The 72,089-nt window shown below is 36.7% G+C and overlaps 1 long non-coding RNA gene across 1 annotated transcript; it reads right to left on the bottom strand.

Moving 5' to 3' along the window:
- Positions 1-30,198: 30,198 nt before the first annotated feature.
- On the bottom strand, positions 30,199-55,736 carry LOC120504755. Its single transcript, XR_005628112.1, has 3 exons — positions 55,647-55,736; positions 46,946-47,029; positions 30,199-31,394 (listed from the first exon to the last, which is right to left on the bottom strand). It is a non-coding gene; the product is annotated as an uncharacterized LOC120504755 (long non-coding RNA).
- Between the last annotated feature and the right edge of the window lie 16,353 nt (positions 55,737-72,089).

The raw sequence follows: 72,089 nt of genomic DNA, 5'->3' as shown, positions 1-72,089 counted from the left end.
CTGCAAGACCTCCCTGTGCAGCAGGTTACATCTAAGTGCTACTGGGACCTGCCCCTCTTGCAGAAGGTGCACATCAAAGGGCAGGTCCCACCTCAGCTAGCGGAGAAATATCTACTCCCCAACACAGGCGTGAAATTAGGTCAGAGAGTGACAGCCCCAGCTGAGACAGCCCTTGCTCTGCTACGGCGGGCTGCAAAACCAAGAGTTTTAGTCTTCAGTGGAAAACTGGGAGCAGCTCCTTCTTGCATGAAATGTGTAATGTCTCTTTTTAGCCGTGTGCTCTCAAGCTTGAGGTGCTTGTTCCAAACACTCTCATCTCCCACTGACTTCATTCCTCTGCGTTACTCCCACACTCCCCTCAGTAGGTGTGCAGTGCTGTGCCATTTATATGTCGCATACAATGTGTCTGAGAGAAGTTTAGCTTTTCTAATTAGGCACGGTGCTATTTTAAAAACCTTCTTTTAAAGCAAGTTGAAGGTGTAAGTGCAAATTTGACACACATTTGTCAAAGGAAATAATAATAACAATAATAATAAAATCCTCACAAAGCAATTAAGAGCTTTTATTAACTGATGTATCTATGTAACAGCAAAGTATAGGTTTTAGATGAGCCTGAAAAATGACCCTTGGTAAAGAGCTTGCTAAAAGGAATACCTTAGAGCTGTCCATCAGTTGCACAGACACACACAAATCCTGAGCAGCGAGGCAATGTACTCTCTGTCTTCATGCATAATACATACAAAATAGGTGAAGTGGTATGTAAAGTGAATTTTAATTGGTTATAATTGTCATTTCATTTAGTAAAGTATTGTCTGGAGACCAGGATATCAATTAGCACTCTATGGACTCTGTTACTTATGAAAATATGCATATATAGACATGATGTGCTCTAGCAGCAGATATACTTTAATTAAGAAAGTGGTACAGTAAATTAAAGACCTTTAAAGTATTAATTAATTGGTGTATAGATCAGTTCCGAGTTTCAACTTGGTAAAGTTAGATCATGGTATTTGATTGAAATGAGATAGGAAATAAATGTGCTTTCTGTGTTGTTAGTAGCTTTTTAAAAGTGTTCATTGCCACAACCCTGTTAGCCTAAAGGTGAAATAAATATACTGCTTCCTGATACAGCACTTAAGTTTTTTTCATAAACTGGAGCTGTTTAAAGTTATCATTTTTTCATACTAAAATATCAACCAGAAGTGTTTTGTCAGGAGTCTTTATCCTGCTCTTTGTGTCTATGTCCTTCATATCCCTTGGCATTAATAAACACCCCCAGCATTAATAAGCTAAAGAGAAGTGACTGATGTATTCCACACTATTATTAAATTGTTGGTAACCAAGGCAGGTATGTTGGTTAGGTTTTTTTTGCCACCTTCTTCTTCTTTTCCATGGGGGATGAAGAGGGACCTGTCCCTTTTTAACCACTTGCTCTGAATGACTTTTATACCCAATATAAGTGAGAAAAGAGGATGAATGTCACCTCTCTTCTCTTTCTCCTCCTGTCGATGCATACTCCTTCTTTTGATTGACAGCTACTAATAACCTTCCTGCCCTAAGTGCCATGGAGACACTTTATTAGGACAAACAGCCAAGGAAATCTAGGAATGAAGCCAAGCCTGCAGTGAGTTATTATCGGGCTTGTATTTATCTCAGCTTTGTAATTTTTTTCAGTGATATGCAAATCCTGAAATAGATCTTCTTCTGTTGAAGGACAGGTCCCTCTGTTAATTGATCCACTGAGATTCAGCCTAACCTCTTTTAGCTATCAGCCAGGGAAACAGGCTACATAAAAGAGTCTCAGTGCTGTATACAGTTCACATAAATTCACTGTGCATTCTACAAGGAAAACTTCTGCACAGAAAATGCATTTTTAGTTCCTGTACATATTTTACATATCAGTGTTATCTGCATAACAGATCAAACTGATTTGTTTATTTGTTTATTAGATATGTATGAGGGTACACTCTTATAATCAAATGCGATTTTAGATGGAGCTTACTTTCTTTCTGGAATGATACACCACAAACATGTATTGTAAAAAACACATTAAATGAAATTCAGACATAATGAAAATGCATTTGTTCAAAATCACCATTAAAAAAAAAAAGCTACATTACAGAAACACTTTATTACTGAGCAATTTGACTGTTTGGGAATTAGCAACACAGGTGCATCTCCCACATGCCTTAAGATTCTGCAAACATTTTTTTTTTTGTTTCTGTGTAGAGATTTGCAGCAAACAAGTAACATTGATTCAAATAGGTTTTTAATAGCATATTAATAACAGCAGCAGGATGTATTTACTTCTGTTTTGCCTTTTATAGAGATAGGTCCATTTAGTAACCAATCTATTTGACAGAGAGTGTAACTGGTAACAAAGGAAAATGTTCATGGAAACACCAATAATAACAATAATCATTACAATCATAGTAATATCAAAGAGTCCACAATGAAAAGGGTTCAACACTAAAAGTGGTGTTATTTTTAGATTTACATAGCATCTCTTGTGGGTAAGAGTCCTGAAGTTCTTAATCAACCCCTAAGGCAGTGGCATCAGTACAAGTATGGCTATTGCTGAGACAGGGAAGATAGCCAAAGGAGGGGTAAATTTGGAGCTGAGTTCAAACTCTGCTGAAGAGTGAACAGGCATTGATAATGCTCACAGTGTGGGCCAGCTTTCATTCTGACACCTCATCTAAACATGCCAACATGAAGTACATGGGAAATCTATTACCAAAACCTTCCTGGTTTCACAACCTGAGAGACAGAAGGATGTGCAGTAATGAGGTGTGAGGCATGAAAGCCTGCACTCTAATCCCAGTTCTGCCCGCCAAATTATGTCATGGCCTTGAGCAAGTCATTTCACCCCTACTACTTTAAAATGAAGATGATAAGCCTTACAAGGCTCAGTCTATGATTCTAACCCAGTACATGTTTGTAAAATGATTTCAATATTTGAAATACTTAGGCAAGTATGAATAATTTTTGTGAGTACAACAATAGTACCTGGAGTGAGGAACTCCTGAAGAGGCAGCATTATCACTGTTGGCAAGGATGCAGGAGAATCTAAACTTCAACTTATATTAAAACGCAGATATCTCCTTATACTGAACATTATAATTTCCATAGAAAAATGTCATGCCTTGTTCCTATGTCTCCAATAAGGTAATGGCAGAACCTAGAAAGGAATACTTTTACATGTTTGGAAGCTGAGATCTAGAATTAATGTGAAACTACAGTATTTGTGGGCATGTTTGATTCCTGCTAATTTTAGTAACATTATGACCCATACTTATAGCTGATGTATTTAGGGCTGACAGTGGTGGAGAACACCAAAAATCAAAATTTAACTACTAAATTAGTGGGCTGTTTTGTGGGTTTCAGATGTGATGTATCTTTGAACTTTAATGTGCTGTTGAACAGCTAGTTTTTCTGAATGAGTTGATTTATAGACATATTTTACAAGCTGAGTTAACTTGTGCTCGATTTCTTTATTCTTTCTATTTGTCCTCAAAGATTTTTCCATCAGTTATTTTGTAGAAGTAAATTCACCAGGCAAACCTTTGGCTTGTAAATCTCAGTTGCATGTAGCTCATAGATCTGGTGGTGCCTTAGCAGTTCTAGATAAAATGTCTGTGTTACATTAAACAAAGCACTACAGCTTAAGAGATGTTAAATAATAATGAATTGTGCAGGTGGTTACCAAACTGACATTGCAGGAGATTACTCCTCTGTATTTTTCTGACTGAGGTCATTCCTGAGTAATGAAGATGTGAAATAAAAGTATTGCTCAGCCCCCTTCAGATTTCTTCCTCTTTTTCTGCTCTGCAGTTTCACCCTTCCTTTTCCTCTCTGGCCATTTGCACACTGGTGTGTTAATAGTCTGAAGGAAATGTCCAGCAAATGACACCACCTCAGGGGCCACCACTCTGCAGAGGAGTGAATGTATCAATAGGAGATTTTATAAGATTTTATAAGATTTATAAGAGGGGGGTATTTCAGTAAAAATGTTCATGTGGCATTAATCACTAGGGATAAGGATTTAAGAGATTTTCTCTTCAAGAAAAAAACAGGAGTCTTGAAAGTAGATTTTCAATCTACTGGTTGTGACAGAAAAATTAACTCTAGCAAAGAGAGAGCACAGCATTTCTGTGAAGAAGTGTGTTTTGAAAACAAACTTTTCTTTCTGTGATTTCTGTTGTGTTTGAGTGAAATTTATCCAGCTGAAATTAGCTATGTTTTTGTGCCTAAACCCAGAAATTTCACAGAATTTTTTGGAAGCAATTCTTTCTCAAGCATGAGATGACAGTAAAAGGCAAGCATCTCACATTTCAAAGAATTTATAATTTAGCTGGAGGTTTTTGTACAGATACATGAGGACAAGTGAATAAGATTTCAACTAAAAAGAGTATAAAAGTAGAAAGTCGGCAGCTTAGTATACAGAGACATTATAGTGCATGCACTAAAGCAGCACTAAAAAGGTTATGTAGGAATGTATATTTTGTTACCTCAGATGCTATAAAAACATGCAATTAATTAGTGTAGTTTGCTAATCTGCTTCTCTGGGAAAGGTGATTTTCATACAGAATCCTTGAGAGAGAGTAGGGCTTATTCCTCTATTTCTCTTTTTAGTATTTGATTTGTTGTAAATTAACTCACATAATCTGTGATAGTTTTAAAGGACATACAGTAATTCCTTCCTCCCTCTCTGTTTTGTATATAAAATGACCTTCTCTATATACACACATACACATATACATGCATTTATTTGTGTATAAACAGACGTACTTGGGCAGACTATATTTACTAGCTTATTGCCAATATAAAATGGGAAACATATTCAGGCTTTAATAATACAGTGGGGTTTTCTTGAAAACAATTGGCAAGGTTTTCCTTACTTCTCTGTGATCACAATTAAACCAGTGATAAGTGTTTTGGGAACAGCTTCTTAAGTATTGAATAAATGAAAGAATATTATGACAAAACTGTGCTGTCTTTAGAAACCCACTAATAAATAAGACATGATAATTTTGATTAATTGGGTCAGTTAGAGGCTATAAGTATAACAACTTTTAGGAAAGATTAAAATCTGAAAAATCCTTTTTTCTGGAAATGATAAGCTTCACTAATTTTACATTTATTTTAGTTGACACATAGAGAGATGAGCAGGGATGCATCATAACACCATCTGAACAGGCCTGTGAGGGTAGTTTTGTTGGTCTTGAATTCAAACCTAAGGCAGTGTTGAATTGTGTAGCACAATTTAATCCAACCAAAGCAAAACATAGTGGGGGTTTTTCTTGGTTTTTTTTTTGATACTGTCTTTTATTTCTTATCTGCTTACAATAATCTGAGAACAAAGAAACTCAACAAAAAAAAAAAAAAGCCTTTTTAAAACCCAGGACATCAGAATAAGGCAAGTCAGCTTTCCTTAGTGGACAAAGTGAAAGAGAAATGTTCTATTCCTTAAGTGAGAGGAAGTAAAGGTTTCTCAAAGTCAGGGTAATACAGCAGGTGACAGAGAGCACATAGCCTACAGGCACGTCTACAGGCCATTCACGGTTTCCTTACACAGGCTGTTAAAAGGATGTTTTATCCTGAGGCAAAGTTACACTGAAAGAGTTAAAAACCACTTTAGAACATCATGTGTCATGTCACAGCACTTCAGAAAAACTGCTGAAGTATTGCAATGCATATCATGGTTTTTCTTCATTTCGTTTATTTTAACTAAGAAATTGTGCTTAAGCTTGATCCAAAGCTTGATCAATCCTCAGCACTTTTCCTTGTTGTATTTATTTTTTAGTCTTATTTTCTTTTAGCACTTATATCAACAAACTGCAGACTAAACCAAAGAAATTTAGTACCTCAAACTGAAAAACATTGAAAATACTAAAATTGCCTGCCAGATTAAAAATAACTTTAGCCAGTTATCTAGCAACTGAAGATTTGTACAGGTCCATGAAACCAATGATTTACTACGTTAAAGATGCTGTAAAAAGATATTTGGGGGATAAAGAAAGAAAAAACTAAACCTAAAAAATAAGCATATAAGGCAAAACTAAAATGATCAGTACTTTCATAAAATTTAGAATTTATGAAGACAGATTCTCTTGATTTGAAAAAGCAGGAAATTACAAACATTAACGTTCCAACACCTATAACTGGTACATAAAAAAAGAAAGTGAACAAAAAGTCTTGTTTATATCAGGATAGTATGACCCAAGACCTTTCTCTGGCCTTTGAGAGCATCTTTGTATGAGCAGCTAGTCAGGAGTCTGACTGAAAGGCCTGTGAAGAAACAGGCTACTGTTATAGACCATCTCGCAAATAGGCAGGAACAAGTTTTGGATCTAAAATACAATAGAATCTGTCAGAGGGGAAACTAAAAAAAAACATTTAGTCTCTGTTTGCACTTACATTTTACAATCTCATGCAAGATGGCAAAGAAAAAAGTGCTCTAACTGTCTGAGGCTGGAAGCAGGCTAAGGGGGAGTTGCTTTTGCAAGAGAAAGGCAGCACTGAGTGTTGTCAGTATTCACCATCTGAGAACAGAGGAAATCAAATTGCTAGTCCAAGATGACAGGCTTTTTAGGACAGGCAACCTGAAATAACTGTTGTTGTTTAGACTTGACCCCTGAACAAATTAAGACTCTTTCCAGGCTGACTGAGTGATTCCCGACCCTAAGGATTTTTACTGATGTACTCCAGAACCTGTAGATATGTATAGAATGCACTATCACACATCCTTAGCCAAATCATAGTGGTTAAGTCAAATCCTCCTGGGCAAAGAGCCTCTCTGATTTTTACCTTATGGCTTTTGCCACACAGCTTTCAGCCTGGAGAGGAGAAAGGAGGAACATCCACCCAGCTGCGTGGCCTTTGGAGTCATAGAATCACTCAGGGTAGAAAAGGCCTATAAGAGCATTGAGCTGAACTGTAAACCTAGCAATGTATGGGAGTTGCATTCGCCAGAGGTTAGTTAATATTTCCACTTCAGACCTTGTGGACAGGTCCTCTAGTTGCCTATACACAGACAGAAAATGAGCATAAGGGTCTTTGAAAATATTTGAAGGCAGTCTAACTTAGATAAATTTTGGTATCTTTGCTGACACCACCAACACAGTTAATGTCAACATTAAAAGCCCTATTTAATGTGAACATCTGACCCATTATGCAGATGTAAACTGGAGTGAAACCATCATGCATGTTCTGTATAAACAGCTCACCGTGTCACCTAGTAACAATATTTTACTCTTAATAGTGTGCTTTCAAGCTGACCCTTATCTCAGAACTTTTTCCCAGATATTAACAATCCCTTTGGCTTGTGCATTTCCCAAGAGTATCTCTTTTGTATGTTATGTATCTTGTTTAGTTTAAGTTGTTTCACTCTACACAACAATCTTAAATTGTTTTCTCCTTTGCTGCTGGACCCATCTTGTTCATCTCAGTAGCCAGAAACAACATAAACTGAAATAAAAGTGTGTTTCTATAGAAAGGTAAGAATCCCTCTGGCTAAGCTGACATGTTTCATGTTGGATCATCCTAGCTTCATATAGTGAAACTGTCAGAAATTACAGTTACAGCTCAAATATATACAACTTCTCCTATGCTGGACCCCCTATCAAACCATGATTACTGTCATGACTTGGATGAGTAATAGAAAAGAGGAAGGGTTGTTGGGTTTTGTTACAAATAACATACCTGTCAGTGAAGTGAAAGGCATGCCACATCCAAAAATGTAATGTATGACATGCTTTTCACTTCACCAGGAGGGATAGAGGAACAAATAAACTACATGTTTCAAATGTGTCATCTTCTACTCACAATTTGTCTAAGCAATTTCCTTGTTTTGTTTTCCACTAGGTGCTCCAATCAACAAAGAAATTGTATTTTAGTCTATTTACAAAATGCAATGTATTGTCTGATGTGCAGTTCTCACCTTTGAGAAATGCAAGTGAGTAAAAGCTGATATAAACAAATGCACCTCCTGTTAATGGAGTCTACAATGAAGTCCAGCCCTAAAGCTCAGCACTGCAAATCTGCATGTGGAACCTGGAGTTTTTGGAAGATTGAAGCATGGTTGGACATTGCAAACACTGCAGGCAACAGAAAAACATCTCTGAGTCCTCTGGTAAGAAATCTGTGTTGTCTCAAGGGCTGCAACATGTACAGACAGTTTCTTCACAACTCAGCATCTCCCCTTATTTTTCACCTCAATTTTTATCCCCACATTCCTCAACACAGTTTAGATTGTTTTCATTTAACTGCTGCTATAATTCTATGAAAAGCAATTTGATCATCTTCAGTACTTTAGGTGTGTTACTAACTTCTGCAAGATATTCTGTACAATTGTGTTCATAATTAAATAATCTAGGTTTCACTTGAGGTGACCAGAAATGGATGGTTTGATTTTAAACCTCCCTCCCCAAAATACAAATGCTGCTGGGGATAGAGAGCCATGATTCAGAAGCTGCAGAAGCCCAGTTCTTATCCCTGGTTTGTGTGCTCTCTTGGGTAACTGTCTTGCTGTTTGCTGCAGCATATTAATTCTGAAAGTGATATAGTGCTTTCAAGTCAAAGGAAGTTAGAAAATGATCCGGAAATGTAGCAGCTCAATAATACCTCCATACTAAATGTTTCACACTGGATTCCATTATAAGTGTCATATTCAGTCTTATGGCTTTGCACAGGAACAAATTTCATGATTACTGCCAGGGTACGAGAAAAAAAATTTCTGGCAAATATGCAGGCCATTTATCACAGCATACTCAAAGTATGGAAGACTAAAAAAACTGTGTTACAACACTGGGCTGCTAATTATTAGAAAAGGTTTAAAAGCAAACAATGAAAAAAAAAAGTTAATTTAAAAAAAATTTGAAGTATTATCCTTATAGGTAGCTTTTCCTAGATGATTACTTTGGTCATCCATCAACCCAGGCATGCTTTTTTTTATGGGGGAATTTATTTAATTGAGCACTATAGAAATTCAACATGGGCTCTCTTTAAGCACATTACAAAGAACTAAGAATCCAAGATATGCAATTTATCTAATCCCAAGGCAGACATCTACAACAGATCAGATGACTCACCACACCCACCTGTTCTCACCTGTTTAACAGGTGAGAACATTTGGTGTACATGGCCATGGAGAACTACCATGTCCATGGGGGCTTTCCTCACCACTCTGCAAATCAGCCTACAATACAGATAATAACCTCTACATTTTTTTCCCTTCATCACTCTGCATTTTCTATGCACTTGCACTTCAAAAGTCTAATAATTTGTGGTCAAACATCCTCAGTGCAACAGATACCAGGAGAAGAACCTTGTACATGGCAGGGGACTCTCAACAGGCAGCTAAAAGAAGAAGGAGCACATATGAGGTATAAGGAATCTGCTGCCTTGGGAGCAATCAGTACTAGAAAATTTGAAGTTACCAGATCTGTGTCTTTTATTGCCTTTCTTACACCCACAGGCTAGGAAATAACTAGCAGTGTTGGCAACGCTCCTGAAATTGCTGGCTGACTAGTGATTTCAGTGTCTTAAGCATCAATTTCTGCTTAATGAGTGCCCAGTTACTCTAGTTACACCTGGTAACTATGTAACAATGCCTGTATTCAGCCAGAGTGGATTAAATCTCCCTGCTTTAGACAAATACATCTTAAGCGTTTCAGGTAGGATTCATATGCCCATCTGTAGCCATCTAGAGTGTACACAGACTCAACGTGTAGCAACTCTATCCTCCTTCATCTACAAAGAGACTTTTAGTACTTGATTTGTTATCCTAGAAAACCACCCCGATATGGGATAAATTGCCTTCATGTCATTGACAGTAAAAGGGGCTTGGATAGTCACTTCAGCTGGTGCCTGCAGCTGGCCACAAATCAGTGGCCAGAGTTAGAGAGGATGAGTCCCACTGCAGAAGTGCTGTGACCTCTCAAAAACCTTAGGAAGACAAAGGAATTCCCATAGAAAATGATGTTGCACCTTGGAGCTATTTTCTCATTTAAAATTAAGTACCATGTGCTGAAAAAAGTTATTTTTTTTTTTATCCTACTGTGTATAAACCTGGCCATTTTCATTAAAACAAACTGATCAAGATTATCATTAACCTGTGTAACACATGTAAGTAGTGGTCACAAAAGTTAGCTTAACCTAATTGTGTCAAGTCAGAAAGATCTAGTGGTCATTGCATTTCTTCACAACTCTGTTTTTATACTTTTCTCATTTATACTATTTTTATAGTTTATTTTGTCGTTGTCTCATTTACATTGTCTCTCTTCCATACAACAGAGAAGTTTCTCATTTACAAGCTGACATATGTGGGTTTGAATAGCACCTCTTAACATAGTTTATATGAATATGATGTGCTGCATGATTTTTCAGTGTACCTTAGTAATTGGCCTCACATAGATGATCGGTTATTAATAGCCCCATGCCTTAAAAAGGGTCCTAAACAGACAGTCTCAATTTAAAAGCATGTTATTCTGCCATAAACACATCTATTTACAGTACCTTTCACAGGTTATTGGCCATTTTCTTTCCCAGAATTAAGGATTATAGAAGCCTGTGCAATGAGAACTTTGTTCATAGCTCAACCTCTTACTTGCTTATGCAATGAAGCATTATAATGAGCAGGTAGTTGTTTCAAAGGACTTCTGACTTCACTAGCTGTACAAAGGGGAAGACAAAGACAAGTCAAGAGGAAGGAAAACATTTACAACACAATGAGAAGGTAAATCAACTCACATTTGCTGCAAATAGGCTGATGGAAAATATCACTAATGTTCCTTTCTAGCTGTGAAGATAAAGTGCTTCTAGTGGTCCTTTTTAAAGTATGATACAGAACTTTATGTGGTCTTTTCGATGAGGTTGAAAAGCCCAGATTTTGCATACCTCTATCTTTGGGCAAGTGTTAGAAGCTGGAAAAAAAATACTGTAGAGAATGAACTTCATGAGAATTTTTCCTAGAGCTGCAGAAGTCTCCACCACTAGAAACTCAGTTTGGAGCTTGAAAAACTGTGCAGACCATCTGTTAATGTACCTGGAATTGTGCATACCACAGTTTTGGATCCTAATTTCTTAATGGGAGAGAGGAAACAATACCAGATTTCTATGGGCATATCGAGGGTGGCAAATGAGATGTGAAGTTACAGCCTGCATTCTGGAAATCATCCCTGTCTGGTCAAAAATCGTGTTGGTTTTGCCATCAGAACATTTCTGAGATCTCCCAGCTGAAAGAAGCATGAGAAATTGTAGTGTACATTGATGTGCTCTGGAGCTAACATTCAGTGTGCTTATTAATTTCATTCCACTTACTCCCTTGTGTTTGTGGGCTTTTTCATCCTGAGCTTTAGTAGAGTTCTTTGAGATCTGCAAAAGGAGCAAGAACTGCTAATTATTATTGTTACTGATGGAAGAGTGCAATAAGCTTTAGCAGTTTTTGGATCAAGGCTTGAATTACTGAGTATACTTTAAAGGTTTTTTCACTCTCTCTCAGTTTAGAAGTATATGCATGCATACATAATCAACTTCACAAAGGTATGAACTGAAGCCTGAGCAAAACTAGCAACTTCTGTTGTGTGTGTTTCATATCCTTGGCTTTTTTTTTGTTTAAATGACCCATGTGTGGTAGGATAAGAAAGAATAATATATGATTAATTTCTATTCTGAAGCCTTGTTTGAAAGGTGCTTTATTTGCATTAGCATTCATAATTACTTAATGACAAATCAGATATGGTTCATTGCTAGTAAGTGTAGAAACATGTTGTCTGAAGGATGTAGTTTAATTAGTATACTCCTAAAAACATGTCCCTCATGACCATTGGATGTAATCATTATTTTATGTATTTAACTGTGAAATTTATGTTTACTCAGCAGGCTAGAACTCATTCTTTTTTTCTTTTCCCTCTAAGCTATTTAATGCAATGCATTTAGACTTTAAGGAAACCCACAAAATTTCCCCAACAGCAGGTACCAAATAAACAAAAAAAATTAAAACAACTATTATTGCAATGAAGCTGATATATTTTTTTTAAAAATATAACCCACATAATATTGCATCCATAAAACATAGCAGGAGGAATAAATATGCAGGGAAGCTCATTTTAATTCCTCAGTTAATAACTTAGATGGAGGAGATGCACACTCTACTAGATCAATGAGACAATTTGGGCATTCTTTTTTTGTTGATTAGCGAATGAGAAAATGACCTCATTTCAAGGGCATCAAGTGATTTCTTTTTCTCTGCAATGGTATAACACAAGTGAATACTGTAAACTTTTTCTACCCAGGCTGCTCTACACACACTTTTCCTCTGTGACACACAGTGATATCAATCAAAAATCATCAGGACTTTGTAAAGAGGCCTCTAAAAGTTGTATGGACTCTTTAACAATAATCTCATTTTTCCTTAAGACTCACCCTGGAAAAGGGAGACCCTGCTCATTGAATATTTCCAGTGGGCTGCAGGAAATATGTTAGGGAGGCAGATGTTACTCAAGCCAGAATCAGTCTCGCTTTCACCTGTAAAGAGGCTACAGTTAAAAGAGAGAATAATTTTCCTCCACTCCTCTGCAATGAATATTTCTAGAATATTCATATTACTATAATTTAAGGATTTTAGCATACAAGCATTCATGTTTTAAAATACTTATTGCCTAAAACATTTCCTACTTTATTATTTCTTCTGATTATTCATTGCCTTGAGTCTAAGACTGGTGACTTAGAGATAGGAGCCTTTTGCCCCTATAAGTACCAAACCGTTAGGTTCTAAAGTCCTTTACATTTATTAGGGTTTGCCTGTAAGAGTAGGAACAGACTGTAAGAGAGCTAAGGGTGTCTCTGTGCTTCTGCTGCCCTGGCTTCCCAACTCCAGCACTCACAGTATCTGGCAGTGAGTGCAGTGCCTGCAGTAATCTTCACATTGTTATTATCATTTGCCTAGAGAAAGCATGGGTGCTAGGCAGGGGAGGGAGGCAAGTGCTTTCTGCCTGAACATCCCCCACAGCTGGAATAACTGTGCATCCCTTGAGAAGGTATGGGATATGAAAAGAGGACAAAGTTCTTCTCTTTTGCAGATTGTCACTGGGTCAGGGCCTGCACTTGGTATTAAGAAGAGCAGCTCATGACATTACATGAAGAAGCAACTAATAAATGGGCCCATTAAGCTTGGGTGGTAATGAAGAACACAGGAAACTTTGGAAGCAATAATGCTGTAAGCACAACAGGATGTTTTAGTACTTCCTTGGTCCATGTTGACTTGCTTCTCTAGGGTGTGCTAGAGGGTGCTGAACGCTCTTCCCTGTTCTCCACGCAGGCCCTGCACCCATCTGTGTTCTCCAAGAGTATATAGATGTTCTCCCAGACTACATCAGTAATTTAGACCAAAGCAGTAATGCATGTGTTTTTCATGCCAGCAAACAACAAATATGATAAATGAAATATAAATGAAAAACAATGTAAGGATTCCTTCAAAATCACTCCAACTGAAAAGCGTAAAGCACAGTCATAATCCAAAATAAAAGGTGACCTGCTTTATTCTTTTCATTTGTAATGTTCAGGAAATGTGTCCTTTTGCTTTGCTTTTTACAATATGTACCTGAAGTACTCTGTAGCAAAATGAGGAATCTTAAACAACATCTCCACAAAGAAAATTCTGTTGGGAATGACACTGGGGCATTTTCTGAAGGACATTTATTTTTATGATGAAAACAGAATTTAAAATGCAAGAAAGAGCATTTCCCTTACTGAAAAACAGATTGAATAGCTGAAGCAGGGGTGTGTGGATGAAGACTGTAGCTAGGAATGTACAGAGAGCCTGTTGAAGGGGTGGAGGGCAGGTGGTACAGATTGGCAAGACTGTTGGATGTGGGCTGGTAGAAATGTGTATTGGGAGTAGTCATGAGGGAGACAAGAAGTGTTGCTCACACCAGAAAAAACTTTTTGAGGTACAGGATGAATATCATGAAGATTGAGAGAAATATTTTGCCATAAAACTTTGCGCTTTCATCTCAGTACTCAGGACATTTTCATATTCATTCATTCCTTTTTTTTCTTTTAGCTTACTAAAATAAAACCAAAAAGTAAACTTTAAAAAGTCCTCTTTTTTCTTAGGAGAAAAATTAGAAAAAATAGAAGTATGCTGAAAGGCACCTAACCTTGTATCTTTCTTTTGTTCCTACATGCTTTTTCCTTTTTTTTAGTTCTGAAATAGAGGAGTAGGGATCATCCCACACAACAGGAAATGTACATTGAAACTGAAATGAGTCTGTATGTCATATGAGTTCAACTAGTCCAAGTCCTTAATGACAAAGCATCAGCTGCCTTGCCATGGAAAATTGCCTGTTGTTGGAACTGCAGGTTGCTTTTTGTTATTTAAAGAAAAAAAACATTTTGTTTTCGAACTTCTCATATGTCACTAACAATAAGGGAAATATTTTAAAGACAACAACCGAAATGAAATTAACACAATAACACAGCTTTATACCACTCATGCATTCACAGCAAAGAAGAATGAAAGACATATTTCTAACAAATAAAAATTCAGAACTCAGTATTAATACTACATTATGTCTTCAGAATAATGTGATTGTATTGAAGAAAAAAAAACTAGTTTAGATCAAGAACTGTATTTAATATTATATTGAATATGAAATGGAAAAATTTTAAGACAAATTACTGGACAATGAAGGCATTACATAAATTGCAAAATTTTTTATCAATATTGATAAATTCTGAACACCCTGTCAAATTAACCCAAAGCTGTTATATGACTGATAATGTTTGCAAGAGAAACAAACGTAATTATAGTCAGTCCATCTTTTATTGAATGAAAACCTCAAATCTTCCATAATCTATCAAGAGGATATTCTGTTTAGCTTCATCTGAGGTGCCTGTTCAGGTGATCTTCCTGAAACCAAAAATCACCCACAAACTTCACAGATTTTATCCTCTGTCAAACTGAAAGACAGCAAGGCCGTCTGTTGTACAAAACAGATGTGGCTCTTGGTTGCCAGCGATAGTCCTGACATTGGCATGTAATGATATGGACTTCAGGAACATAAAAGAATTGTAGTTTTTTTACTCCTGCTGAAGACAATCAGCATACACCGATGCAAAAACCACACAAAAGAAGAGATTCAGGGTTGTTGGTTACATGAAAATTCTGTGTAGTCTCGCCTTGGCTGGTGGCCAATAGCAGGTCGAACAGGAAAATTCAGCAGATGATATTTCTGCTCCTAAATCTTCATACATACAGCAGCTTGTGTTATGGGCATCTCCTGTCTGAGAGATTGCATTTGCAACCTGTATTTAATGGCTCCACACAGCCTTTTCCACCATTAAATTAAATTCTATTTGTATCCCTTTGATGTTATTACCTGTAACACAAGTAGCATTACACACCATGTGCTTGTTGTTGTGGCCACCTCAGGCAAGGTGTCCACCCATTTGTGTTGTTTCCAACAATAAATCCAACAAGGTAATTATCTATAGAGTGTTGTGGGACCCAGATGGATCCAGTGCATTTTAGGACTGTTTTTCTTTCAAATCAGGGATTTAGGTGGAAAACATGAAGGGAAGGCCTTCTGCAGTTGTACAGTTCTTAGTAAAATGATAGTAAGTAGCATGAACAGCCTCTGGCCCTGATTACACTCTCCCCTGGTTTGAAAGAGCTCGTATCCCTTATCAACTTGTTCTACCTAGTTCTACTGCAGATGCTATTTTTATTAACATAATTGCTTTATCTTTCTTGAAACTTTCCAAGCAGCCCTCAATTATTATTCAATAATAACATACAGTGGTCGGTTCAACAGGCTAATTATAAGATGCAATGCCATAAAAAGTATTTCATTTTATCACTTCTACATTTGTTGCCTTTTCCTTTCACTTAATGCCCTCTGTGTCTTACTGTAGAACAGAGTAGTGAGGACTACTCACTGCTTTTCTCTGTACCATTCATTATTATATATGTCATCTCCTATTCTTTTTGCTTCACACTAAATAATCTTTTCAATTTCTTTTCATGTGAATACTCCCTATCCAACTAATATGTATTTCCTGCCCTTTTTCAGACCTTTCTTCTTCTACTGTATCGTTCTGAAATGTGACTGAAACCCAGTAGAGTATTCAACATGAGTATGAAACCTCCATTTATAGAATGACATTATAATAATTCCTGTATTAGTCTCCATCCCCCTTTAATATAGCCTAACATCTGAGAACCTTATCAAAAAGTGAAATGTGAAGCAATTAAATCTACAATATGTAAATCTGAACCTGACAGGCCTATAAGAAAGATATCCTTTATGTATAAAAAATAAAACTCACTCTGAATTAAGGGAACAAACAAAAGATGATGCATAGGGAGTGTTAAAGAGGATTAATAACAAGAAATGGCTGTAAGACCTTCATCACAAAATCCATGAGCTAAATTCTGCTCCCCATTACAACCTCAATGGATACTATGAACATTAGTAACCTGCAATTATGTTGTATAAAGGCTGCTGAGTCGCATTGTAATTAACATCCTTTAGGGTGACCACAGTAATTTTAAATGTTATCGTTGAATATACAAATGAAAGTGGAAGGTGTTGAATATTCTATAGCAAAGTTGAAGTAGATGTCAGTTTTATATATATATTTTTTTCACATCACATTGTGATAAGCAGGCACCCACAGAAGAATCTCTCCCTCGCAGAAGTGCACTGAACCACAACTTGAAAATTGCCCAAATTTTTTTCAGTCTTCTCCAGATTTATTAAATAACACCAGCTATAGATTTTGAAATTAAGATGGCAGTGTAAAAACTCTTATAGTTACAGAAGTAACCCCTTCTTACACTATTGAAGTGGGACACAGCTTCCCTAAGGAAAGCCTCAAAGCTGATGTAAAACTACATCTTTTAGTGCTGTTTGCTGGCAGGGGTTACCAGAAGAGTCACTGGAGAGGATTTAGAGAAGAGAGATTGTAGTCTACCTATACTACCTTTCCTCTCTACAGGGATTTATGATCCTGGACAAAATTCCTGCTGATGATTTGGAGACAACAGTTTCCCTTTATGGTCATCAAATATTTAAAGCAAAACCTATGGAAGCACGTTGTGAGAGTAAGAAGTACATCACTGTTGAGTTACATGGTTGCAGTTCCAAGCTCTGACTAATGGTTTCAGTGGCTGAAAATAAGAATAGCAACTAAAAATTGCAGTAAATGAGGAATTTTAATACTGGTATGAGGTTTAGCTAATTATTTGTACTTCACCCAGTAACATTTATAGTCCCAGATATCCATGAATATCTCACTTTTGGTGTTGGCATTGAGTGTTTAGAGAGCCAGAGAAGATTGTTTGAATTTATATAAGGCTTTTCCAGGCATGTGAGTACTGTAGTTTTCTTACAAGGACAACAGCAACATAAAAAAATCTCATAAAAAAACCCCCACTATACATGTCTAGTAGACTAATGCTGCCTAAAATACAAAAGTCTTCACAATTTTCCCTACAGTAATCTGAGAAGCTGCAGATCAATTTTGACTTTTTAAATTTATTTATTTTTTTTAACATTGTTAGGTTTTTTGTTTCTTTTCTGCTTATCTGTGTTTTTCTCTTCTTGTTCCTCTCATGAGAATTTTTGTCTGTGGATCTCTTTTTGGTCTTCACAGGAGGCCATTGATATGCTGTAGTGAATAACCTGCTCCTCAGCTCAGTGCTCTGCAGTACTGAGGGTTTCTGCTGCTCTGTGAAAAGCTTGAACCTCAGCTCTTATACCTCAGTGAAGTTTGTAAAGCCAATAGGAGTTGTCCTATAAACATTTCTTGATTTTATGTTAGCTCTTGGTTTCATCCATTTCTACAAACATCGAAAAGAAAATAAGTCCTTCAGTATAAAAGCACAGAAGGTGTCTCACTGCTTGACAGAACAAAGCAGTGCTGCTTGACAAATGAAGAGGCAAATGTTTTATCTAATGGAAACATGATAGTGAATTCTTCCAGCAGACAAAGTATAATTTTTAAGGGATTCTTTTTAGGCATTGGACTTTGGAATTTGTACTGTCTAAATTTTCCAAACCTGTAAGAAGTTCCATAGAACTTATAAACTCTTCAGGCTGTCAAAATGGTCTCTTCCCTACAATTTTCCCAAACTTGAAAGCTACTTTGGCAGACTAAAGATTTCCCAGATGGGGATGAAATAAACCTTTTATCTGAAAAAATACCTTAAACATGTGCTCAGCTTAAGTATGTTAGCAGGTCATTTAAAGCAGGATGTTTCATATGTAACTGTGGTGAAAGACTGGAGTTCTAGACTCTAGATAACACTGCTTCTGCCTTTTTCAGGTAATAGAAATAAATCTAATATGTGCTGTATATTTAGTACCATAAAAAAAAAGGAGATAATTCCTCAGTAAAAATAAAGGAAGGTATGTTACATGCAGCCTTTGAGTAAAACTGCTGACGTTTTGGATTGATAACTCTTTAAATTAATGGTACATTTAAATAAATACCTAATTGCAATGGAATTTCATGTTATATCTACATTAATAATACCAAATGAATTAGTCATGATTAATGTTATAAAAAATATCAAATGAATTAATAATGATTGGCCCCTTATTGCAAAATGGGCAACACTTTATAATAAGTGGCAAATCATTCTTACTTCCTTTGGTATTTCTTGCAATAATTTTAATCATGATGAATTCTTTTGGTATTCAGGCATATATAATGTAAGATTCTATAGGAAGGCCATTGTAATTTAGCATAATTTTAATAAAAGCATTAATTTTTAAGCCTGCCACTATATTTGGGGCCAGATCCAGGCTGAATTTAGGTACTTTGAGGTTTTTCCATCTAGCACAATGTAGCTGTCGTGGGATGTCTCTCAGAATTGTGGATACTGGTGCAGAAGTGGGTAGGTAATTAAGTGTTTTGAGTGACTGAACCAGGATGTTCATGACAAATGGCTTCTACCAAATCAAGCTTCTGATTAAAAATCACCTTGTTACAGTACCTTTAAAGATAGTAGCTTTAGAAATATATTTATAAATTAATTCATACAAATAATTTATTTCAGTCATAAGGTCATATGTAATATATGTTGACAGTCTTGTAATGTCAATTCTCATGTTAGGGAACTCTGTTTCCTGGGATCCCTTGATCTTCACATAGAAAATCTCACTGCTATGGGTTGATTTTTTTCAAATGTTTGGTCTGTGGTCTTGATCCTGTGGTGAGTAGGCACATCACAAGGCCAGCAAAACAGTGCTTGAGAGGACTTAAAGGAGAGGAAGACTTGGTAAACGTAAAGAACATTTTATTTTTGGCAACAGAAGTGAAAAAAAGAAAGAAGAAAGTGTGAGCAAAACTAGAGGTGACCATGTGCTGGACATGCCCTAAGTCTGCATATATACACAAATGTGTCCACCAACATTTGAGAAATTTTTCTAGTAGAGATGTTTGTGGTGCTTTTAAAAAATATGAATAAAGCAAGGAAACTATCAGATCAACATGTGCATGGAACTGTCATATAGGAAAAGTCAAGAATGTCTCCTTGGTGGATAGTTTGGTTTGTTTTGTTTGAGGCTGTGGGCACCCAATGTGGGCAATGTCTAGAGCTGGGAGCCAGCTGGGAGCTGGTCTACAAGCAGGTGGTAAATGGCTCCAGCTTAACAAACAGCAAAGCATAACATTTCCCTTCACATGCCACAAAAACTATCAGTTAAGAATTTGCGTTTTTTATTTGTGTGTTTGCTTAGATTGCACTTCTTTTATTATTTTATTTATTTGTTAAAAATGTTGTCTATGTACTTTCAAATACACATTCTTACTCAGTTTATAAGAAAAAGGGTTGCTGTCAGATAGTCACCCTCTGAGCACAGCTGAACGTTGTCTCTGTGATGATATCTCTCAAATGGTACATCAGAGAAAAACTTATTCTATAATAGGAAAAGTTGTCTTTATTGCTGTATCTCCTGAGTTTGGACTTATTTGGTTAATTAACCATGTTCCCATCTGTGGTGGGTTGACCTTGGCTGGATGCCAGGTTCCCACCATCTACCAGGTGCCACCAAGCTGCTCCATCACTCCCCTGCCCACCTGAACAGGGAAGGGAAAATAAGATGGAAAGGACTCATAGGTTGAGATAAGCCAGTTTACTAAAGGAAAAATGAATGCTTGCATGCACACAAACAAAGAGAGAAAAAAAAGGATTATTGTTTACTTCCCATTGGCAAGCAATGGCAGCCACTTCCTGGGAAGAAGATTTTCAGCAGGCATAGCAGTTGCTCTGGAAAGCAAACATTGTCAATAACAATGCCCTCTTCTTCCTTCTCCTTAACTTAGCTTTTCTATCTGAGTTGACATCATACAGTATGGAATATCCCTTTGGTTGATTTGGGTCTGCTGGCCGAGTTGTGTATCCAGTATCTTGCCCACTCCCAGTCCCTTGATGGGGGGGATATTAGAGAGACAGTGCTGGTCCTGAGACAGTTCTGCCCAGAAGAAGCCAAAACACTGATGTGTTACCAATGCCCTTCCAGCTACCAGTGCAGAGCACAGCACTGTGAGGGTTGCTGTGGTGAAAATGAACTCCAGCTCACTCCTATACACCTTTAGAGTTCCTATCTTTCTCAAAAGCATCTTAAAATTAATATCTTGAGCAGCAACTTCTTGCTGCTGGACTGCTTTTCTTATATTTTGGCTTTGCATAGACTGAAAATTGCATTAAGATCAGCATTCTTAGTGGACAGATTTTAAATGTGCTATATGTCTCAGAAGGCTGCATTGCTGGCTTTGGTTTCCTTCCATTTAGTTTGGTCAGTTGGATGAAACCACAGATAACTTCAGTCTTTATTTGACTACTCAAGAGCCCCATCCAAACACCTGGGGTTCTTTTCTGGATGTAGGAATGGAATGCATTGGAGACAAAAGCTGAACTGAAAGTGAATCCCTCAAATTTAACAGTGGATGAGATGAAACCTTTTGAGATTTTCTTAACCAATAAACCTATAATTTCCTTAGAGGAATTTTGATCTCTGCTTTTCCCAAGGGATAAATTGCCTACAAACTCTGTCATAACATCTTTGAGTTGAAGGCTTAATGGGTTTTGCAGGTAAGTCAATAGTTTATTCTTAAAATTCTTAAGAAGCAAAAGGAAGGGGAGGGGAGGAAAAGGGAATGAAGTGGATGCAAGGCAAGGCAAAGGAAATAAAGACAAGGGACCACCAATGCAAACCATCCTTTTTTCTTTTTTTCTTTTTTTGACACTGATACTGTAATCAGGTTTGCATTTGCTGTGGAAATTTTTATTACTGGGATTCAAGAAGTGACCCTACAGAAAATTCTATTTTCCTTCCCAAAAAATTATGTTAAATTATGAAAGATATGCATGACATCATGATACTAGCAAATTCAGTCATTACATGTAGATTTCCTAACGAGTATATAAAAAATAGATATAAATACTCCTAAATTCTGTGTTACATATATGAAGGTAAAAAAATCCAAATATTTCTATATTGTTTAAGCTTTTGTGTTTTCATTCACCAGGCAAAAATCAGAGGTAAGTACAGACCAACAGCCAGGTGTGTGACTGTTTATCTACGTTTTATGCATACAATAGCAATCACTTAACATGAATAAAAATTACATTAGTTCTTATACAAATGACATTTCCTAAAGACAAACTATTTTTAAACAGATACCTAAATAAAAATGTGTGCACCTGCAAGCTTAAAAAGCCACTGGAAGCTATCAGCATGGAAAGCATCATCTACAAACAGACTGTTTAAAACAGGACTGCATTTAACACCTGTAATATATTTAATTTTGCATTTTAGCTGTTTTACTTGTTATCTAGCAGTTGCATGTAGCTTTTTTTTTCTTTAATTGACTATTTCCATATTTTATATATATATATATATATATATATATATATACCATCACTAAATACTCATATGTATTTACTTAGGTTGATCTAGTCTAGCAAGAAAAGTGAATCAAACCAATTTTTTGATACCTGAAATAAACAATTTCTGCTAAAAAAATCTAGAAGGTGATGAGATACGGACAAACATAAAAGTTTGGCTGGCATTTTTAAATGATGTTAAACTCTTTCACTCTCACATCCAAGGTATTTCTACCTTTCTCTGACACTGATGAAGTTTAACCATCTGCGAAAATGGTATCCGGTTGTCCGGTTCACATTGCAATAAGAGAGAGGTATTTGCATAAAATGCATTTAATCCATTTCAGATTTTTACTTTAAGATTAAAAAAATTAGTCAGACTACTACATAATCATTTTAAGGAACATTTCTGTGCTTTCTTAGTCAAAACACAATAGCAAGATTAAGCATAAACCCCACTAATTGTATGATCATGTTCTGCCTTAATAGATATCATGGCTCTTTTTAAGAATTTTGAAAGTCTAATTTTTTAAATAGATGAGAACTCAATATTTCTCAGACCAAGAGGACTAGTTACTTGATAATATTTAAATTAGAATTGCATCTGTTTCTTAAAAATATAGTTCAAGAATTTTTAAACTTTCTTCAATTCACCATAATATTCCAGTAAATTTTAAAATACAGATGCTTTGTTTGCAGTTGTGTAGTACTTATTTTGATAATTTTTTTTTTGCCTAGATTATTACATTTAAGATGAAATGGGTTTTGTTTGCTTTTTTTTTTTTTAAGTTGAACATTACAGAAAATTTCTTTCTTCCACCCTAACTTTTTAGAGTCCAGCTGAAGGCTAAAAACTGAGGATTTGTTCCTCTGCATAACTTAAGCAAAAATGTGTCCTGCTTCAATGGAACATAGGTGATCTGACAGGGCTGCAGAATAATTTAGCATGCAGATTTTAGAAAGGAAATTCTTAAAGGGAATATACCCAGAAACTCTGAAAATGTTAATAAAAGTTCTTCACTCTAAACCACTGGTGACATTTGAGGGCAAAACCTTTTGCGTTTTGATCTGCCAAGGTCAGGAAATACAGACTCACTTCCATATATTTCTCCCATATCTGGAAGGAGAGTTTAAGAAATTAAAATGCTCTTGTAGATATATGCTTTTCTATTCAATATTATTGCAATTCTTATGACAAAAAGAATCTTTATTAATAATTAACTTTGTCTGGACCTGTGAAACCAGCTTGTAATATCTAGCTATTATTCTGTAGTCTGAGAAACCTTTTCATCTGTATGCTTTTATATTTATTGTCCAACGGTGATTGGGGTCATTCATTAGGAGAAGTATCTCTATTACTTTGACAAAAAGGTGATAACCTTGCCTTAGTCTGACCCAGGTATTTATTAATGACTCCCAGATACCATTTTCTAGTACTATGCACAGCACTATTTTAATATGATGGTACAAATTGAGTAATACAAATGTCCTCCAACCATTCTTACAACTCCCAGTTATAGTGATGACAATGCCCACATTGCTCTGTGAGATTGTTTTTGATAACTGCTCCTGCCAGCGTGCTTCATCTGGAGCCACTTTTGCAGGCATTTCATGGTCTCTGGACTCCTTCAAGATGTGTTTCTCCCTGAGGGGGATGCATTGTCACACAGCCCCCTAAAGCTTTCCAATACCTGTCCTGCACAGGATTTGTCTGCAGGAGATTCATTCCTAACTTCATAGATCCTTATGTGAGTGACCCAGGTTGGCACAGCCTGGTGGCATCCCAGAAATCTGTTCCAAACTTAGGCAATATCATCTGCAGCAGCCCAGGTTCAGGGAAGGTTAGATGAGAAATTTGGAGCTTCAGATGCTTCAGTTAAAGGCCTGAAAAGTTGTTACCAAGTGGGCAGTGGTCCTTTGCACAGTGTTGGTTATCTAGCTTGCCTAAAGGACTGTGAGTTCTCCCCATCTCCTTTGGTGCCAGCACCAGCTGTGTTTTTGCCATTGCCTTATGCATAAAAAGCAAGGCCCTGTTATTTTGCCCTTTGTTTAAATTTTTGAAAGTCTCTTGTCAACTACCACTAGCTCCTAGAAGCTTCAGGTCACTCATCAGTTATCCAAAGGTGTTTACTTCATAGCTTGTTTGAACAGTTCACTCAAGTAAAGTACCAGCAAAATCTGCATTACCAATATAAGATTCCTTTGAGCCATTATTGAAGAGCAATTGAACTAGTAAAAAGTGATAGGAAAATAATATGAGAAAAGGTGCAAGCACTGGGGAGATTGGTAAGCCTGGTTTCAGAGGTAGTAAGTGTAGCTGCTAAGACATTACATACATTCTTCCAAAGTTGCCACTCAGTCACAGAGCTTAAGATGGGAATTCATGCATATCTTCCCTAGATATGTGTTAAAATCATGCTTTGCTGCACTCTTCTCCAATCTGAAAGAACAAATTTCCTGAATGCTTGTTTTGATGGGGACTTGAATCTGTTAAAAATGTTGATGCTGCTTTTCTCCCTGAGATTTTTTCCTTTAAAATATTTGGTGCTAGCTTAAGAATACAGTTTGAGGAGTTATCTTTATCTAGCTGGCAGGAAGCTGTATCTGCACTTAGCTAGTACTTTCTTTCAATCATACTGTATATACATTTTTTTAAAGACAGACTGGCACTTTGGTGATAAATCTCTATCACTGAATTCAGCCTTTCTGCCTTAGAAAACACCATCATGATATAAAAACTTGACCATAATGGATATAAATATTAAAAGCAAAAAAGCAAAATAAAATAAAAATGAAGAGTGAGAACTGAAGATGCAAACTGTACTAATGCTGTTTCTTTCTCTTTGTCTGTGTGATGGTTTCTTGGGGTAGGAATTACTTGCACATGCTATTGACATATCCTTATTGATATTATATGAAATTGATGAGGTATTTTTAAAAATTTTAAAAAACTAAATTATTCCTTCAATAAGATTGTATTTTTCAATTTTTTTGTTGTGATAGTATCAGGGAAAAACCCACAATGCAGTCTTTGTTTTCAAAACCAGCCAATCCTGTGTTTCCTTTTTTTTTTAATTGATTGAGTCAAAGAAAGATTTAAATATACTAGAGAATATGTTGATGAGAATCTTGCTGCTCACAATGCATTAAGAAGTTAATGGTTTCTTACAAATAAAGGATCCTAATAAGGCAATTAGTTGCGATAATAAAGACTGAAATATTTTGTAAAGCTTCCTTATATACTTTACCTATACCCCTGTTCAAGATGTTACTCAGATTCACATAAAGATTTTTAATCTAGAAGGCTTGTAAAAAGGTTGAAATTTCATGTTTCTCATAGCACTTATTAATAATGAAAGAAGTGAATTTGTGTCCTTGTAGGTGGTATCAGGAGCTACTTCTCAGAATTCATCATTACAGAATGTACTAGAATAGTACAAGATAAAAAAAACAGTGAAATAACTGTTATTTTATTGATACATAATCTAAAGATTTTTATAGTGGGTTTCAACTCCAGTTTCAGACACCAAAACATATCGTCTAAATGTATTTTTCACATTGGTCTAGACGTCTAAGCTACAATTACAGTCACTGAAAATATGCAGTTTGACTTTGCTATCCACACATAAAAACATCCAGTAACATTATGTTTTCCTCACACAGCCTGTCTATGAGTAAAAATAGAAATTTGACAAATAGTTCTAAAATGATGTTTAACTGGCATCTCTTTGATGTCAGAGTAATTTTAAGAATATGTGTTGTTTTTCATTTGGATATTTTTAAAAATTTGTTTCTATATTAGCAGAAAAGCCTTAGTATGAGGAAAAGATGTTTCTTTGCTGAATATTTTGTCTGCCTTAAGGTAAATGCAAAATTTTAAACTATATTTTTTATTCATCTGATATTCTCATAGTGCAGAAGGGAAAAGAGAACACGTATAAGCAGAAATAGAGCTCTTTATTGAAAGAGCTGAATCCCTCTTGGCAGAATTTTGAGAGTTAAAACATTTAGATAATTTTAAGCACCCGTGAACTAGGCAGAAGCAATGATGTCACATCTCTCCCCATTCTATGACAAAAATTCTGTCTTTTGACAGCCCTTTGGCGTCAACGGAGATGATCAGAATCACATGAGCTCTAGTGCAAAAAACAACCTCAAGACATTTATTTTCTGTCCCAATGGTATACTTTCATATGAACTCTGTCTCCCTTATATTTATTCATCTCTTTGGGCCACTGAAATTGAATATTGAATACCCAAGTCATGTCTCTTTGTGCACCAGGAAGGTCAGACAACTTGATTACACCAGCTATAATCAAAGAGTATTCATTTTTTTCATGTCTGCTCACCATTTCTGCAAGAACTGAACTTTGCCAGAAACAGCAGGATGGATGAACAAATCTTTGGAAAAGAGTAGTCCAGCACTGGGTATATGCAGCATTTTAGGAAAAAAATATTCTCTACTACTTGAAAAAAAACAAAACAAAAACCAATCCCCCCCCTCCAAAAAAACAAACAAACAAAAAAACCCCAAACCAAAACAAAACAAAAACCCAAAAAGACCAAACAATGTGTGGATATATTTATTAACTATAAAATAAATGAATTTTTACCCTGTACAGAAACAAAGTGAGAAAGCTAGTGCAGAGGCAGGTCATCATGTGTGAAAAAAAGTTAAAGCTCATACCAAGCAAAGCTGAGCTTTCTTGTCGGTTTTCATTCATCTGCACTCATCTATAAAAGAGCTATTAAAAACATCCATTAGCTGTTAATTTAGAATACTTCAGACAGTGATCCCTAAACCTTCATTGATATCTTTCCAACAACCTCCTAATCTCTGAAAATTGTTGGCAAGAGCTTCACTGAATCAGCCAATCATCAATCCTGGCTTTCATTATTTGAGTTATCACAGATGCACGACCTGCAAACACTTAGAAGAAATACAGATCTTCCTTTTTCTTGAAAGGCATACTTACAAGCAGAATTTGATTTGATGAATGGAATTGCTTCTCTTATCTACGTCATCTCAAATTAATGTCAGAAAACCAGCACACAATGGCAGTAAAGCCAGAAACCATCGATGTGCAGTTTAGGAAAATAAAGTCAGGAACTATTGTTAAAACACTGCTAAAATCTATGATTTGCCTCTACTCTAGTTATTACTACTCACAAAAGCTAGCAAAAAAAACCAAACAAAAAATAAAAGCAAAGCAAGAAACCCTCTCTGATCAACTAAGTAAAATTTTGATGTACCGTGATTTTTTCATTGTCATTTCCTGGACAGACGAACATCTTTCCAGGGATTCAGCTGGGAATTCAGACACTGGATATAAAATATGTTATCTATTGACAGTGGAATAATGTTTCAAATATTTTTGGGGGTCTACTTAAATTAGGCACAAACCCTGACTTTGTTTAATCTGGGCCATATCTTTTATGTTTATGTCTGGTAACATATGAGCATTGCCATTCATGCACCAATCTGAGCATTTATTACTTTAATACATTTCCTTAGACCCTATTAGCTATTTCTTATTTAAAAAGACATGTTTTTGTTCATCAGTTCCAGCTACCTGCTAGGATAATTTGATAGTTGCCTCAAGAGCTCATCTTCCCTCATATATGATAATTTTTTTTGGATGCAATTTTCCTATGTGCACTAAAGTAGTTGTCTTTGTGACCAGTACTGCTTCAGCAAACAGCCCCCAATACACTGTCAATTTGATTTATTTGGAAGGATTTTAGAACTTCTGAATACAGAAAAGTGTGGAAAAAGTAGAAAAAGTAGACTTTTCTTCCTAATTAAAAATATTAATCTTGAAAGAAAGAAAAATATTTAGAACTGCATTTAAAAAGATGTGGAAAACTATGAATGCAGAGGCAGAATTCTAATGAACAGATGAGGAATCTTTCTAAGAGATTCAACCATGACTTAGATTTTAAGATGAAAGTTCAAAGACACTTTTGTTGCTTTGAAAAAATTACATACATACATGTGGAAGTTAATCTTTCACGTTATAATGTAGGAACATTGTATCTTGAGGGTGAGAGGCTTTTTTTAAAAAAAAACAACCAAACAACAACTTGAAATGTTTTTTAATTTCAGCCACTTTGGAAAGACAGAAGCACAAATATACATTTATAGTTGGAAATAATTTTGGACTTCAATCAGCATGGACTTTTTTCATTGCATCACAAACTAAGCACAGTTGTTGGTGTCCTCCAAGCTAAATTTACAGAGCCAAGTATGAGAAATTCATGCAGTGCTATAAATATTAATCTGAATTACACACCAAGAATGTCTACTAACACAGATTCAACTAATGTGAATTTATTTCTCGTTTTTGTAGTCGGCTGTACTAATGTAATTACTTATGTTCTAAGCAAGAAAATACGCAACAATTTTAAGTAATCCACATATTATCTCCCTATTTTTCACTACTACGTGGGTATTAAAAAATGTTGCATATTGGGCAAGATAAAATGGAATTTTTTTTGTCTTTCAAAATTTACCTTTTTTTTTTTTTTTTCTTTTAGAAAAGTGGTTTCAAACATAAAGAACAGACACATACCATTGAGGTTCAAACACATGTGAATACGTTGGATCTGTGTTCAGGGCATTCTTTTTATGGCATTCACCATATTCCCCAGCCTTAAAATTACAATGTATATCAGAGATAGCTGCAGGTTAATTTAGTAAGCAGCCATGAAAGTACAACATGATTCCCTGTTTCTATTTACAAATACTCTTGCTCTGGCTAGGCAAAGGATCTTATTTTTCTTAAATCCTATGGATATAGGGTACCAAGTTTGTTGATTTTCCCGAGAAATCTGCCCATGGAAGATGTTGCAAACAAGATCATTCTTAGACACAGATTAGAGGAGAAGCCATATCAGGAGCAGCTGAGGTCACTTGGTCTTTTCAGCCTGGAGGAGGCTTCATTGCAGTGTATAGGCTCCTCATGAGGGTCAGTGCAGGGGCAGCACTGATCTCTTCTCTGTGGTGGCCAGTGAAAGGACCCAAGGGAACACCAAGAAACTGTGTCAGGGGAGACTCAGGTTTAGCATGAGGAAAAGTTCTTCATCCACAGGGTGGTTGGGCACTGAAACAGGCTCACCAGGGAAGTGGTCACAGCACCAAGCCTACAGAGTTCAAGAAGCATTTGGACAATGCTCTCAGGCACAGGGTGTGATCCCTAGGCTTGCTCTGTGCAGGGTCAGGAGTTAAACTCGATGATCATTGTGGGTCCCTCCATCTCAGGATAGTCCATGGTTCTGTGATTCTCATTACATGCTTTTAAGATAAATTGCAAGCCTTAAATTCATGAAGTCAAATAAAAACAAAGTAGAAATAGTTCCATGAAACAAAAAACTCACTACTGATCATTTTGTGATACTGAATAGTGGCTATTAGGCAGCACCTGAATATTGTCTGAGATGAAAGAAGGAATTTCAAAAAAAAGAAAGAAAAAGTGTTTCAAATACAATTGGTGCAACCCAAGAGAATTTGGGGTTTTTTGTATGCACATTATTACATATTACTTTGGGTTTTCTTCTTACTCTTTCTTCATAACCTACCTTGCATTTCATATATCCAAATATCGGTGCATTAGGAAGCTAAAAATGACACTAGACATCTTCAAAATATCATGAAATCTATGGCCTTTAATATCAGATAGAAATAATATGGAAATTACAAGATAGCTAGGTGCAAGACGTAATTGTTTGAAATCCAAATTTATTACTAACACATATTTTTTGCTCAGTTGTGTGCCTGATTGGTGGGTGCAGTTACTGTGACACTGGTGATAACACCTTGTTCATGAAATCATATTTTATTTCTGTTACTTAGTGAGATTTGGAAACAGCTCACGATCTCCCATGAGATATGAAATCATGACAAATTTATTGAAATTTGACAGTGTCACACTTATTTTTTGTTACATTCCAATGTGTGTCTAATTGAAAAATCAAATTCAATGTGCATTTTTTTTTAATATCTCATATGTATAAAATTCATAAATATATCTATGTGTATTAATCAAGACTTTTATTTAAAGCTGACTCAATAATAGAGAAATGCAATAATAGATAATGTCTTATTATTTACTTCCTTAACTGGAATGGAGAAAGTTCTAACTTAGGAAAGCAGACAGTTTGTTTTCTTGTCTCTCATTTTTCCTTCGCAGTATGTTATGCCAGGTGAAAACTATTTTCTACATAAATCAGTTTTCTCCAGGATATATGGTACTCAGAGGATATAAAATCTATTGGGTCTCAGCATCAGACGGCACAATCCTGTTGAAATAAAAAGAACCACAGCAAATTATGTCTGTAAAGGATCTGGCTCAATTGTACCTGAAGTTAAAAGGAAGTGTTTTAAAACAATACACAGCCATTCACAGGTATATACAGGAACTGCAAAACTGTTATTAAAATGGCATTAAACACTTAATGCTGCAGACATCCTTCTGACAGATCACCTCTCCAGGCCTTGACAGCTCCCACGTGCCAGTGAAACTCCTTGATGAAATATAAGCTATAGAGACACCGTTGTTCACGTGCTGCAGTTGTCAGTGTGACATAACAGCCTGCACTGAGATGCTGTGGAATTTAACTTCTAGCAATTCCTTTATCAGTATCAGTATTTACTGAACTTTTATATTTGATTTCTAAGCCATACAATAATTATCTCCTTCCAGCTTTTTCTGCTTCTTTGTTTCTTTCATTTTCTCATCCAATTGCCAGTTACTCCATAACTGACACAACCTATTAATTGACATTAACCTCAGGTGATCCGTGATGTTTGTCATCCTAAAAATGTTCAGATCATAATTGCCCTCGGTTTAATAAGGGATGCCAAGGTGGAGAGAGGCAAGTAGAGGCTACATTAATTTTCTTGGTATGATAGAGGTAAAAACCACTTTATCTTCAATTTAAGACAAGTCCTGAATCTCTACAAAGCATTGCATTATTTTATGACCTGAGCCAATACCAGGTAAGTTTGGCATCCACTCCTATCCCCCTTTAACATGTGATGAAGTGATAGAAAAATTAATAATAGAAACCAGAATGAGCAATACTTGACATGAACACAAACAATAAAGAAGATAAAATAGAGAGACAGACAGACAAACAGGAGAAAATAAATTTATTTATTAGAGGGAAAAAAAAAGGAAAATGGTGTTCTTTGGCTAATCTGAGGGAAGTGCTTAAGTATACACAAAAATTCATCTATATTAACAGGCTAGTTGAACTTGTGACTTCAATGGAGTCTCAGCTTGGGTTTCACTGCAGCACCATCCTGAACAGAAAGAACCTTTACGTTGTCAGGTCCTTCACAAAGCACAGCTGTTCATAAGTCAAATGCTGTCTGGGTTGACCTCTGCCTCCAGAACAAAGTTGCTCTGGTCTCTGCATATGCGTGTTTCACTGCAGCAGGCTGTGAGTGAGACCTGGGGCATGCTTCAGTACTGGAGTCAAGAGGTCTCACCTGATGAAGGAAGGAATAAAGCATCTGTATTAGCAGAGTTTATGTGAAACCAGAGAGAAAGAATGTCTTTACATTAGGAACCTGCTGTCAACATGAAGGGGACTTTTGTGTACTTTTACACAGCAGTGTAGGGCTGTAAATTGCTAAAGGTGGTCACTATTGAAAGTGAAACACTGTTCAGAAAAGAATCTTATGGCCTATCTTACATCCCTATCTTAAAAAAGGCAAGGTTCAGCCAGTGTGGTTAATCTTGTTGGACAAATGAGTGTGTAATTAACTGCAGAAGATACAGGTGGTGTGGTAAAGGAGAGAAAATGAAAGATAGAGCTCCCTGAAAAAGAAAAAAAAAAAAATTAAAAAACAATCCCCCAAAAAAACAGAGGCAGAAAGCATGGCAGTATTCAGCTCAAATTAGTTATGTTTGTCAAAAAGGAGAGACCAGCAATCAGAAGTAATCATCAACATTATCCCATTCACTGTTTCGAAGGTTGAACTTGCAAAGAAGGCTTGGATCTCCAAACTTGAAAAGATGCTAGGAGATGGTTTGCACTGCCAAGGAGCTCAGCCTGCATTGTGTTAGGTTGTGGAAGAAGTGGGTGCTGTTCTTATCCTTCAGAGCTGGAAGGGAACCTGGTGGGAAGAAAGGGACAGTGAAGAAAAATAACACTTAGGAAATTCAGAGTGTAAAATCAGCTGGGATTTTCTCTTTCTGATGCATATCACAAAGGAAACCAGCAGTTTTTTCCAAAGATGCTGTGAGTATGTCCAGAATTACATGGTTTTGTGTTCCCAAAGTGGAACTCTTGAGGGGCACCCACACCTCTGGCACTGGCCACGGCTGGCAATCAGAGAGCTTAGGACTACCCAAGTGTGCAGATGCTGAGGGTCAGGAAGTCAGTGCTCTCAAGCAAAAAAGAAGGAAAATATTGAAGCACCAACTTAATACTTGTGGTAATGACTGGGCAGCAAAAGGGGCTAATCCCTACAAGTAACTAAAATGTTGATGGAAAAAGATATCAGCAAGAGATGAAAACAACTTGCAGGGATCAATGGACCGCAAACCCTGCAACTGCAAAGAAATAAGGTTTACATGGCAAAGTGGAATTACAAATGTATTACACTGTACAATTTTTTTTTGTGAGTAAATGGGTACTGGAAAGTGAAACCCAGTTCAACTCAGTTCACAAGAATTTTTCCTCCATATCTCTGACACAGTAAAAACTATGGTTCTGTTAGGAATCTAAAGCTCCTTGAAAGCTTTTATTATCACTGGTATACTAAGCTTTAAATGCCTCTAAAATGTTGAAAGAAGAGAACAAAATGAAGACTAAAATTGGGTTTTAATTTTGCTTGTTCTGCATCAGCTTTAATTTATGGTTGGACTATAAAAGATACATAGTTTTGCAAACATCTATTCTTAAGATTATTTAATATAAGAATTTTAGTGAGTAGATCTTTGCATCCTCCTGTTCTTCCTCCAAGGACCATGACTTCATTTCATGAAAAGAGGTTGCACAGATTGCCTCCCAGATTGTTAAAGCAGGAACTTTGGTCTCTAATAGTTACATGATTTCTCTCATATTCTTCACAATAAAGAGAGATAGTATTTTAAAAATACCTATTGCAACTTTCAAAATTATTTTTAGGAGCTCTGTGAAAGTACTGAAGTTAATTTAATCACTCAGTTTCCATTTATTAATCAGGTCTGAAAAAACAGTGTTGTTACATACCAGACAGCAGCAGATAACTATCCTAGCAGTCTCTGCTGTCTCTTGTTGCATAGAATGAAGATGCAATTAATAATGAGCCTGACTCCAGGAGAATAGATATTCACCTAAGCTGGGAGGATAGAATCACACCTTCAGTGATTTAAATATATGTACTGTAATGTCATAAAGACACTTGAGTAGGAAGATTGCTTCTGTTGGGATCACAGATGTTTTTCTTGGAGTAGTATTTTTAAATTGTGGCCCACCAGAAAAGACATCCTACAGACATTCTCAGTCTCTGCCCCAAGCCACACAAGAACAGGACATGTAGGATGGATTAGCTGTTGGTACCTGAGGTATTCTGAAACTTCTTTGCTGACATATGGGAAGGATTGTTCCTCATCCCCCTTGTTTACTCACAGGCTCTTCCTGTAGCCTCTGGCTGGTTTTTCCCAAGATTTATATCATGAGTACCTCCTTTGAAATTTGGAGCTGCAATTCTGAAACTTGCAAAGTGGACCTCGAAGGGGAATAGGGAGGGACATTTACTCCCTCCACAGGTGGGTGGTCACTTGGCTGAGAATATTTGGCTCATTTAAAAGCTCGTTAAAAGTGAAAGATTACCAGCTAAAACTTCATTTCCTCCTTATCTGGCAGAATATGGCTTTACACAGATTTTAAAGCAATTGAAAAAAGCTTCTTTTAGGACTTGCACTAGAAATAGTCACAGACCTGGAAAAGGGTAAGAGAATGGATGTTCAAAGAGGTAAAATGCAGCTGCATAACCAGCTTGTTCAGCAGTGGTTCTGTCAGAATGACTTAGTGGGGCAATGAGGTAACGGGGAGGGATGGAGCCTCTGTCTCGGTACTGGAGCATGCAAGGACTGCACACAACTGATGTGGCAGCCCAGCAACGTGACACACACCCAGGGCTGATCACTTAGAGGCTGGATGTCATAATATTCTTTATGAATAGCTCAAGCAGATATGCAGGTTTTTCTGATGTATTTTTGTCTACCTCAGCTACCAAACTTATAACACTTTGACCTGTACAACACTACGTTTGACTCCAAATCACAAAGGAAGACTCAAAACTAGTTCTTTCACATGCTAGCAAATGAGCAAAATATAGAGTAAATTGCAACTGCAGGAAGTAAGCATATTTTTGTATCATTCTGGAAAAATCCATTGACAAATATAAAGGGAGACATATATGGCTCTTGTAACCGTGTGTTAATGATGAAATACAACATCCAGAATTTTAATTTTACTGAAATTACAGTTGTCAAAATAATTGCATTAGTTAATTTAAAATTCTTCATTGGAGAATGGCCCAGGCTATATCTCTGTTGCTCAAAATGTTTTATTGTGTAATCACTGCGCTTTTTTGATGAGCAATTTCTTTAATGTTATGCTATATATATGTATGGCAAAACTGTGAGTGATCTTTGTTTTTATACAGTACTGTGTTTTGCATATAAAATACATTATGCATATTCTCTCTCCCTGTCTCCAACTCCTACCTTCCGAAAGCAGAGACTGGAGATCCAGTGTTCCCTAGTGTCTGTGATTTCTTTATGGTTTGTTCAAACCTTCGAACTTTTTTGTTTCCCAAACCATCCACCTGTAAAATAACTGTAACAATCTCAACTATGCAGCTACCTCAGATTCCTGGACTGAGGACTGATGCAGTGCATTAGGTACAACAGCCCCCACCTCCTCCCTTTGCTTCTGCTCTTCTTCTCCGTTACACTGGCAGCTTAGAGAATAAGCAGGAATTATTTCTTGCAGGGGAATAATCTGTCCTGGGCTGCTTAAATTAACTTTATGCAGAAAATGGCCATGCTACATCACAGCCAGGCCCATAATGTCTTGACAGAAAAGGATGATAAGTAGTCCCTTTTCTCTGATGGCATCTTTCCCTTTCTCTGGATGCTGATCTGATGTGTCTGCCTGCCTGCTTTATTCACACAGTGAATAGTACATTCACTTTCCCTGAGCTTCCTCAGAAAATACACTGATTTTTTCAAAATACACAATTTATTCATCTGTGTGTCCAAAGATCTTTGATCTGGATGATGTTGGCAACGGTTTTGCATTCCAGTAAGCTTAAGGATAGTGAAAACAGATACAGCAGAGGTAATGCCTAATCAGTTAATATTGTTTTGCTGTTCCTCTGTAGAGGAACAGATCTGCAATTGGCTTGTTTGATACCAGAAGTCATTTGAGGATGAGGACATGGAGCTAACATAGCATGGTTCAGAAGAAAATCCATGGTTTAGAATATTTTTTTCTAGTGTAGTTTCTTCACCTGTTTAACACAGCAGAGCATTGGTACTCTGTTTGTCTGTGTGTTGCAGAACAGGTGGAGCAGAGAATATATACAATGGGAGGTGTAGGGAATGACAGAGAGACAGCTACAGACACAAAGAAGGATAAAGTCCTGTCTGGGAAATCACACATAACCTGAAATTATGTGTTAAGTAGTGAACCTGATGGTGTTGTGATGCAAACTGTGATGCCATGTGGATATGCACTGACTTACATCCTCTGAAGATTTAATCCCCAGACTATCAAACTGTTCACGCTGGAATGCCAGTATTAAACTAACCGCGGAGAGCTACAAAACGTGCATTAACAAAACAGCCCACAGAAACCTGGAAGGCACAGTGGTACAGCAATTCTCGGCAGCACGCTATGATGTACACAGGCTGAGCGTGATGGACGCAGTTAATTGATAAATAAAGCTACTAAATATTGTCTGTGCATTTAGACAGTGCATTGAACGGTTTCTCATTGCGCAGGGGAAATAGGTACACTTCCAACCACCCTGATTCACCCTTGGACATTTCATGACTATGTCTTATCGCTCAGTTGAGCATAAATTCATAGATTTTATGGTTAAGGGAGCTTGAGATGGGCTGCTATATTTTCAGCACTTAGTTCTGCCACTTCTTATTGGACCATCTGCTGTCACCTTAAAGAGACAAGTGTATATTATCAAGGTAAACATACAGATCATTCCAGCATTTGATATTAAAAAAAAAAGGGGAAACCTTTAAAAGTATTGATCCAAATGTGTCAATAATATTACAGAGATAAGTCCTTAAAAAAGAAAATAACATAAATATTTTCTGTGCAAATTCAAACAGGATGTTTTCACCTCACCACCATACCATAAAAATGTTTGCTGTTTACAGAGCTTTACAATTTATTTATTTCAATGTAAATGGAAGATTCAGTCTAGTTCCAGTAGGATAATTTTAAAAGAAAGGAAAAGAGAGAAAAGGAAAAAAATTATCACAATTATTTTAGAATTGAATGATATTATCTAACAGTATGATTAAAAGTCAATCTTTCAGGGACTGAGTGCATCTGAAAACAGATGAAGACACCGTAACATTCATCTATGTGCACACAAAAGAGATTTATATACACAAATATGTGTGCACACTTGTAGGCAGGCTTAATGCATGCCATAGTTTCAAATTCAAGAAAGAGAGATGCACATGAAATTCATTGTTAGGGGAAGAATCATTGGACTTTGAAGCAAAACTAAATCTTATCACAGTACATATATATATATGACTGATAATATTATGAAACAATGATTATTGTCTATAAGACTTATAGCATAAATAAATCTGCTGACCACTCCCTTCTACAGTTTCCATCATTACACCTTGGTCTTTTACACTTACACATGAACACAAACACACACACACACACACATATATATATATATATATATGCAAAAACATATATGTTTATCTGCAATTGTGGTGTTGGATTTTTTTTCTCCCTTAGGAAAACAGACTAAACTGAAAGATGGATATATTGAGTTTGCTTCTTTCATAGATTCCCATTTTAATAGGCATGTAATATATGTGATAGGCAGATGGCAGAAGTAGTGGAAAAATAATTGTAAATAATAAAAAATACAAAAAAATCAAGGTAAAGTAAATGTAAAAAAGTGTGTAGTTGTACAGTGCATGCTGTACTTTAGCAAATGTATTTGAAATTATTCCCTTTTATTGCCTAGATCAATACCATTGTGATCAGTACTGATTAAAATGGAAACCCTTATAAACAAAATACATCAGATTTTCTCAAATTAACTTCCCCACCTCCTAAACATTTAAAAAAATAATCCACAAAAGAATTTGAGCATCTTGTTTCTTTTGAGGCACTGTAATCATACATATTTTTATTCATATCTGATACTACAAAAGCTACAGAAAGATTCTATTGTTAGTATGTACCATATTATTGGTATTAACACACTCTAAATATGTGGAAATCTCATTCCAGCAGGGTTTTCTGTTTAATTTGTTCCCCTGTGATAATTACAGTTTTTGTCTGAGATGAGAGTCTTTTTTGTTAAGCTCCAGTGCTTCTGTGCAGTCCAACTGTTATGCTGAGAAGTAAATGAAAAAGCCTCTACTCAAAAGCAACGGAAATAGGCCTCAGTATATTCATTTTCAGGTCTCGGTTCTGTGCAGAACAAAAAGAACAGTGTGATTTTGAAAGATGATGTCCTAACAATGTGTCAGAAATTATGGGAATTTTCCATTGAAATATAGCAGTCCCTCCAAAGAGTTCATTTTATTTTATTAATTGATTTGGCTCCTTTATTTACTATTTATTTGTATTAGGAACAGTTGAAACAACAAATAGATACGTATATACATACACATGCATGTACACTTAGGTATAGTTATATATAAGAATGTATGTAAATATGTATGTATTTCTCTTTACCTCAGTTTCACTTTACCAAGGTAACATGAAGTAGGGTGACAGGTTTTAATATTAGCAAAACTTACCAATAATCAGTGAGCTGGTTTCATCAAGTATGATCCATTTCAGTGAGTGAAAAAATTGGTGCAGAGCAACATTGTCACTTAGATAGCATCTGTCATCTCATTCTGCTTCTTAAGCATAAACCAAGAGCAGATACACAAAAGTTACACTCTTCCCATTCTTTTTTTCATACAGGTACATGGATAATAACACACACAAAGAATGATGGAATGGAGAAATATCCATACTGGTCATGCAAATGGCAGGAAAGTAGGAAGAAAGAACCACAGCACACTGCAAGAAAGACGGAGAATTCAAAATGACCTTGACAGATTTGCAAAATGGTCTGGAAAAGAATACAGGGAGGGAGCATGAAATTCATGAAGGACAAGTGCAAGGCACTACTTAAAAGAGAAATGTTCAATAAATATGGGATTGAGTATAGCTGATGGACAGAATTTTTTCTTAGAAACTAGTAGCTATATGGGTTATCCCTACTGCAGGCTTGATGTGTTACAAGCATCAAATTTCCGAAGAAAAAAAAATTATCCTGAAGTGCTAATGCAAGAGAAAAATATACATAATATATAAACCAAAATGATTATTTTGGTTTAGTTTGTGTTGTGAAGGCATTAGTAAAAGTACCTGAATATCACACTTCAAAACTGACATGTCTCTGACAAGAATGATCAGAAGCTTATGAACCTTCAAAATGACTGGATGCATTTACTTCATGTAAAAATGATAAATGTTATGGTATGTTTTTCCGAGAAGAACGGAAAAGCATTACTTGTATTCTTGCTCAGTCTGGGAAAAAAAGGTCTGGATGTAAAATCCAACAAGAAGGATTTTGTTTAGGGATCAGAATTTTTTATAGGCAAGCTGTTTTGGTTCATGGGGAGGCAGGTTGGTGGATATAGAGACTCATGAAAGGACATGCTCAACAAGAAGACTTGAACACCCTCCAGCCTCATTTTAATGACATTTACATAGAACAGAGTCTGCTCAAATGCCTTATTTCACTGCATTTACTTCAAATGTCCACTACATGTCACTCACCTTATTCCTTTTTTTAAAAACAAGCAGGTTTCCATTCTCTTTCCCATGACCCTGACGCTATCTTGCTCTCTTGCTTTTCTTCTTCATACATTTATTTGCCCCACTCTAAGACATCCAGTCTTTCTCTGTCTCTTCAGTCACAGTGCATCTCTTTCCCTTCTCTCTTGACTCCTTTCTGTCTTCTCTTTCTTTAACTTTCTCCTTTCCTGTCTTTCAAGAGGGAGGAAAAGCCTGAAGCTGGAGACTCCCACAGGCAGCTATTTCTCTTCTGGGATTTTGGAGATACAATGCAAGAGGTCAGACCTGCTGTATCTTCCCAGTTCTTGGGTTGCAAGGTGGGCAAAGTGGAAGCGGCCACAGAGCAGCGGGATCTGCTGCTAAGGGAAACTCAAAGAGGAGCTCATCAAGCCCCAGCTGTTCCTCAGCCTCTTTCTGCCCCATTTGGGAGTGACAAATTAACCATGGATTATTACTGGGGAACCTAGATTATGCTTATTTTCACTCCTGGATTTCATCCCCTTTACTACCTCAGGGCAAAGAACTTGATTTCAACCTTCAGCCTCTCAGGAGTACAGCAAAGGAACAATATTTGCCTTTTAAGGCATTTTTGGAGGAAACCTTTTGTTTTGGAGGAGGTAGAGGGGGAATATTTTTCTTCTCCTCTCTAGTGTATCAATTCCTCCTTGTCTTGGCGTAGTCTAAAGTGTTTTTCTTCACAGCTCCTGTGATGGTCTCGTCCCCTGGGACAAAGCACAGGTCCTGCTGATTAGACTACAGGAAAGCCCTATCTTAGCATAGTTGTTTCTTCTCTTCCTGTTTCATTTTGGCCGTACAGTAGTTTATACACAAACTCACAGACATCACAAGCATGCTCACTCATCACACACCTGTTGGGGCAGGTACTTGGCTCCTAACAGCGTTTCCTCTGCAAGCATATGGGATTGGATACTGTAGCCCTTCCTCTGATCTCTCCACTGAGACTCTGTGATAATGCCCTGGCTGCACTGCTACTCCCCTGCCCCTTCTCACAAGGGCTTTCACTTGCCAGCTGGTGCCAGGAACTGCTCCAACTGCTCCTGAAAGATTGATCCTCTCTGGGCATGTGTTAACACCACAGTGCTCTCCTTATGGCAGTGTGTCACCTCTGCACGGTCACTTGGAGGTTGCAAGCTGGGAAAAAACTGAAGACCACAAATGCATGTAGTCTCTGGGCTGCTCAGAGTAGGTGTGATATGATGGCCACTCGCCAATCAGCAAGGAGCATTCAGGGGATAAAGCTGCACAACAACAGCAAAAGTTCTGTACATCCCTTAGTAGCTGCTGTCGAAAATGTCATCTCCTTTGTGGGAGCTCCCCTCTCTGTGTTTGCATTGCCACATTGGTGCCAGGACCTTGGTCCCAAAAACCTGCCAAAGAAACTGGCAAAACATTTTGCACTGCTGGCCCTGTCCTCAGGTCCTGTGCTGAGGAAGCCCTGCAGGGTGGCAGGGCTAGACCCTCAGACCTGCCAGCTGCCAGCACAGCCCGACAGGCAAATAAACAAACAGAAATCCCAAAGAATATAACAGCAATTGAAGCAACCCACACCGATTAAAGATTCCTGAAGGGTTTTAGGAAATATATTTGTCATTCAAAAAAAGAAAGAAAAAATACAGACAGCAACCAAAACTAGGCATATCAGATTCACCACATCACAGCACCATCCCATTTTAAACAGACGGTGGTTACCTTGGGTATGTAGTGGGTACCCTTTGTGAAAACCAAATAAACAAACAACACACACACTCCACTAATGCAGGAGCTGCTCTCAGACTGCATATTGGCTCTGAGCCACATCTCCCGCAGTAAGGGGAGTGTGGAAATGCACAGCCTTGGCAGCAGCTTCCACTGCCTCAGGCTCTCACAGTTTATTTTATTTATTTATAGGATTTTCTATGGCACTCGTCACCCTCATATCTAAGCATCTTAGAGGTATTAGTAGACTTACCCTCAGAACCCCTCTTTGAGATACAAAATTATTATCCCCATTTTATAGATATAGGACTAATAGGTCAGTAACCTGCTCAGTTTCAGAAGGAGAATCTAGCAGAATTAGAGACTGGACATGCCTCTGATTTCCATTCCTGAACTTTAACCACAGAAATTTCCCTCCAGGGTTATTAATGAGACTGATGAAATACAGAAAGCTGAACATCATCATGGATATGTTTGACTCCTGATTTTTTTATTTTTCTACAGTGTTGGGTCTAGCAACTGTTCAGTACATAGAAAAAAAGGTAAAATTCTATTTACATTTTTCTTCATGTCTGAGGTCTAAATAGGGGTATCAATACAGCACACCTTTTTCATTAGTTTTTATAATAAGAGCAACTGATATACTTTAGACTTGCATGTAACCAAAGTCTAACACATTTTTGGCATGACACTAATCCTAAATTAGTTGCTCTATGTTTATTTTCATTTTTTGCTTCTGTTTGTGGTTAATTTTTCTAATTTGAGGACAATCTGGTGCTTCTCTGAAGTAAGATTCTTTTTTCATTCCATTTTTTTTCCTCAACTCCTCTCAGTTGATAACTTCAAGAATTTAACTGTGTGTTGTGCAGCTATTCTGATGTTCAAACTGGCCACTGCTATAAAGAGTTGTGCCTCTTGCTCTCCATCACTGTATGGAAAAGCAGCAGATGCTTCTGTGTGTCAAGAAACCAGGAGAATCCCATGTCACTGCAAATGAACCATGAATTTCCAGGGTTCAAAGGACAATGAGAAAGACAGGATGAGTCATGTGACTTTTGAGTTGCACCCTGATAAATGGCAGGTCAAGGAGGGTTGTGTTTAATAGTATATTCCTCAATGAAATGTCACTTTTTCCTCAATGTGTCCTCTGTGTGAGCTAATTAAAATCATGTTTTACTGCAATGTCAGCACATGAAGTTGCTGACTTTCTTGTTGTCTTCTACATAGTACAAAATGAATGTTGTCATTTGATAAATTCAGGATCTTAAAGGTTCTGTCTGATGTGGTCTAATGTATGCTGCTCTATATATGTTTAATGCTTTCAAAATATCTCTCTTCCTTTGTTTAAATCACAGCATTCATGACCTGTACATAATGCTCTCTCCTGCCATCCTTAAGTCTCAACCTCCTCAAAACTACAGAATCTGTAAAAACATCTCAAGCAAATATTGGCATTTCCTCCATTCTAGACTGTTTTAAATTAGTTTATAAGCAATGTGTCCAAAAGTCATGCTCATATGAAGCATGGCTTTTGGACACATTGCTTGGTGTAATTTTCTTGCAGGTTACTTTTATACTGTTATCAGAGTGTGTTTGCAATTCATTTGGAAATAAATTCTACTACCTTACACCACATCTAAAGTAAGCAGTAGTTAAAGAGTATGGCTATAGAAAGCCATGGGACTAATTTCTCTAACCAATAGCAATTGCAGGATAGGCACCAGGATTCTTCTTTGTAAACCTCTTGGAAACTGCCATTTATGGTGAATCTCATCTCAGTAACAGGAATATGAATGAGAAGAACAAACAACCTACTACTGCATTAAGTTTTGCTTCTACTATTCCTATCCTTGTATCCTGTAAAACTTCTTTAACAAAAAACAAAGTCAGTATTTCTGCATGTTTCACAGTAAATGACAAAGAGCAAAGTTTCCAGCTTTGGCCTGGTGCTATATCACCTTGTGCTGGAATCCACACAGACCTTGTAAATTAGTATGGGACTCAGTCAGTTCTTCGGTGAGTATTGTCCTCATATTAATTTATTGATAGGTGCTACAGAATGAGTGGTGGCAATTCAAGCTACTGTTCAGTTCAAGGTGTACCTTCAGCCTCTTCTCCTTCCCCCATCCTCATCCAGTTTGCTGCCCTAGTGCTGAGAGCCAGTGCAATGCTGACTTCTGGCTGATCTAAAACACAGATCTCAAAGAAATTCTCTCACCTCCTAAAGACCTTATCTGAAGCCCATTAAGTCTGATGAGAGCCTTCCCATTGACTTCAGAAGGCCTCAGATCCAGTCCCCCAGGGAAAAGATGTTAACACTTGTGCATTCTTAAACCAGCCAGGAGAATTTTTTGAAATCAATATCTCTCTATCAATATTGGTACCTAAAACCCCTAAAATACAACAAAGACACTTCTTGTGAGTTCTGCCAGATGCAGGGGAAAAAATAGAAAACAAGCCCTTAGGAGACACCATTACCTAAAATAAGCAGCTGAGTCTGAGCAGTGACCACAACAGCTACAAAACAATATCCTAACCTTTCTGTGTTTGTACTCACTCAGCTTTGCTTTACTGTACTCCCAGCTCCACACTGAATGCACTAAATGACTCACATTACACACACTGCAACAAAGGCAGTTATACCCCAATCTTCATTAAGGTCTTAATGCAGCAAGGTACTTAAGCACATGCCTAACTTTAAGTACAAGGGAAGTCTAATTAACTTCAATGGGACTGCTTGCTTGCTTTAAGCCAGGCATGTGCTTAAGTACCTTGCTGAAACTGAGAGAAAGACTCCAGGTGCTACCATTTATACAAGTGTCATTAAACACAGAGTTAGAGTACTTAGATACACAAACTTCCTAACCCCTAAAACCACATCAAATTATAGCACTTACTAGAAAACAGCAAAGGTGAGCATGTTGATGAAGCATCACATACCTCAATATACATATATAAGCATTAAAGTAATCAAAAATACAATATCCCATGCACATTTTCAGCATTCCACCTATAGTTTGTCTGTGCATAGCTGTTCCTTCAGATTTCAGGTTTCAGTAGCCAGGGACTGAAGACCTCTGAAAGGCCTGTGAAAAAGACCTGATGTGATAATAATACCATCTGTGACTTAGGTATAAAAGAACAAAGAATTGAAACTGGAAATGGGGCAAAACAAAAACTGTTTAGGTTCCTTAACACTCCTATTTTGTACTTTCAAGCATTTATGTTATTTTTTAGTCAATTCGAATTTCTTGTATTTTTAGTGCCCATTTAATTGTCATCAGATTGAAGTTAAGCCACTCACTTGCTGTGTGACTGCAGGCAAGTTGCTTGACCTTCTTTTTAGTCCTCTTATCTGACTTTATAATCCAGCACAAATGGGAGCTCACTAAAATCTAGAAGCTGTGTGTGTGCTGAGCAGAATAACTTGGCTATTCTACTGGTTAGTTCATTAACAAGGTCAGAAAAAAATTTTCTGGGAAAGGACAACCTCTCTCAGGCCAGGCAGGTTTTAGTTCTGCCTATTTTCCATGACATTTTTTTGAGTTGTGTTTCTTCATTAGCAGTTGGACTCCCTGAGCTTAAAGGTGTTTTCAAACCGAAATGAGTCTATAATTTGTTAATTCTGCAATTAAGAGTTGCAGCAAAAAGCAACAAATTGCATATTTGGAGTTGCACAAAGGTTCCTACTTACAAATCTGGAACACAAAAAGTTCGGTCTCCTTTCTCCATTCTCAGTGCAGCTCACAGCTTGACTAAGGGACTGGCATCCTTTCTCTGCGAGTATGTGGCTAAGAACCCAAAACTATGCACAGACTGTGGATTATTCTTGGATATCTCTGTTTCGTAAATACAAATGTTAAATAAAGTTTGCCTCATGCTCAGGACAATAGGAAGTGACTGCCTCAGACTGAAAATGAAGGGTTCAACCCACAAGGAATAGTGTACCTGAAGGAGATCAGGAAAATTCTGTCTTAGGATGAGGGGAGAAAGATAACAGACAAAGCTAATTGGTATGACTTTCATTTTATATATGACAGTTAAATACTATGGTGATGAGCATAGAACTGGTTTTTTCTTCTTTCAATTGATTATCTGATTATTTTGCTGAGGTCAGTAGCAAGTGTCTCTGACCTCATTGTTTGCTGAAGCAACTGTATTGTCACCAGCACTGGAGTGGAACATTGCTAACTGAATGGGTTAAGAAAAGTGCTCATAAAAATGCTGAAATGCTTTCTGTCTTTCATAACCAAGACCATTACTGTATAAAAGGAGATCCTGACAAGAGCATTACACTGGACAATTGCTTCAAATAATCATTTGTTAAACATCATTTTACCCACCAATTATTCTACATACTGCTCACTTCTGAACTGTTGGATGCCCTAAAAATCATCAAATACTTGAAATTAAGATTTATTTGAGGAAAAAGTGACATGGAAAGCATTTCTAGAGTGTTTCTCACAGTGAAGAAAGCTATGCATTTACAAAGTTACACAATTTCTCAAAGAGTATTTGAGTATTTGAAAACTGTTAAAAGAGAAGAGGCGAAAAACCTGCTGTCTTAGTTCTTTTCAAACAAAAAAGTGCTTTGCTTGATTTTATAAGCAACATGCTGTTCTGTTGTCAGGCTTTCTGCATCTGTTATATCATGGGTCTTGACAACATCATAGGCCAATGTCCCTTGTGATTGAAGTAAAGTATTAAATTTTAGTATCCAGAACAAGGTGATATTTCAAAGGCCAGACTGTTATTGAGCTTGCAGGTGATAAGTCTCAAATTCTGAAATTCTGCATTTTATAGAGAAGCACAACTGCTGACTTCAAAAATAAGTTTATAAGAAATTGCCAAGCACAAATGAACAAAGTTCCCAGTGGTCTGGACCTGATTACAGCCCGAGGGTTCCAGGGCAGAGTGCAAATTACTTTTCTTGAGCTTCTCTGTGGCTTCTTCACTTTACAGAATAAGAAACACCTGCTGGTAGTAGTGTTAGAGAAGATTACACTAAAGTCAGGCCTCAACCTTACTTGAGAGTGACAGAAGAAAATTCTTGTAACTGAAATCTATTTTACACAAGTAATAAAGCTGCAGCAGTACAGTTGAAATATTTGTATACTGCCGTTGTAATATGGGGTAGAGAAATAATATGAGATATTCCACCTGGAGTCCATCTCTGGACCACCCAACATAAGAACATCCAGCTCTGGGGCTCCCAAAATAACAAGCAGGTGCTGGAGTGAGGCCTTAGAGGACCACTAAGATGATCAGAGGGCTATTCAACAGCATCTATTCAGCAGACTCCAGCACAGCACATTCCAGTATCCAAAGGGGACTAGAAGTGACATGGGGAGGTGCTTTTTGAAGGTCACACGGTGATAGGACAAAAAGTAATAGCTGTAAACTAAAAGAGAGCAGATTTCAGTAAAAGGAAGAAGTTTTTTCCTGTGCAGGTGTTGAGGCACTGGCACAGGTTGCCCAGAAACACTGTGTGTTCCCCATCCCTGGCAGCGTTCAGGGCCAGGTTGGATGGAGCTCTGAGCAGCCTGCTCTAGCAGAAGGTGTCCTTGCCCACGGCAGAGGGGCTGGAGCTAGACAATCTTTAAGGTTCCTTCCAACCCAAACCATTGTATGAATCTGTGATTCTATGAAGTTTCATGGTTTGCTGAGGAATATTCTGCTTGAGCAGTAGATCACATGAGTGCAAACACCTCTCAGCATCATTAGTGCAGAATTGTCCAGTTTTCAGGCTGTAAACAGTGAATGTAAACACATTAACCTTAGGCATCATAAGATTGCAGCTGTTGATCTTTCCTGCAGGGAATCACCAGACTGAGAAGTGTCATACCCATTCCCTTTGAAGGGATGTAGGTTCTGCCTGGATGGTGAAGTCTGCATTTTTTTTCTCCAAAAGTATGGAACTGACTAGTGCTTTCAGGAGAAATAATGTGAATTGCAAAAGGTAGATATGATAAATAGGTCTTTGGGTAAACAGCCAACACAAAACACTGTGATGCTCACTTCATCTGTGGAATAAACCAAAATCCTCTATTCTACAGTAAGGATTTATGAAAAGAAAGAGAGCACCTAAAATAAACTTTCACACTTGGTCCCCACAAAGGGTAACTGAGCTCTTGACTGACATCAGAGTAAATTCACAGGTAAACACCATTTCCTTTACTAAGCAACATTCCTGACATAGGGGTCATTCTGTTCTGTGTCACCCACTATCAGAAGGACAGCAATTACCTTATAATTAACCATTTGATTAATTCCATCTTCCATCCAACTGGTCGCATAAAAAAAAATCTGTTTCTATGATGATGGAGGGGGCTGTAAAAGACAAGAGAATTTGGAAAGACAAAAACAATATGACACCGAAAATTAAGGAGGTAAACAACTTAACAATGAATTTCTGCAGAACTGAGCTGAAGTCAGAAAAACATAGAGTAAAGCCAACCTTTTTGTCTGCTTTTACTACAACTAATGAAACATTAACTATAATACATATCCATTGGTGATCATATTTCATTTGATAATCCATTAGGGCCTCACATAGTTCTCTGCTTTTTCATATAAAACATAATACTTTAGGGGGAGGGAAGCTGCCAGACAGAGGCGGAAGAGGATTTGTACTCACACTGTGTGCTGGCACAATAATGTTCTTCCTGCTGAACTAATGGCTCTTCGTAGGGTTTAGGTCAAAGAGTTTAATGGAGCTTAGCTCTGGATGTCTCAGTAACTTCTTAGATTCTAAAACTGAACTTCTTTAGTCTTAAAATACAAATGATGATGGTCCTAATAAGGAGACACGATCCCAAGCAGACTTGAGAATGAAATATATGTCAACAATGCTAAAACAGATTATATAATTCTTTCAAAACACACTGAAAAAGATGTCTGTTCCTTACCACAGACAAATTCATTGTTTTCTGAAGTTCTTCAAGGCAGAGAAGAAGGTGAGGTTGTTTGCACTGAGAATGCTTGCTACATCTTGTTTAACTCCTGAGATTTAAATACATATCTATATTTTAAAAAATACTGACCTCTCATATCTGCGTATATTTTGATTTTTTTGTTATGTGGCAACATGTGGAAAGAATGCAAAAATCACGTCACCACATTATATTCCAAGACACAGCGTAAAATACCTTACTTCTTTGTCAGCTACAAATGTCACTTCAAAAAAAGTAAGAGATCTTTATTAAAGTTTTGGTTTTTTCAGACTTTCCACTTTTACCTTTCTCTACCTCTCTAAAAGTTTCTTCTCATAACATAGAACTAACATTACAGACCATCCATTACTACTTGACCACCCAGATTTCTTCAATAACATGAATCTTCTTCTGCCTGATTTTACTGCATACTGGATTCTCCTTATATATGTTCTACAAGTGCACTTGAATCCACCAACAATTCCCTATTAAAGATATTGAAAGGTATTGTGTTGTTTCCAAAAAGAAATATCCTGCAATTTCTTTCAAAATAAAGATGTTTTTTTTTAATTTGAAATTAGGAATGAACAAATAAAACTTGTAATTCTCTTTCACAAAATTGATTGGTTTTGGTGTTTGGTTGTTTTTGGTTTGGTTTTGGTTTTTGGTTTTTTTTGGTGTTTTTTTTTTTTTTAATTTGAAATTAGGAATGAACAAATAAAACTTGTAATTCTCTTTCACAAAAGTGATTGGTTTTGGTGTTTGGTTGATTTTGGTTGTTTTTGTTTGTTTGTTTGTTTGTTTGTTTGGGGGTTTTGGGGGGTTTTTTTGGTTTTTGGTGGGTTTTTTTTTTTGTTGTTGTGTTTTGCTTTGTTTTGAGGGGTTTTTTGGGGTTTTTTTTTTGTTTTTTTCCTGGGTTGGCAATTTCGATCCTGACAGGTCTGGGTCATTTCCTTGGTCAATAGATAGAAAAATAGATATGAAGGATAAGGAAAAGATGGGTTTTTTTGGGGGGTTTGTTTTGTTTTTTTCCTGGGTTGGCAATTTCGATCCTGACAGGTCTGGGTCATTTCCTTGGTCAATAGATAGAAAAATAGATATGAAGGATAAGGAAAAGAGATGCCCTAACTTTGGAGAAGAGACGTAAGTCAGCAACATACGTAAGTCTGTAACATACCTTAGCTATCATATGCTGGAAGTTTCTGTTATAGCATTTGTGCAGGAATGAAAATGCAAAAAATCTAGAGAATCAAAAAGCAAATATTTAATTCAAGAAGATCAAGTATCCTTACATCATGCCGCTATGGAGACCTCTTGTGTCCTACACATACTGGTAGATAAAACTGAAACAAAACAAAGTAAAATAAAGTCCAAAGCCATAAATATTGTTTCAGATGTGGGTCACAGCAGTCTAATAAGCTGTAATGTACCTGGCACACTTGTAGGTCTTTCAAAACAATACCATCTTCAAAGAGAGAGAGAGAGGGTTTTGTTTTTTTTACTCCAAAGCTTTTTTCTCCATAGGATTTTACACATTTTCTTTAAAGGTATATACTCAGCTTTAGGAGTGTCTTGTGCCAGCTGTCATGCACAGTCACTTAAGATCCTTCCAGCCCTTTTGCTTCCCTTGAAAGTCATCAAGCAGCAACAGGGGGACCTGGAGATTGTAACATCCTTGTGAACTGCTGGGGGTAGAGAAAGAGCCTGATTCCCTTCTTCTTCACAGGGGTGTAAACTGGGAGTGTTGTCATTCAACTGCATCTTGAATGAAACTGCCTCATCAGCCTCATAAATCCAAGGAGAGAATTTGGTACAAAAGGATAAACAGAAGGAAACAGAGGAGGAAGCCCATTCTTCCAGCTTCTGCCTTAACTCCTTTCTGCAGCTAGGAACAGCTGATGTAGAATCTGCATTTTCTAAAAGGAAATTATCCTCCAAATTGGATCTCAGGGTTCATTTAGTATAGATAAAACCTAGAGTTCAGTTTATGCATGTAACCTTTGGAGTAAAAAAAAAAATAATCTCTCTCTCTCTTTTTGAAGATGGTATTGTTTTGAAAGACCTCAAAGTGTGCCAGGTACATTACAGATATATTAGACTGCTGTGACTCACATCTAAAGCAATATTTATGGCTTTGGACTTTATTTTACTTTGTTTTGTTTCAGTTTTATCTACTAGTCTGTGCAGGACACAAGAGGTCTCTATAGCAGCATGATGTAAGGATGCCTTGATCTTCTTGAATTAAATATTTGCTTTCAGACTTCACTGTCAGTTGTCCACTACGGGGGGAATCTGAAGCCCAATTTTGTGTGATGAGAAAGCTGAGTAGTATTAGTTACAAAATATAGGTAGGTTCTATTCCTCCTCTAATGTTTTGGTTGTAAGTCACCGACAATTCTGTTAGTGTAGCTCAATTAATAGAAACACTTCTTTAAAAATACTTAAATTTGCCTTATTTTGCTTTAGTTTGAGGTCTGTGTTTGTTGGAGGCTTTTTTAATTCCTAGGGGAAAACTAAAAAAAACACCCCACAAAACAAAACAAACCCCAAAACATTAAAAGAGGTAAAAACCTCAGCTATACATAATTTTGTACTGGGGCATCATGATTGAGATTTCTGAAGAAATCAACATTTTGTTGTATTGGAGATTACAGTACCTCTTGCAAACAGGTGATAAAAGTGCCTATCTCAGTGGTTATCAGCTTGTTCATGTGCATAATTACTTACAATGCACTACCCCTCTATGGCCTCACAATAACAGTAAGGTTGTTGCACTTTATTTGTATTTTTAGAAGATATTTTAGTATAGGTTTTGTGTGTGTGTAAATCCAGATTAGTGCAGCACTGAGTTTTCCTTTCCTGAAAGCTAGGAAGAAATAAAGAAGAAAATGGTAACTAATTGATAATAGGGAAAAAAATAAGAGGGAGCAAGAATAACAAAGAAAAGGAAAAAAAAAACTATTTAGAGATTGGATGCTGGGAGAAAGTACTGAGCTAGGTATAATAATTATAATATACATACTGAGCTATGTATAATAACTCCAAAATATACAAGAAAAGATCGAGAAAATCCAGGCTGCAGAAATCCATTAAAAAGTGAAAAGAATCAATTTAATTTATCACATTAAACAAATGGGAAAAACCAACGGCAGACCTAATACAGATGTTTTGCAGTATAGTGGGAAAATGAAGACATTTTCAAGCAGCAAGGCTTGCAAGTCATCGTCTTGAAATGCTTAGATCAGGTGGCACTCTCTGTTAGAAAAGTAAGCTCTGTAATGATATTGATTGCTTCCAAGGCCATATTAGAGATGAAGACAAGTCCCAGGAGAGAGGTTGTTGTCACCTTGACCTTGGGTCAGAGCTGGACCACTGACCCCTGACACCCAGGACTTCTGCACTGCATCGTGATATCTTTCATGCCTACAGACAAAGTCAGCAGGGGACATGTGTCGATGTGGCCCTTGCCAAATCAGAATTGACTGGCCTGTAGGAAGCTGGAGAGCAGCGGGAAATGTGGGTTAAAGTATGTCAATAATGTTTCACAAGAACAATTTCTCCCAAGAATTGTAGCTGTTGGAATGTTTTGACATTTATTCGGTAGAGAAATGTAGCATGTTTTGTGAAGCACTTCAAGAGAGCTGCTGCTAACTGCCGCGGTGTATTGATCTTCCTGTTAAATTGCATGGGCACACTTGGGAGATCATTGAGATTCAGGCAACAGGACAGAAAGGATCGGCTGCACCCGATGGTCACTAATGGTAATTGGTTTCGATCCTTGCACTTGAAGAAGCCGTGATTTACTTGGTTCACAGATGAATTGTAGACACTAAATATTTTGAAAAGAAAATATACTGTGATTTCTTTTTCTCATGTCATTTACAAATTATTGCCTCCACTTCGAATGTTTCATACAAAGTATAGAAATCCACATGACTCAATATAAGAACATGCTAAGCAAAATTTCAAGGAATTCCCTCTTGCCTGTAAAGCTCGCTTTGGTGCAAAGCAAATGAACTTTCTGATCCTAATATAAATGAGTTAATTAAATAATTATAAAAAAATTAGCACAATCTTAAAAATGCATCAACACTCTTAAGACTTCCTATAATCACAATACATCATTTTTACATTTTACACATTCTTCTCTCTATCCCATTTGGTGATGTATCATCACAGTCTTAACACAATGAATGTTAAAAAGAAGTGTATTGAAGGCAACTACAGAAGTAGAACAATGTAGGCAGGTATGACTAGCAATGTAATATTGAAGTAAATGATACTGGAATGAAGAATCTGATATGAAAATTGGATACTAATGTTAATATCAGAGTAAATTATTGCTATGATACAGGAGCTGATATAAAAATTGGAGTATACTTCCAAAAACGAATATGATTATAATGCTGCCAAAATTCATGCCACACATGATTTTCAAAGCAGATTTTTAAAGGGCTTCTGTAGCTTTCTGCTTTATACAAGATACTTTGCTAAGTGTATGTACATAATTACATGAAAGCAAAAATATTCAGTAATGATGTCTGCTTTAATACAAAGAAATTCATATATACTAAGATTCAGGGAAGGAACCAGTTCTGTAATTAATTTAATCTGTTTTAAGTACACGTGTCCTTTATGATACATACTACATTCCTACGGGTTTTTAAAGGACAAAAGGGTTTTCAGTTTTTGTTCTGTGTTTTTTTTTCCCTTCAGTGGAGAGGTCAGCAGTTTCTCCAAACAGCTGAGTTTCATGCATAAACTTGCATAAAATATCCATAAAATCTATATAGCACTTTGACAAATAGAAAATAGCACAATATAAAGTAACAACATATATTGTTTCTTTGTTAACTAAGATCAAAATTATGCTTATCTGGAGCCTTTTGGTTAAAATGACTGTAAATAGATTGCAAATTCAATTACAGCTAAATCATGCATCGTAGAATTTATATTATCCAGAACTAAAATAGATAAAATAGAGAAAAATGAATGTCTGAATGCTGCTGAAAGTTCAATGTAACAGCAATATGGCATTTTCAATTGCTGCACCAGTCTCAAATTTCTGAAATATTTACAAACCTTAGATAATGACAACCTCAGGAGAAAATCAAGAAAACAGACGGTATACTGGAGATAGCCTGAGGCAACCAGTGATGAGGTCAGATCTATACAGTATGTGTGCTTTACATGAAAAACGCTCTACTAAAATGTCTTTGCGTACTGCGTAGAGCTTTGGGATGTAGCAGGTATTCACTAGGGGAAGGTAAGGATTATTTACTAGGATCAGTAACATGGAATTCAATATTAAAACCGACAAAGGTTATCATCTATTACACATTAAATTCACCACAGTTGTTTGACAACTCTCATAGCAACAGATTCCACCCTTAACAATTCAAAGCAATCTTTCAGATTAAAGTTCATGTGATCACTTTAAAGAACTATTCATTGTTAATCAAGCAATATTGCTTCAGGCATCATGTTTGTCTTTCACTTCAGGCTATTTGGTTGATTGTAGAAAATGCTGAATTTCTCTGTGTGAGTGTGCAGAGCTTTGTGTCTGCTACTTGGAAGTGACAGGTGAGGCAGAGAGGAAGGGGCATATGGGAACTGATTGAATAGACTGCAAAAGTGGTAAATAAAGTCCCAGTGGCTGAGTGTTTTGGTGGGCAGGATGAGAAGTATATTCTGCCTTAATAATTGCACAATTTAATTTTGTAGGATATTAACCAGTGATGGTATCTCTAAAATATAAAATATCCATTTAAAACACCTAATTTTATATATATAAATACTATACACATATTCATATATGCTTCTAACACTTCCCAGATTATCTTGATCAAGTAGTACTTTACACATTTTCTAGTCAGAGTTGTTACTCATAGAAAGGTACTTCTCAGAAGAATTAAGAAAATTCAATTCAAACATTTCATGGCATAGAAATCCTCTTTTTTTCTCTTCATTTGGGCATGTCTTACTCTTGATTTAACTATACTCCAAAGGTTCAACAGATGCAATATCCACAACAATAGCATTGTAGGAAAGAGTAAAGATGCTGGGACTGTTACTTGCTCAGAGATCACTTTTGAAGACCCTAGAGTGTTTACTCCAGTGACCTAACACCTGTGGCAGTGCTCAGCATCATTAAAATATTTGTCCTTTTGAGGAAAGTGGTCATCCTGCAATGCTGCCCTAACATCCAACCAGGTGCTGAGTCCAAGCTCAAATGAGAGACTGCTGGCAGTCAGTGGGCAATACAAGTGCCAGAATGGATCCTCTGTTGATGTCCATGAAGAGTCCTGCTTGCAGGTCACAGCACGACCGTTAAATAGGAGTGAAAGACAAATGAGTCATAGCATAGCCTTGCAAACACTGGAAGTGGATATCCCATCAAGATCTCTTCAAGAAACAAGGTGGAAACCATACAGGAATCTGAAGTAATTTGTATTTCTTGATTTAAGGAATTCTGCATTCAACATCCCTCTTTAACGATATTTTTTTCATTAGTCAATTTGTTTGAAATTAAGCTGTATTTCAGAAAAAAGTGGTTTGGAATGATCTTCTGATTCAAAAGTCTTATAGCCAAAGACTTTTTAAGTGGTCAAATATCCCAATTTGACATTTTTAATAAAAATTTACAAGTTTGGCTCCCATTCAAAATAATCCTCCATTATGCACTGAATAAGTATTGTTTATAAAGAACTAAACCCCAAAAAAATGCTTTAAAATTACTGGAATTATACATGGTATTTTACCCAACCACATTTTTTCCTGCAGTCCATCAGTTTGCATAAGTTTCTTAAAACTGAGAGAAACCAGACATTGAAAATTTGTATTATTGGGGTAATGCCTGTTCTACTCAGCTATCCAAACCGTGATGGTTTCCAGTAGAAAAGATTTCATAAGGAAAGTCCTCCAAAATATTTTATATTTTGGAAGGTTACTCATGAAGTAACCTTCTGTCCTTCTCAACATTTTTAGGTAGTTTCTCAGATCTGAGAAAGCATTATCTTATTTCAGAATTAAGTTCAACATCAAAAATGAACATTAAATAAAACTTTTCAAATATTTGCAATCTACTTCAAGTGTGCAAAACATATATCTGTCTCATAACCTTCCAGAGTGTTTATTCCTAGTTAAAGATATTCACACAGTGAGAATTCTTAAAGTACAAGAAAATTAAATAATAACAATTCATTACTACTAAGCATAATGATGTGCACTTATTTTACTCTTTCTTCCTTTACACCAGACAAAATAAACAAGGAAACTGCTGACCTTGCCCTCTAGAAGTGCTTTCTAATTGCCAAAATAATTTTAGAAGAATTAAGGTTAATTTTTTTCTTTTTTAAATATGACGGTGTTTTATTTTAATGATGCTTTGAAATTCCTTTTTAGCCAAAAATAAATCCTGTTAACTGTGGAAGAAAATTCAAATCCTGATGATAATATCCTTGACAAGTCTGTGCTTCTCTGGAGTAAATGAGATTTTACTGTGTTTTCTTTCATTTTCTCTTCATATTTCAGAAGAATGAAAAATAGTTTCTAATGAATCACTGATCCTTCTCTTTTCTCTCTTGTTATATTATTACCCTTACTAAGAAACATTCCCATAAATGTATATCTTCTTTTTCATATCTTCCTAAGAAACAAAAAAGCATTTTACAAAGATTTCTATGGTCATCTTTTCAGTCTGAATTGCTGCCTATTTTCACAATATGTAGATTAATTCATGAAATTTGGATTTTATTCTTTAATCTCCTTTAAAGTGCACATATTTATTTCATATGTGTATATGTGTTCTAGCAGAAACTGTATCTAAAATAAATAAATACATATCAGTAAAGCTAAAAGTAGAAAGATGCTTTATATCAAAGGGCTCAGCATGGAGTTCCAACAGTGCAGTAAATATTACAGAAGGATAGCAACAAAGGAGAAACTCATGGCTCTAGTTAACAAAAACATGCAGCTGTACACGTGCAAGTGGGTAAGGCAAATATCATAAATACCTTTCAGTTCTTTTGGGAAATGCTGGTCATTTAACAGCTCAACCGGGCACAATGCTCACACCCTCAGGAGCTCCAAGTGAAAGCTTCCAAATAAGTGAGCAGTATTCAGTCTGCTAGAGGAGTGAGGCTTTTCTGGTCAATGTTTTTGGATTTAGCTGAAGAAAATGTTGCCAGTCAAGAAGTAATGAGATGTATCTGTAATTAGAGATCTCAGAATCACAAACTGAGCCTGTTTAAAGCTTAGAGGAACAAAAAATAAAGACAGAGCAGGTAACTCTATGTGCAAGGAAATTCTACATTTGTAATTTTTTTTCTTTGAAGAGAGTGCAGAGGAAGGCTCAGTAAGAGTTCATTAGAAAAATGAACACCCTTACAGGTTGTGTCATCATGGATAATTTGTCTATACTATTACAGAAGGGAAGAATTCAAGAATCAAATAAGGGTAAGAAGGATCTTCTAATACTTCCAACATAGCTGCAAGCACAGGGAGTATTCGCTATGGATAAGATACTGTGGTTTTTCAGACAATGATGAAGGATGTGTTCGCTCGTGACCATTGTCAGGCTTGTGATAACATCAGAGACACCACTCTCATCATGCTGCCACAGAAAGTTCCTAAAGATGTGCATTACAACTCCTAAGAGGAGTGTGCAGGGTGCGTGAGCTGCTCATTGCCTAGCAGAGAGATACCATGACTACAGAATGCAGTATATTGTATCCTGTGAAAAAAACTGATACCATTTTCTCTAGGCTCCTAGGCTCAAAATCTCCACTTGAGGTGAGAGACTGCCCTGCATGCTCTGTATGCTTCCACTAATTACTCCCTGCAAGATCTGGACAGGTAGATGGCTCACAACCAAACATGGAACAAAAGTGTAACTTCCCAACAGAATAACTTACAAAGATTATTCTCAACTGGCATGTCCTAAACACTTCCTTTCAAGGGAAAAGTGATTTGCAGAGGAAAGGACAAGGGGAATCTCATACAACCTCCTTTTCCTGACTTCTGTCTTTATTGCTGCTATGCAGAGAATTTAATGGTTTGGGGTTTTGGTTTTTTTTTTTAACTGTAAGCTTCCTGCTAAGACTAAGGTAAGTGAAGATGGCAGATGAGGTCTGAGAGTGTTTTCAACATTCATATATTTGATATTGTTAATATTATTCCTAGATGCTTTCAGTATTACTGATTTCACAAGTTGTATTCCCTTTATTCATTATAGGTGATTCTTGTTTCATTTTATCTTCTGTTGAACATTTTGCTCCTATTTTTAATAGTGTATACGTGCCTAGAGGAAAAAAGAGTATGAGGGGTTTTGGCAGGTTTCTTGAAATGAATAGTAATATTGCTACCTTTTGTGAAGAACTTAGCCTAAAGTTGAGGCAATTTATTTTCTTAGACTCCGAAAAGGAATAATCCAACAATACTGTTTAATTTATTAATAATGGGGTTATGGATAAGGAATGCATATTTAGCTTCATTTTAAGGATCTTAATATTTGACAGTCTTTAGAATAATTTTCTTGCTAGATTGTCAAAATGTGGCCTTTAATCTATGACTATTCCTTAAAATGGTACCACTAACATGGAAAAAAAAAAAAAAGCTGAAAAAAATCCATTAATATTTATGAGCAATCTATTGGGCAAACACTACAGGAAATTGGTATCACTGAATGTATTTGTACCATGCATGTGACCCAACCTTTCTCCACCCATAGTTAGTTACAGAACAAAAAAACCCTTCTGAATTCAATTTTTATTGTATCTATTTACAGTATATATATCTCGCTCAGTCTTAAGACAACATAGAAGGAAGTTCCACTAATAGAAAATTCATGTGATTTTTGGAAGCGGCAGAGTTTGTATGAATTTCTGAAGCAATAGTGATTTTAGTGGAAGCAGACCCTTGAAAGAAGCATTTGAAAATTTTGCCATCACGTTTTTGGATAGGAACGGATATATAAATTCCCTCTGCTTGCACTAATATCGCCAAAGAAAATGTAATTTATCTATTGCTCTGACTTGTATAAACTCATGATATTGGTGGAGAGATGACAGAGTGCTAATAATATTGTATTTTTATATATAAACACATAGAAGAAAAATGGATGATAAAAGAGAATCCAGTTCAAAGGAAAAGACATGCTGACTTTGATGTTTCCCACAGGTGCAGATCCATTTACCACGATGGGCCTTTCTGAGGTGTTTTTTGTTATTTAGACTTCCAACATTAGGATATTTTTTCAGTTGAAACCATTAAGATTGTCATACTGAATCTTGACATTGTTTTAATATCTATTTAGCAAGAACAGGATTCTCTGATCAATTTGTATAGCTAGTGATCCATTTATCCATGTCTATCTGGGACAAGTTCAGCAATTTTAAGGGGTATAACTTACCCATAAACTGTTCATGCGCAGACCGGAGAAGTTCAAGCTCATTTATGCATACATATTAAAAAAAATTTATATATGAATATACACATATATGTCAGTATACATATACTTGTCACATATCAGTGGATCAGAAGGGGGGAGCTCAGAAAATGGTAAGAAAGAGGTGAGAAAAGGCACATTTAAACCTCCATCATCTCTCAGATACATACATAACTGCATCTCTTTTATCAAAGAATCCTTAGGCCTTTATATGCATCTGTTACATCAAGTAAACCACATATCTCCGACTGGCAGGATAAATGTACTTTTAAGCTTTCCCTGATTGCTCACACAGTTTAAAACAGCCTCTGGGCTGCGGGTAGCCTGTCCCATTTGGGACAATAAGGAAAAACCTTATTTGTAGTTTGTGAGTGTGCTGGAGGGTACGTGCACATGGAGTCTGGAAAGACCACAGCTGTGAAGTTCCTGTCTCCAAAAGCAAATGCCTCTCTAGGCAGTCTGGCCTGATCCATGTTTCACACTCATGTTCTCCACGTCCTCCATTCCTCATCTACAGGAACCCTTGCCACAAACTGGAGGAGCTTTTTAACAGGGAGGCTGGGAGCTGTCTGTGCAGGAGAGGGAAGAGACAGTATTCCAGGAGACAAGCACAAGGAGACCCGTGCATGACAGCGAGCTGAAACGTGACCCTGTGGATGAAAGAAGGACATCACAAGTATAAAAAAGAATGTTTTTCTCATGCCCTTGAGGATAATGGTACAACACCTGGTGTGGTTGCAGAGCTGAAGGTTTTCTCTTAGTAGAGAGCACCAACTCTCCATGAACTTCTATCATTCTCTTGGGGTTGGGAAGGTGTGCAGTTTGCCAGGGAATTGTGCCCAGTGTATAGGAAGCTGTCCGATACCTAAGTGTCTTTTTATGGCAGAGCTCCTATTTGCACGATAAATTGCTCAGGAATTGTGGGATAAGGACTCTCCTGAGCAGAAAGGTTTACCTTTTTTGCATATTTACACCCAAGGGTTTTAATCAAGTTGCTGAGAAACATCTTATGTACATATGCAAGAGTGAAGTGAGCGCTTTCAGAACTGAACCTCTTCTCATATATTTTGACATTTTCACTCTATTTGGAGCTTTTGTCTTGTGCAGTCATGCCTTAGTTGTGGCTCTGTACAGTCCCTATTGCTGCAGAAGAAACTTAGGGCTATCTTAGAGTCACACAGAACCAGTCCTCTGCTTGATTAACTGATGAGGGAAATTCTCCCACCTAAAGGTTTCTGAGCATTTCTGCTCTTCCTAATACCCCTCCAGCCTCACAAGTGTCAGCAATCACAGCATGCTTATCCACAGCTGGCAAATCTTTCACACAGATGCAGCATGGTGGGCTTAGGGGATGTTTTTAGGGAACAAATGAAATGCATATGTTGAAATGTGTTTGTGAAGAGTGATGCAAGGGTTTGGGCATCAGGGGATTTGTGAGGTGATGCATGAAGTGCAGTGAAGTCATAGGCTGCTGCTCAGGTACCTACAATGCTTAATTGTTTTTACTGAAACTCAAAAAATTTGAATTTTTACTTTAATTTTTGAAAACAATTTTATATTCTTTAAAAAGAAATTAAAATATCCTTGGAAAATTATTATTGCAAGTCAATAACTTTTATCTTTAGCCCTTGGAGAATGAACTTAGTTTGAGTTGGTTCTGCTACCCTCTCTAAGCTTGGCTCTTTACACCTTACATGGCTGTAAGATACTGGTTAGTTAATATACAGTGAAATGTCAGACAATGTGTGTGCATATCCCTAAGCACAGACAGAACTGTTAAAAGGGAAAAAGAATAATGAACAATAAATGAAAGCCCAGAGCACTAAATTCTGCACTTTTACTTACATTAATTAATGTATTACCTCAAAGATAGATTAACTGTTCCATTAGACCCCACATATACTTGGGTGTCGTTATCATCAGTGTAAAACAAAAAGGCTGGCCTGAAAGACTATATTTTTGTTTAAACAAATGAGCTGAAAAGCATATCCATATCACAGTGTTGCACATGGAAACAAACATAAGTGTGTGTCTGTACCTTTCTTTTTGTTTTATATATATTGTCTCTGCTCATTCGTCTTTCATACACTTTTTGAAGAAGAGGCTGGTTTTGCCTTTCATTCAACCCAGCTTTTAGAGGAGATTTCAGAAGTAAAAGGAAATGTAGTGTATTAAAAACAAAGTCTAGTTACAGTAAAGATAAAATGTAAGTACTGCTTGCCAAAACTGTTGTGAAGAATTAAGTGTGTAAATTTATTCCCCTACTTGCATATGTATGATTTCTTAATATGACAAAACCTAGGCATTGATACTGGAGTGTCAACCACTGTAGTAAATGAAAAAGAAAAAAAGGAGGAGAGACCCAACAAGCCTCTAATAACTTCTCAAATACAACAATAGCCACAATAAAAAGGAAGAAATTCCATTTCTATTTCTTTTCTCCACAGCAGAGATAGCTGGCAGTATCTCAGGCTGAGCAAAGGACTATCTTCCACTTGGTCATATAAACCAGCATTCCCTGCCAAGAACAAGGTAAATATCTAGCTGTATATTATCCATGTCACTATATCCCAGTATAACTAAAATATTGTCAGTGTACTAAATATTTAATTAATATAGATCCACATTTTTGTGCTATTCATGGTGTCAGTCAAAATGAAATTCACAACATCAATGTGACTTTTGGTACAGCAAGCCTAGTAAAAGTATGGGTCAGACTTAGCACATCTTGGAACAGGGAATATCAGAAAGTGAATAAACTACTGTAAGAAATGAATCCCATTAATGTGGATAATGTTTGGGAAACTTTATGGAAGTACTGAATTCAGAACTTATTAATTTATTGAGACTTTAGGAGCCGAAGGACACAAAACTTAGATTTTGATTGTGTTTGTGTTCTGATTGAAGAAATCCTCAATCAGAACACAAACATGAACTGAATTGTAAACACCTTTCTTTAAATACTTCAGCTCCCTGATTTCTTTTCTTTTTTGCATCTTTAAGTCACTAAACCATGCCCTGAACCCTCCTAACAGATGGGAGTTTGCAGATTGACTCTGCTTCCCTTTCCCTCATTTCTCTGATCACAGAGACAGCCTCCAGTGACTCCATCAGCCAGTGAGTAAAAAGATTTTGGTAGGAAGTCTGGATCTGGATACCTTTACTTTTAACCAGCACTACACTATTCTCAAGAGAGCCCTACAGGACTGGTGAGAGAAACTTGTACGTGACAATTCATTAGAATGGAACATTTGCTGGCATTGTTGACAAAAACATCAGAAACTTGTAACAAATATGATAGGAGTATTTTTGTTCCTCAAAAAGGGAAGAAAAAGGACAACTCATATTTATGACTTTCTGCAATCTCATGCATGAATATTCTTAATGTGAGAGATGGTGAGAAAAGAGATTGATCTTTGAATTTTTGGAATTCAGATAAAAGGTGATTTATACATCCAGAACCAGTACACTAAGTAGTATATGGGCAACTTGATTCATGGAATATCCATTATTGTAAGGCAGACCAAGTTAGTGAATCAGTTAGTTATCAGTAGAGACTGAATAAGAAGTGACAAGATTAGCTGACATCACAAGACATGGTCTCCAAATTGTAAAGAATAAAGTTCTTAAGTATATGTGTCATTGACTTCTCTGACAGTCATCTCCTTTTCTGCCGCCTTTATTATAGAATCATAGTCTCATAAAACAAACACTCTATCCCACTTCCAGCAATTATAGCCTCTTAATAAGGAATACAACATTCTGCAATAAAACTGCAATAGAAAATCCTGGCTCCAAACTTTACTCAATATAATCATAACCACTTTTTGTTTATAACTTGCTGCTGTGTATTCCTGAAATACTTGGCTTTGGGTGGTGATAGTTAAGTGAGTGTACTGTATGTGGTTCAAGGCCTTAGAGTACTGATGGTACTGAGTTACCCAGGAAGAAAATAGAAAGAGATAATAGTGTTAGGTTTGCCACTTAATATAGCACAGGCATATTTATTACATTAATTAACTTTGCGGAGTTTAATAGAATTTTATTTTGAAAGTTACACTTTTTTTCTACTTTCAGAGATATAACAGTATTTACGTTTGCAGATTAGAAAACAAGAACAGTTTGTCTGGATTTGATTCAAGTCTTTATAATCCTGTTATACACATTTTTCTCCCCTGCGTTCATAAAAAAGCTGAAAGTTGATAAACATCATTTACTTGGCACAGATCAGCCATTTTCCAGGCCATATACCTGAGAAAAGTACAATCCACAAGCCAAGTGCAGCAGGTATTTTAGTTCATAAAATGGAATATGTGTCTCCAACCTCCTCTAATCAAAATGGAACAACATCCCTTGCTATGTGCATTGGGTTTAATACCATATGGTAGCTGATTGGAAAAGAGGTAAACTTCTGGAAACTCATCAGCACAGCCCCTGAACAGCTCTGGTCAGCTCCATGGGATAAAACAGGGGAGCTGTGCTCTGGTACTCCCAGCCCTTCATCTCCTCTGTATCCTCAAACTTTGAATGTCTGAGCAGGCATGTAAAGAATATCTATAAGATGCTGGTGGCTTATTTTCTTCATGGAACAAGCTGCCCAGACGTGTCTTTTTTTCTTCTTTTGATGCTTTTTGACAAAAACTAATACACAAAGCAGACTGAGGTATCTCTATTTCTGGCACTCTCAGCACAAGCATGATGAAAGGGCGTTTAAGAGGCATCTGACTAAGACAGTTATTTTAAACAACAGAACTACAACTGGACATTTCGGTGCCTGTCATGTTACCTAGGGCTTTAAACTAACTTGAAATATCAATTTCCATGTACTGAAGAAAAACTGAGAGTGTATATCATGCCAGCTTTCAGAAAAATTGGGATTTTAAAATTAAAATACGTTGCAAATACTATAAGCTCTCTTTTCACTCGTTCCACAAATTATTTATTCAGACATACAATGAATTGGATAGAAACTACTTATGTATGATATTCTATTGGGAATATGTTGTCCAGTAGGATTTATCAGCTGATGGCATAGTGTGTAATATCATATTTTAGATAATGTTCTACTGGCTAAAATTTCTGATGCTGGATGCTTACATGCCTTACTGTGTCCTTCTCTACTGTTCACTTGAAGAACTAGTGTGGCAAAGATTTACTGGATATCTAGATTCTATGTGCTTAGTAGAAGGTGCTTTTCTACCCCCTGCTCCAAGCCTCCAAACTAATTTGCGAGTATGAATCACTCCTGATCTACTGTTTCTCAGATTTCTGGGCAGTGTAAAATATCAGTCTCAAAGCATCTGCATCTCTAAACTCAAAATACCAAACTTTTCTTAATTAACTTTGATTACCTCACTGCTTAAATTGATACTGAAAGAGGGAATATAAAAGCTAGGGAACTGTTCATAACATAAATCAACATACTTTCTTTACTGAACACCTTCTGTTAAAGCTCACATTCTGTATGTAGAGACTTAAGCATTTTTCGTCTTCCTTTCAGGACAAATTTCAGTCAAATAGAGTGACATTTAAGCTTCTAAAATCATTAATCTACATTTTAGCCAGTTGAAGTTTCACTTCTTTTCTGTTTGTCTTCTTTTTAGTTTCAGTTCTCAAGGTCATATTCATCAGTTTCCAAAGGCTTGGCTTTTTTTTTTGCAGCAAGTTAGATGAAGAGCTAAATGATTATTTTGTAGTAAGAAGATGAAAGTTAGATGAACCTTGACATATCACTCAGGGTATAATTCAGCAGTGAATTCATATCATCAGGATTTATCTACTTTAGAAGCTAAACAGTTAACCTAATCATCTCTTTTTATTACTAATTTAGAAAAGCTTTTTTTCCTAAGTACACTCTCACTTTTCTGAATTCACTGCATGTGACCTGCATCTTTTGTCCACTGCACCATTACCAGCAGCTAATCCCTCTTATTTATTGATAATTGGACAAAACTGAACAACATGCCAACTCCTGAAAACTGAACACCACTAAGACCTCTATTCAGGTTTTCCCCCAAAACCACATTGGTTTCCAAGTTAACTTCCTTTGTGGAATATCAATAGGAAAAGAGTTTGCAATTCTCTCATGGGTTAGGAATTCCACTAATTCTAACCTGCACATTGCATAACTGTGTGAGATGTAGGAATACGATGTACTGGGGCTCAAAAAATGAACACAGGAATGGGAAAGGAAAAACTCATTTAATGTTTTGTTAATCAGTTTAGAACTTGCCATGTTTCCTTGAAAACAAATGTTCATTGTTAGAGTCATATTGGTCAATGGGTAAGTGGTGATTAAGCAATCAGTATTTGTGAAATGTGGCCTGGTTCTTAAAGTTTTAATCACATTTTTCATCATTATTGCTTTTGTCAAACACAACCTGCATTACTAATGCTTTGTCAAACAATCACAACCACATTTTCAAGATAATGTTGAACTTACAACCATGTGTCACTGGCAAGTATGTTTCTCTACAGGCTTATGTAAGAAAATTGCTTGGTGCACAGCACATAGATACACATTATGTAGGAAAAAAAATGTAAAAAAACCCCACCACTTTTGAAAAAAATCATAGTTATCACCAATTTTCAATCCTCCTAAATAGGAACTCCGCATAGAAAATATTGCAATTTAGAGCAGTAGCAACAGTGAGCCATGCTGAACTTCCCCCTTCAGCAAAATTTTCTTTTATGCTTTTTCTTGATTTGCCCCATCCCTGTACAGCCTTTCAAATACCCAGCTATACTGATCTAAAGAGGAAGCCATAAGCCTCCCCTTGCAGAAACCAGGGAAGAGAATAGAAATCCTGTGTGTGGCATTTGACAAGACTGTCTGTGTGTGAAGTCCCACACTGCAGTACCCAAGCAATTTGGGAGTGGGTTATCTTTGGAGCAGGAGGCACTGCATATGGGCTTATTAGTCCTGTCTGTCAGGGCTATGCTACTTTAATGTGGTTTTATGGCTCCTGCGTCACATGCTCGTATCCGCGCTATACAGACTCAGCAGCTTGCTCCGAGCGCGCCAGAGTACGTCCAACACAGCCTTTCATTGTGAAGCACAGACATATTCCAAGAGTCTCTGCTTGCCATTACTCAATTTGGGAAATGGATATGAGTAATTTTTCTGTAGTGAGGCTGGCTTTTAGCTAGGGAATTTAGGAAGAAGCATCACACAGTGATCATTCAGAAGCAGATGAAAAGAATCCTCTCCATCACCATTTTTTTCCCTCTGTCAGCTTCCCTGGCAGGAAATCATGTCTCACTTTTAACAAATAGATTTTTTTAAAGAAAAAGTGACTGTTCCCAAATATACAGTTTTGTATAAAGGGGCAAAAAGAGACATTATTTACACATGGTGTGAAATGGAGCAATTTATGTGTTTTAATCTTGCAAATAATTTCAATCATATATTCAGAGCATATCGCCATTGTCTGTCAACTTTAATTTCAGAAATTGGAAAGTATAATGGCTTTTCTTTTCATTTACAGGGTGGATGAATGGTATTGTTAGGGTTTATTTAAGGAGAAACTGGAGTGCCTCCATAACACAGCATGCATATCTGCAGAAGCCAAGAAAGGGCCCTTGCCCTCTAGCTCTGAGAGCGGAGATGTTGCCAACAAAGATTAAAAAAAGTAATAATCTCACAGGGCAAAAGACATAAATATGATCAAATCCTTTAGTTATTGTATGTTGACAGCCTTACTGACGCCAGTATAGAGTTTCATTAATTTACATAGGCAGAAATAGTAATTCACATTACTCTCAATGAAGTCAATGGTAGAAGAGAAAACTTTCGATCACACACATAGGAAGAAAACTAAGTTCAAAACTATCCTCACAGTAACTTAATAACTTTCTTTTTTTACAGTGTGATTTTTTTTTTTCAAATATGTTCGCAAATATGTGTTGAAATTTACCGAAAAATCAGAAGCTTAGAATCAAAAGCTAGTGCTGGAGCAAGAGTATGCATGAAGTAATTATGCCATACTCTCAAGTCAGATAAAGTGCATGTTAATTATCACTAATTTAAAAATTATGACAGGAATTTTGTTCCAACCTTGGAGAACTTGGCCCTTACCCTGACATGAAATATGAGAATAAAGTAAGTAGTTCTTGCAAAAGGAAAAATTACACTGTAAGATATTCCTATTCATCTTCCTATTTCTTTAACCTCTTGAGCTGCCATTGCATCCTGTCAATAGGAAGGAATGAAAAGACAGAAGGAAGATATCATTATGTGGCTTTGGAGAATGACCTTCCCAAACTACCTCTGATCTGATACCTAAAAGCACTGAAAAAAAAATCAGTTTCTGTGAAGAACCTAAGAGAAATTTTAACCATTGTACATTTAAATTAATAATAAAAAAATACATGGGACACCACAGTCCTATTTGTGGGCCCATTGTTAATGTGTGTACACAGTATAAGCAAGGGGTTTTGTTTGGAACAGCAAAAATAAAGCATTGGTAACACTTGCTGTGTTTTTCATGAGAGAGTATTTTCTACCACAGCTAGAAGGGAATAGGTAACCCATATTCTGTGGCTGATATCCTTACATTTACAATGTTTGCCAGTGATGAGCCAGGATCTGATTTTCAAATAAAGAAAATGCTAAGTGATGTCAGAAATGTTTCTGGTATTATTAACCTCAGCCAGGACAGATTTGCAGGCTTAGTCACATTCAGAAAAAAAAAAATAAATTGTTGTCCAATTAAAAAATAATGCTGTTTTCTGCCTTGTTTTGTTGATGAGTGCTGCTTTCAAAGCAATCCTGTGTTATCTAGGAGATATGCAGAACACTGTGTTATATAAACTCAGAAATTAGGTATACAAAGTATCATTTACCAAATATTAGCCACTCTCAAAGGCTAAAGTATAACAAACTGATTTGGGATATTACCAATTGTTGAAATTTGAACTAAAACTTCTCAAACCCTATTTCTTAAGTATAAGCTTCTAAATCCATAATTGTGCAACATATGGAATAGGTTCAAAAGCCTAATTTTGGTCCCTAACATAGACAATGAGTCTTCCTGTAGTCCACAGAGTAACCTGAAAGGACAAGTTAGAAGCCTGGCAATGTCCAGTCACGGTCAGCTTTGGTTTAAAAAGAGTTTAAAATTTCAGTACAAAGAGTCAGAAGCCACCTTAATTTCACCAGTGTGAAAATCTCCCTTGCACCTAGATAAGTTCTTCAGGAGAAGATGAATTTTCAAAACCCTTGATTAGTAATAGAAGGGATCAGTTCTAACACAGGAAGAGTAAGAGGAAAAAAAGTAAGCACTTAAATAATTGACCACTCCCTAAACAAAATACTTGCCTTTCCTTTTATAACAGTTGTAATTATACTAGGTACAGTTTCTTACATCCTTGAGAAGGAGCCACTGACAAGGTTTCATTTGCATTTCTTTCTTTTCTCAGCTGTAAAGTTTAGATAGTGGGGAAATACTGTAGTCAACTGCCAAAAATGTTTTTCATCCTTACACTGGAAAGACAAAAGGTTCACTAATGACAAAACGTTTATCATCAATTCAATCAATTCCTGTCAGGGAATGAAGGTGGACTGTTTGATATTTAAAGGCACTGTATGCTCAGGGGATATTGAATTATCCAAAGATCACTTCTAAAGGAAAAAAAAAACAACCAAAAAAACCCCAGAAAAAAAGCCCAGAAAATAGCATACCATTTGTGGAGATGGAAAGCTTTGTGCATGTAGGTCCTAGATCTAACTTACCCTTAACCTTAAGTGTCTCTTATTTCCTTTCCCACTAGCCATGAAGTCAAGAAAAATGAGCAAAAAATCCAAACTGGGGTACTGTAGCTAACAGAGAAGGAAACCAAAAATCACTTTGAATTCAGAGTTTAAAGAGTTAAAGAAGTAATACCATTTAAACAGGGTTGCAGAACTCCTATTAAAAATGGCAGTACTATAAATGTTCTAGTATTGTCAGGAATGTTCTGTTGGATGACACTATACTGTGATTTGTACACACAGCGGACCAGAGCTGATGGGTGAATGAAATGATCCATAACCCTCACTGACACATTTAGAGCAGTTCAGCTGCACACAGAGAACAGTCCATCATTTGCACCCTTCTGTGAAAGCTGGCTTTACCAAGTGTTTCAATGAAATATGTGCAACTTCCCATTTAAATTAGTACCACATGAACCATGAAGAGCACCACAGGTATCTGTTGTAGTACCAGCCTAATGCAAAAGTGGCCTGTCTTGTAATGCTCTAACAGGAAAGACATACAACCATTCATCTGTAACATATTAAAACCAGAAGAAATAAATTACTCTATAGATGAAGAATTATTGCTTGTGGAGAGAATGTGCAAAGGTAGTTCTAAAAAGCAGCTTTTACTAAAAAATTATTGCAACAGCATTTGAATTCCTAATGCATATTAAACGTAGTTCGCATAATCATAAATCATCATTTTTAAATCAAGAAAATCTGCTTGAAACTTTTTAAAGGTTTATTTTACTAGTTCAGAACTATTTCAGCATTACCACTGAGGGAAGCACAGTAGGACTGACTATAAGGGTGAAATACAAAACTTAACCATTTGCCAAGAAATAGCTCTTTAGTCCTGAGTTTTTCAAATTCACCAGAAAGAGTTGCATAAGTAACTAAAAATGTCTTGTGAACATACAGGTGACTAAAAATTCCTATGGATGAATTGCTCTCCTATGCAATAGCTTTTCTTAAATAGTCTCATGTAGTCTAGCCAGTAAGGCATAAGATTTAGAAAAAGCAGTGCATTTACCCAAATGCTACAAAGTGTTTATATTAAATTAATTTTAATGGGAAAATTAATCTCCAAAAGCTCATTCTAAGCAATGTACCTAATGCTTGATAAATCCTGAGCTGAACACAAACTAGTTCTCAGGGTGGTGGATACTTAGTACTTTAAGAGTGGTGTGCAGGATTTGATGCACACATGCCTTTTGCTCCTGGATTAGGAAACAGTACCAGTACGAATAAAGAAACAGCTCTACACCTACCCACCAGGCTAGAGACGTTGCTCGCTGATATTTCCAAATATAAAAACAAGGACAAATGGGGTTAGTATCCTCTAGTCCAAATTTTTCAAAAGTGTGACTTGAATATCAACTACGGGATGCTAAGTGGCCTCTGGGAAATCAGTGCTGCTCCAGCTGCATCTGGTTAGAAAAGTTCTGTCATTTCTGAAAATGAGACCTTTGTCTTCATTTCTAGCAGGGCCTGGAAAGCTGGCATCAGGTCCAGCCTTTCAATAAACCAGGATATTTTGCACTGGTATCTGGCCTATATACAACAGCAATGTACTTCACATTAATGAACACTCATATTCAAATATTCTTATGACTTTTAAAACCAAGTAGATACTCTGTTTTACTATGTTGATATAAATTGCAAACAGAGAAAATGCTGCAGTGGGATACTCAATCTGAAACACATTTTGCAAAGCCACATTTGTCCTAAACTGATGGACTAATAGGCATTGCTTCTCACTTGCAATTGTCCATAATTGAAGAGCACAACTCAGTCCTTTGACTTTAGGCAGAAGGTGAAGAACAACAAATGTTCATCTACTGTGGCTGCACTTTGATATAGTGAAAAAGTGATTTAGGAGAATACAAGGAGTGAGCAATCCTTGAAGAGTCAAAAAACTGACATCAGTCCTACATTACAAGTAGAGTGCTTGTGCTAAATACTATTTTAAGTTCCATCCCTATTTAATGAATTTGCTTCCCCCATGAGTGTCAGACACTACCAGTGAAACTCAGATGGCAGCAGAAGTAAGATTGTCTCCTGCAATTTTCCTAAAGCCCTGTTCACTGCCCTTTTGCTTATGTCTCTGTGGTCTCTCAGACACCAAAGTGAAATAAAAAGCAATATTGCAAAACTGCCACTTTTAGTCTGTGTACAGTAAATTAAATAGAATACTATCATAAGATATTCAAACAGCACAACTCTGGAGCTGCTGCAATTTGTGAATGATAGCTAAATAATCTTCATGACTGAGGGTCATTTATACCACTAATCTTGCTCTAGCAGATACAAAATACAACTCCATGTGTCATGAAATCTCTATGGTATTTCTGTCTTTGCTTAACATAACAGAATTTCAAGTACTAATGTGTTTACAGTAGGGTTTTTTTAGGCTTAACTATTGTTTGATTATTCTGTGAGCTCATATCAGTATTTGATCTAAATAGCCTAAATTATTGTGATGGTGGGTTGACCCAGCCAGCATATAAGTTCCCACACAGTTGCTCTTTCACTTTCCCTCAGCAGGCTGGAGGTGGGAATTGAAAGGCAAAACCAAGGAAAACTTGTGGATTGAGATAAAGATGGCTTAATTAGTGAAGCTAGAACACTGCAGTGATATCACCACTGTTTTATCACAATCCCCCACCCTCCTCCAAACTCAGCACTATATAGGTTACTATGAAGAAAAAAAATCTATCCCAACCAGACTCATTACAATGATTTCTGTTACAGTCATTATTTAAGAAGTCTCCCAGACAAAATTTCCTTTGCAATGACTGGAAATTTTCACATCAAAATTTCAGAAGAAAACTCCTGTATTTCAGATAATAAATACAATGCATATTGCTTTCTATATTTCTTTCTCTTTTTGGTTAGGACAATAACAATGAGATATATCAGTTTTATAATTAAAATTGACCATCAGTATCTTAAGAAAATCAAAAATCACCTGAGTTTGGAAGGAATCTCTGGAGATCATCTGGTCCAAGATCCAGACTATAGCAGGTTTCTCAGGGCTATGCTCAGTTTGGTTTAGAATATCTCCAAGGATGAAGACTGCAACTTTGCTGAGGCATCTATTTTGGTCTTTGATCACTCTCATAGTAAAAAAAGCTTTTCCTTATGTTTAGGTGGAATTTCCTGAATTTTACTTTGTCTACATCATCCCTCATCCTGTTACTGAGCATCACGGAGAAAATCCTGCCTCCATTGTCTTTACTCCTCCTTCAGGTATTTATATACATGTGTAAGATCGCTCTAAACCATGTCTTCTCTAGGCTGAACCATCACAGCTCTCAGGGAGAGATTCTCCAGTCCCTCAATTATCTTCACAGCACTTTGCTGGACAGGCTATGGCATATCTGTGCCTCTCTTTTTCTGCAAAGCCCAGACTCTGACCCAGCAATCCAGATGTGCCTCACCAGGGCTCAGAAGAGGGAAGAGTTCTCTTCTTTCAGCCCTCAGATGATACTTCTCCAGCCCAGGAGCCAGCTGGCCTTCTTTGCCACAAGGGCACAGACTGCTGGGCTTTTTTGTTTCTGCAGAGCTGAACTGCTCCTGCAGTGAGCCCCCAGCAAGCACTGATGCCTGAGGTTACTCATCCCCAGAAGTGAGACTGGTCATTTTCCTTTGCTAAACATCAGCTGGTTCCTGTCAGCCCATTTCTCCAGCCTTTTGAGGTTCCTCTGAATGGCAGCACAGTCATCTGGTATGTGAAGCATTCCTCTCAGTTTCATATCAGCGAACTTGCTGAGGGTGGACTGTGGCACATCACCCTGGTCATTAATTAAGAATTTAGACCTCCATGGGTTCATACACCTGGTTCAGCCCCTCTACTGCCTGGCTGAAATGGTTGTCCCAGGTTCATTTGGTACCAGATGGTTCAAAAAATACACATACACACACCCCTGACTCACTCAGTAAATATGAAATTATTTGATCCCATTACAGTATCTAATTGCTGACAGTCTTTAACAAAACCCTAGAGCAGGAATTTAAAGTCATGCAATTTATTTTATGTTAAGCTACTAGAATCAGACCTTCCTACTATCCTATAAATACATAACTTATCTGTAAATCAGTGATGTCTAATCACAAATTACACAGAGGTGCAGACAAAGTTAATTCTAAATAAATGTGGGGGGGTTTTCCTTAAGAATGGGGATCTTTTGTTTCTTGTGTATATTTTTGGTTGTTTTTTTTCTTTGTTTTTTTTTGTTTAGGTTTTTAAATATATATTTATTTTTCTCTATA

This window comes from Passer montanus, unplaced genomic scaffold, assembly GCF_014805655.1.
Source record: "Passer montanus isolate IOZ18808 unplaced genomic scaffold, ASM1480565v1 scaffold3, whole genome shotgun sequence".
NCBI classification, from domain to species: domain Eukaryota; kingdom Metazoa; phylum Chordata; class Aves; order Passeriformes; family Passeridae; genus Passer; species Passer montanus.
This window is presented reverse-complemented; position numbering and strand designations above follow the sequence as displayed.